This window comes from Hyperolius riggenbachi, chromosome 7 (assembly GCF_040937935.1).
Source record: "Hyperolius riggenbachi isolate aHypRig1 chromosome 7, aHypRig1.pri, whole genome shotgun sequence".
NCBI classification, from domain to species: domain Eukaryota; kingdom Metazoa; phylum Chordata; class Amphibia; order Anura; family Hyperoliidae; genus Hyperolius; species Hyperolius riggenbachi.
In genome coordinates this window covers 116182973-116255061 of record NC_090652.1, presented here as the reverse complement: position 1 = coordinate 116255061, position 72089 = coordinate 116182973, and the positions used below count along the sequence as shown (strand labels likewise).

The 72089-nt window shown below is 46.1% G+C and overlaps 1 protein-coding gene across 1 annotated transcript; it reads left to right on the top strand.

The window, feature by feature from the left end:
- The first annotated feature begins 25790 nt into the window (after nucleotides 1–25790).
- On the top strand, nucleotides 25791–70789 carry RAC1 (Rac family small GTPase 1). Its single transcript, XM_068244556.1, has 6 exons — nucleotides 25791–26078; nucleotides 48891–48962; nucleotides 49107–49224; nucleotides 56803–56865; nucleotides 58602–58761; nucleotides 68720–70789. The coding sequence occupies exons 1-6, from the start codon at nucleotides 26044–26046 to the stop codon at nucleotides 68848–68850; spliced, it is 579 nt and encodes a 192-aa protein (XP_068100657.1). The 5' UTR covers nucleotides 25791–26043; the 3' UTR covers nucleotides 68851–70789.
- Nucleotides 70790–72089: the final 1300 nt, after the last annotated feature.

The following is a 72089-nucleotide window of genomic DNA, read 5'->3' as shown; positions in this document are numbered from 1 at the left end:
TCTGCACACCATGGGCTTGATTCACAAAGCGGTGCTAACCTACTTAGCACGTCTAAAGTCTTTAGACGTGCTAACCAGGGTGCTAAGTAGGTTAGCACCGGATTTCTCAATTGATTAACCTACTTAGCACCCTGGTTAGCATGTCTAAAGACTTTAGACGTGCTAAGTAGGTTAGCACCGCTTTGTGAATCAAGCCCCATGTGTGTCTGTAAGGGTAAAAACATGCAAGTTTTATCACAGAAGCTAATGTAATTGATAGAGACAATGCGTGCAGTGCTTCGCTGCTGTCTGTTTAATCTGCATGGGTTCTACATTCAAGTGTGCACTAGCCAATTGAATAACATTGGTTCTCAGTTTACCTGTGCAGAAAGCGAGGGAGGGGGCCCCATCCAAAGTTTTGCAGTGGTTGCCCAGTGTTTTCTAGTTACGCCCCTGTACCTACCTCTCCCTCTAGATTGTAAGCCTACGGGCAGGGTCCTCCTCCTTATGTCTCCTACCTGTTCACACACCTCCATTACTGTACACCCAGCCTATGGATCTGAGTGAACTCTACTTGACTAATCTCCATGCTCCCATCCAGTGACTGACTAAGCATTACCTGGTACTCGTACTGGGCTGCATGATCTGGTTTGCATGTGTTCCTCTATTGTCTTATTGTTTTATGTCACCCCTAAATATTGTCTGTAACCTTAATGTCCAGCGCTGTGTAATATGTTGACGCTGTGTAATATGTAGACGCTTTATAAGTAAAATAAATAAATAAATAATGTACAATACATTCAATGATTTTTGTTGGCTTGCAGCAGTATATTATTATTATTATTTATAAAGCGCCAACATATTCCGTGGCGCTGTACAATGTAAGAAAACAAACAAGGGATACATAATGATACAGACAATGATATACATGAAATATGAACACTAATACAAGATACAGCACTGCTGATTACAATTTGATTTAACATGATGACTAAAATGTATAAATGTCTAACAGTGTGCAAGCAATTAAATTAATAACAGACCATGACACAAAAGGGTTAGAGCCCTGCTCTTGCGAGCTTACACTCTAAAGGAATGGGGTGGAAACAAGAGGTGGGGATGTATACAGTATATGTACAGGCAGTGCGCAATTAGGTTATTTAGTGGGTGCATGGCCTAAGCTAGAGAATATTCTTGTCGGAAAAGGTGGGTTTTGAGGGAGCGTTTAAAGATTTCAAAGGTGGGAGAGTGGCGGATGTGTTGTGGAAGGGCATTCCAGAGGAGGGGTGAGGCACGTGAGAAGTCTTGTACACGTGAATGTGAGGAGGTTATTGTAGAAGAGGATAGAAGAAGTTTGTGCGCAGATCTGAGATTGCGGTTGGGTTGGTATCTGGAGACTAGTGAGGAGATGTACAGGGGAGAGAGATTGTGGAGAGCTTTGCAGGTTAGGGTTAAGAGTTTGAACTGAATCCCCTCATTAATTGGCAGCCAGTGAAGAGCTTGACAGAGAGGGTCAGCAGAGGAAGAGCAAGAGGAGAGATAAAACCAAGAAGATGAATGAGTCGAGCAGCAGAGTTCAGTAAAGAATTGAGCAGTGTTAGTCGGTTAGTTGGAAGTCCACCAAGGAATATAAAATGAAATTGTAAACCAAAATGTTTGCAGCACTAAATGATGTGCTATTATATCCTCAAATCAATGTTACTGCAAAGCAAGCACTAAACTATTCTCTGGGAATTGAATCATTCCTTCCAGTGGCTGCAGTTCACTGGTTTGGGTGTGATCAGTTAAGGAGCTGTGCTTTGTGGGATCAGGAGCCCCTCGGGGATAGGTGGGCTTCTCCAAGCAAGAAAACATTCAATCATTGGAACAGCAAGAACACTACTGAAGTCCCGCTCCGCTGACTTAGCAAGAATAAGCACTACATTCCAGAGTTTGCAAGGTTTCCAGAGGTGCTGGCTTGTTATCAAGACTTCATTAAATTGATACAATAAAACAACATCCAGAAATCATTAAGTACTGCAGATATGACTCTGTGTTTGATGATAGACTTAAGGGTAATAAAGTCGCTGCTTCAGCAAACTGCGGATTGTAATGAGGAACTGAATCTGCTGCACAAACAAACTTTGCTAAACACTTTTTTTTTTAACAAAATCCCTGTCTTTCAAAGATGTCACACACAGGGCCACCACCTCTGTTTGCAAAAATATTTTTATAGTACTGTATTGCATTGTGTTCCTGTGATGATTTGCTCAGCTGCCTGTGCAGGCAGCCAGCCTTTTGACCATTGTGTAGGTTTGCATGCTGCAGGACTCTGGAAAGAAGAGCTTCTGTCAGTTTTGCAGCTTGTGCTTGCAGAGGAATTTGCATACGTTGTCATGCAAATTGCCTGGCCACATTCATTGGAGGCATGTACTATAAGTACTATGTCTTTCCCACAATGCTTCGCTGTTCATAAGGATTTCGTCCTATGTTACACTCCTGGTGGGGTGTCAGCCTTGCTCTCTGTTTGAACATCAGCTTAGAGTAATTCCTGAATCTGCGCTAGGCAGATTTCCCTAGTGCAGTTAGGATTGTATTATCTGTATTGCCTGTTCTGTCTTGTCTTGCCTGTTGCCATTGTCCTGTCCCTATGGTGGTCGATAGGGCTGAGCTCTCGGATTCCGAATTTCGAGTTTGCCATCGGAATTTGGCAGTTCCGAGTAAGCACTCGAAACTCGAAAATTCTGCAATTCCGAGTACCGAATTCGTGTTTACATTGAAGTCAATTGTGCTAAATTCCATGGTGAATTGTGAAGCCCCCTTACATGCTATCATCACCAAATTTGGCATGTATATTAAGCAGATGAGTAGGAACATGGTAAAGAAAAAAATTTGTGAAAAGAGCTTATAGTTTTTGAAATAAACGATTTTAAAGTTTCATAGGAAAAATGATTTTTAAACTGTGTAAAATGACACTGCTGCAGAGCAGGTTACTGCATTCCGAGTTCTGTATACATATTGTATACATTTCATGAAAACAGACAGCGTGGGGTCCCCCCTCCCAAGCCTCTTTAACCCCTTGTCCCCCATGCAGGCTGGGATAGCCAGAATGCGGAGCCCCGGCCACGTGGGGCTTCGCACCCTGAGCTATACCAGCCCGCATGGTCCATGGTATGGGGGGGCTCTGGAGGAGAGGGGCGGCCAACCTCCCCCTCTCCCCCAGAGCCCTTGTCCAATCCATGGACAAGGGGCTCTTCCCCACCTCCGGTGCCCTAGGAGGAGGTGGGGGCCGCCGACGTCCTGGGAGGTTCATAGTGCCATCCGGGGTTCCCCTTTAACAAGCGGACCCCGGAAGCCGCCCCCTCCCCAGGAGAAATGAGTATAGGGGTACACGGTACCCCTTACCCATTTCAGCAGAGTTAAAAAAAGAAATAAAAACACGACAACGAAAAAAGTCCTTTATTGTTCTAAATTAAGCAGAATGCAAGAGGAAAGTCGGCACATGCAAATGCGTAGCAGTAAAAAAGCTTTATTCTTGCGGCTTCATGCGATTAGCATAACGACACACAGTTGATAAAAATTGTCCTACCCGTTACTCCATGTGGCTGTGGGGTGAGGTGGGAGCAGTGGGGGCCGCCTTACGACCGTTTCGCTCTCTTGAGCGTCTTCAGAGGCAATGCGCACGCCATGTTGTGGGCTCTCGCCGTATATATTCTATGGGAAACTACCCATGGTGCTAGGCGTGCGGGTCCCCGCCGTACGTCCTCACTTCCGGGAGGTTGCCGTCATCTGACGTCTTCCGCCCGGAAGCTCGGGCGTTCCACGCTGGCTGCAGCACCTGCGCACATAGCTCTGTGCGTCTAACAGTGCTGCAGCCACAGATGGCAGCAAAGAGTAGGAAAAAGTTAAACTGCGTTCCCGTGTGGCTTGCCAAGCAAACACGGAAAACCACAGCCTTACCAGCTCTAAAAAGATAAAAGATGTTACATGGCATATGTTGCGACGCAATAATGTCCTTCAAAATGGCCAGGATAATTGGTGATACTCTCATTAGTAGTGCATAGATACTAAGCACTACCCATTTAGTATTAGATATATTAAAAATATTAAAAATGGACACCAAAAGGGAGGGAACAAAAGGATCTAGGGGAGGGAATAGATTATATAATCATAACTAGGTGGGGGCACAAGAATTTATGGCCCTAACCCCAAAGCCCCAACGGGTGCGTGAAAACCTCCCAATCCAAATTAGGACCCTACTCACCCCTCATACCACTGGTTTTTAACAGGCAATCAACGAGGACAATTGCGTACAACATATTATAAAAGCAACACATAAACATTAGGGAAGGACCACCTAACTATTCAAGCCTGCAGTCCAGCACGTGGGTACACTAACTAGGGATCCAAGAAACAGGCCATATCGATATGGTCATTCAGACCCAATGCTCCCATCGCATCGGTCTGGATAATCCAGCGAGATTCTTTTCTTAGGAGCAGTTGTTCTCTGTTGCCTCCTCTGGGAGGTAAATTGATTTGCTCTAACCCTACGAATCTTAAACAATTTGGGTTGCTTTGATGGTCTGCCCTTACGTGTTCTATCAATCGGGGCGAGCCCTTACCTGAACCAATAGATCTCACATGGTCCTGAATCCTTTCTTTTAACTTTCTAGTAGTCATGCCTATGTAGAATCGGTGACAGGGGCACCAGATAACATAAACTACATATTTTGTTTGACAGGTAATTAGGGTGCTAAATTTCTTATCTATTGGACCTATTTGTATACGGGGACATTGCTTCATGAGAGGACAGACCGAGCAGCGCCCACACCTATAGTTACCCTTGGGTTGCATTTCCTCTAACCAATTTCTACTTCTTGGCGTTTTGTACTCATTTCTTGTAATTTTGTCTCCTATCGTGGGGGCCCTCTTGAATGAAATCAACGGTGGCTGTTTATAAATGGCTCCTAAGATGGGGTCTCTTTTAATGATCTTCCAATTATTCAGGATGCTATTTCTAACCTCTTTGTGCATGGGAGTGTATTCAAAAGTGAATGATGCTCTTTCATCTTTACTCCTATCATCCTTTCTACCTCTCTTCCTTTGTAGAAGATTAGCCCTGTCAATGTGTCTAGCTTTATTCAGAGCTTGTTCAAGTTCTTTCTCGTCGTAGCCCCTCTTTTCCAGGTATATTTTCAATTCCTGTGCTTGTTGCTCAAAATCTTCATCTCTCATATTGTTCCTTCTCAATCTTAAAAATTGGCCATATGGTAAAGATCTGAATGTATGTTCCGGGTGGTAACTTTGGCGATGTAGGAGGGAATTGCCCGATACTGGCTTTTTGTAGCCCCTAGAGATTAACTTTCCCTCCTGTATGTCTAAAATTAGATCTAGGTAGGGTACCTGTTTATTACTAAATTCATATGTGAACTGCATATTATGCTTTCCACTATTTAGGTAGTTAAAAAACTCTAAGAAGGCGTCCCTTGTCCCGCTCCAGAACACCAGGACATCGTCCACATATCTGGACCATCTCCTGAGGCAGTTGCCATGGGGAACGGCGGGGCCACACACGTATTGGCTCTCCCACCACGCCAAAAAAAGATTGGCATACGTGCATGATACCGACGTCCCCATGGCTGTGCCCGACACCTGCCAGTACCACCTCCCGTCAAAAGTAAAAGCATTGTGTTCAAGGACAAATTTCAGGCATTCGCATATATAATCTACATACGCAGTATCGTGATTATTTTTCTCCAAGAAAAATCTTACGGCTGCTACCCCATCTTCATGGGGAATTCTGTTGTAAAGGTTGACCACGTCAATCGTGACAATGGAGTCCCCCTCATTCCAGGACAGGCCTTCAACACTGGTAAGTATGTCCAGCGTGTCCTGGAGGTGGGACGGAACGTGCACGAGCAGTGGCCTCAGGAGATGGTCCAGGAACCTTGACAGTCTCTCGGTAAGGGAACCTATACCGGAGACTATCGGGCGTCCCGGTGGTCTAGAGCGGGACTTATGGACTTTAGGTAGATGATACCATATTGGTTTTCTGGGGTATTCTGGTAATAAATCTTCCGCCATTTTTTGTTTAAGATAGCCTAACTCTACTCCTTTTCTTAGGAGGGATTGCATGGCCCGCTTGAATTTCATAGTTGGATTAGTACTCAATACTTTATAAGTTTGCTGGTCCTGCAATTGACGCAAAGCTTCTTCATTATAATATGCTGATGTCATCACCACAATAGCTCCTCCCTTATCCGCTTTCTTCACAATAAGATCAGTTCTTGCTTGAAACCATGCCATTGCTTTTTCTTCTTCTTTACTAAGGTTGGGCTGCACTTTTTTATATTGTAATGCTTTAAGCTCCTCTTCTACCTGCAGCTGAAAGATGTCTACTGCTGAACCTTGTGTTACAGGAAATGGTTTAGTTGATCTACAAGGTCTAAAGGGGAAGGGGTGATTGACTTCAGCCTCATTCAAATCTAATTTGTCATCCTGATGGCTTTCCTGCCAGAGTTCCTCCAGATTCTTTAACGTGTCCATATCTGTTTGTGTCCATTCAGTTCCCGGTATAAATCCCAATGAACCTATCTCCTCAACAGAGTTAGTCACTGTTTGATACTGTTCTTTTTTCATGAAAAAGTGTTTGATGTTAATACGCCTAACACCTTTATACAGATCTACTTTGAAGTCACAGAAATTAAAATCCTGGGTACAGGAGAAGCCAAGACCTTTACTCAGTAATTTTTCACACTCTTGAGGTAAAGGGCTATCTGTTAGATTAATCACTTCTATTTGTTGCTCTCCCTGTAGTATTTCCTCTTTTTGGATCTCTGGTCGTTCTCCGCTTTTTGACCTTTCCAGCTCACTTGTTTGTTTTGCTTGTCTCTTGGTCTTGCTCCTGCCCCTTCGTATCCTTTTCCTAAAGGGTTTTTTTTCTGTGTTTGTGGAGGTTCTTTGGGGTTTTTCTCGTCCCCCTTGATAGCTTCATCTTCCCCACTAGAGTCGGTATCTGTTGTCCAGTATCCTTTCTTATGGTAAGGTTTCTTAGGGGGATTATTGGGTCTGCCATATGTTACTGGTTTCTTTAGGCCCCATGAAAAGAAGTGTCCTGTTTTGTAATCATCTGTATCCCTCAAATATTTCTGGAGTTTTCTTTGTTTGATCTCTTCTTGTATAGGGACCAGTTTACTCTGGATTTTCTTAATAGTTCCATTGTAGTTCTCCTCTGTAACCAGATTTTTATATTGATCTTTGAGGGTTTTGATTTCCCTGGATAGTGTCTGATGTTCCTCTTCTGTCCTTTCCAGGACAATGGTTTGGAGTATCATTGCCTGTGCAAGATGGGCATCTTTCCATTTCTGCATAAATTTAGCATCATCACGATATTCTGCAGGCTCTTGATATCGTCTGAATCCACGTGCTGTGATCTGCTTACTCTTATATTTATTTAAAGTGGTCACAGTCCAAAATAGTTTAATTTCTCTTTCGCAGAGCCTCCTCAACTTTAACTCTACCACTCTAGCCCCCACAGCCTTATTCCTAACAGTGGATGTGGCTGGATTATCAAATAGATTATCAGCATCAGCTCTTCCAGCTTCTATGGCTTCTTCCACCACATTATCGCTGTCGGAACTAAAATCCTCTTCAGCATCTTCTATGTTACTTAACTCATCATTCGTCACACAGCATTGCATCTTGCGTGCTCAGGTTAATACAGATCACTGATAACAAGACTTAAGTAAATACACAGAACCGGCACTGCAACTATCAATCAACATGCGCTGGGGCTAAAGTAGGGTGCCTCTTAGAGGATTAGTAACGGGTCATGCTACAAATAGCGTGCTCAGACTTGAAAACAGCAGGTCATGGTAAGCAGAATGCAAGAGGAAAGTCGGCACATGCAAATGCGTAGCAGTAAAAAAGCTTTATTCTTGCGGCTTCATGCGATTAGCATAACGACACACAGTTGATAAAAATTGTCCTACCCGTTACTCCATGTGGCTGTGGGGTGAGGTGGGAGCAGTGGGGGCCGCCTTACGACCGTTTCGCTCTCTTGAGCGTCTTCAGAGGCAATGCGCACGCCATGTTGTGGGCTCTCGCCGTATATATTCTATGGGAAACTAGCCATGGTGCTAGGCGTGCGGGTCCCCGCCGTACGTCCTCACTTCCGGGAGGTTGCCGTCATCTGACCGATGCGATGGGAGCATTGGGTCTGAATGACCATATCGATATGGCCTGTTTCTTGGATCCCTAGTTAGTGTACCCACGTGCTGGACTGCAGGCTTGAATAGTTAGGTGGTCCTTCCCTAATGTTTATGTGTTGCTTTTATAATATGTTGTACGCAATTGTCCTCGTTGATTGCCTGTTAAAAACCAGTGGTATGAGGGGTGAGTAGGGTCCTAATTTGGATTGGGAGGTTTTCACGCACCCGTTGGGGCTTTGGAGTTAGGGCCATAAATTCTTGTGCCCCCACCTAGTTATGATTATATAATCTATTCCCTCCCCTAGATCCTTTTGTTCCCTCCCTTTTGGTGTCCATTTTTAATATTTTTAATATATCTAATACTAAATGGGTAGTGCTTAGTATCTATGCACTACTAATGAGAGTATCACCAATTATCCTGGCCATTTTGAAGGACATTATTGCGTCGCAACATATGCCATGTAACATCTTTTATCTTTTTGGAGCTGGTAAGGCTGTGGTTTTCCGTGTTTGCTTGGCAAGCCACACGGGAACGCAGTTTAACTTTTTCCTACTCTTTGCTGCCATCTGTGGCTGCAGCACTGTTAGACGCACAGAGCTATGTGCGCAGGTGCTGCAGCCAGCGTGGAACGCCCGAGCTTCCGGGCGGAAGACGTCAGATGACGGCAACCTCCCGGAAGTGAGGACGTACGGCGGGGACCCGCACGCCTAGCACCATGGGTAGTTTCCCATAGAATATATACGGCGAGAGCCCACAACATGGCGTGCGCATTGCCTCTGAAGACGCTCAAGAGAGCGAAACGGTCGTAAGGCGGCCCCCACTGCTCCCACCTCACCCCACAGCCACATGGAGTAACGGGTAGGACAATTTTTATCAACTGTGTGTCGTTATGCTAATCGCATGAAGCCGCAAGAATAAAGCTTTTTTACTGCTACGCATTTGCATGTGCCGACTTTCCTCTTGCATTCTGCTTACCATGACCTGCTGTTTTCAAGTCTGAGCACGCTATTTGTAGCATGACCCGTTACTAATCCTCTAAGAGGCACCCTACTTTAGCCCCAGTGCATGTTGATTGATAGTTGCAGTGCCGGTTCTGTGTATTTACTTAAGTCTTGTTCTAAATTAACCAGGGATACTTACCTTGGGATAATCTCACGCCAGTAACCTCAGGAGTGGTCCCACGCCAGTATCCTCTTAGAACATCTCACCACCCTCCCACACTGACTAACTCCCACCACTGAATGGTCACAGTCAGCCTCTGCATCTATATAGCAGAGGCTGAGAACACGAAAATTTTGCCTTTAAAACAAGAAATTTCGGCAAACAGTGATGCAATCAAAATGGCCACTGGGAAATCCCCGATCGCTGGAGGCCACACTAGAGTGGCGAAACCAGTGATTTTTCACATAGATGGTGGGTCCAGGTGACCAGAGCAGGACGTGCCCTAATCCCCTGGACCCACCCATTCATGTGAAATAACGCGTATTCTGACACTCTGAGGTGGCCTCCGGGGAACGGGGATTCCCCAGCAGCCATTTTATGACACTGTTTGCCGAAAATTCTTGTTTTAGCAAACAATTTTCGTGTTTCTAGTTTATGCAATACAGATTGCAGAGGCTGTCTACAGCCATTCATCCCCAGGAGTTCTGCAGGATCGGCAGGTGCGCGGGACCTCCTAAGAGAATAGAGGGGGGCACAGCGCAGGAAGGTGGGAAAGTGGGCACAGAGCGGCGGGGAGGGGGGAAGCCTCCCCTCCCTCACCTAGGGCCCCCCCTTGCGCACTCCCCCCCACCTCCAGAATTTCAGCCAGCCAGCGGAACGGCTTACCGAGAGCGATAGCTCTGTGTGCCGCTGGTCTGGTATTCTGCACTGACACTGTCCAATCACGCTCTCGCAGTACTTCCTGTGAGAGCGTAATTGGACAATGCAATGCAGGAGACCAGACCAGCAGCGGCACACAGAGCTCTTCTCTCGGTAAGTGATTCCCGCTCGCTGCCGCTGCTGGCTGCAATTTTGGAGGGGGAGCACGGAAGGTTGACCCTAGGTGAGGGAGGGGGGAAGGCTTCCACTCCTCCCCGCCATTCTGTGCCCACTGCCCCCCCTTCCAGCATGGGGGCCCCCACTAACTGGTGACCTGCCTACCTAAACTGGGGACACCTATAGACCTGGGTATATCTATACTGGGGACACCTATATACCTGCCTACCTAAACTTGGAAACTTGGCAGCGAGCGGGAATCACTTACCGAGAGAAGAGCTCTGTGTGCCGCTGCTGGTCTGGTCTCCTGCATTGCATTGTCCAATTATGCTCTCACAGGAAGTACTGCGAGAGCGTGATTGGACAGTGTCAGTGCAGAATACCAGACCAGCGGCACACAGAGCTATCGCTCTCGGTAAGCCGTTCCGCTGGCTGGCTGGAATTCTGGAGGTGGGGGGGAGTGCACAAGGGGGGGCCCTAGGTGAGGGTGGGAAGGCTTCCCCCCTCCCCGCCGCTCTGTGCCCACTTTCCCACCTTCCTGCGCTGTGCCCCCCTCTATCCTCTTAGGAGGTCCCGCGCACCTGCCGATCCTGCAGAACTCCTGGGGATGAATGGCTGTAGACAGCCTCTGCAATCTGTATTGCATAAACTAGAAACACGAAAATTGTTTGCTAAAACAAGAATTTTCGGCAAACAGTGTCATAAACAAAATGGCTGCTGGGGAATCCCCGTTCCCCGGAGGCCACCTCAGAGTGTCAGAATACACGTTATTTCACATGAATGGGTGGGTCCAGGGGACTAGGGCACCTCCTGCTCTGGTCACCTGGACCCACCATCTATGTGAAAAATCACTGGTTTCACCACTCTAGTGTGGCCTCCAGCGATCGGGGATTTCCCAGTGGCCATTTTGATTGCATCACTGTTTGCCAAAATTTCTTGTTTTAAAGGCAACATTTTCGTGTTCTCAGCCTCTGCTATACAGATGCAGAGGCTGACTGTGACCATTCAGTGGTGGGAGTTCGTCAGTGTGGGAGGGAGGTGGGATGTCATAAGAGGATACTGGCGTGGGACCACTCCTGAGGTTACTGGCGTGAGATTATCGCAAGGTAAGTATCCCTGGTTAATTTAGAACAATAAAGGACTTTTTTCGTTGTCGTGTTTTTATTTCTTTTTTTAATTCTGCTGAAATGGGTAAGGGGTACCGTGTACCCCTATACTCATTTCTCCTGGGGAGGGGGCGGCTTCCGGGGTCCGCTTGTTAAAGGGGAACCCCGGATGGCACCATGAACCCCCCAGGACGTCGGCAGCCCCCACCTCCTCCTGGGGCACCGGAGGTGGGGAAGAGCCCCTTGTCCATGTATTGGACAAGGGCTCTGGGGGAGAGGGGGAGGTTGGCCACCCCTCTCCTCCAGAGCCCCCCCATACCATGGACCATGCGGGCTGGTATAGCTCAGGGTGCGAAGCCCCACGTGGCCGGGACTCCGCATTCTGGCTATCCCAGCCTGCATGGGGGACAAGGGGTTAAGGAGGTTTTGGAGGGGGGACCCCACGCTGTCTGTTTTCATGAAATGTATACAATATGTATACAGAACTCGGAATGCAGTAACCTGCTCTGCAGCAGTGTCATTTTACAGAGTTTAAAAAACATTTTTCTTATGAAACTTTGAAATCGATTTGCTCAAAAACTATAAGCTCTTTTCACAAAAATTTTTTTTTACCATGTTCCTACTCATCTGCTTAACATACATGCCAAATTTGGTGATGATAGCATGTACGGGGGCTTTACAATTAACCACAGAAGTTAACACTATTTAATTCAATAGAAATGCACTCGGAACACGAAAATTCGGAACACGAAACTCGGTTTTTGCATGCGGTACACGAAATTTCGACGAAATCGGAATTCAGCTGTTCCGATCAGCCCTAGTGGTCGACAGGAAATGGTTCTGATCTCTGTTCCTGGAGTATAGCTGGTGCAGGTGGTTGCTACCAGCTATCTCTTCTGTTCTGTCTCCTGGGATCGCGCTAGCTACTTTTCGCTAGCGCTGGGGATCCTTCTGTTCTGTCTCCTGGGATCGCGCTGGCCACTTTTCGCTAGCGCTGGGGATCCTTCTGTTCTGCTACTCTGTACTTGGATCGCGCTAGCCACTTTTCGCTAGTGCTGTGGATCCTATCTCTCGCTTGTCCCTGTTTTCGTGTGTCTGTCTGCTACGCTTGCTGGAGGCTCGGTGAGGTAACCGTTAAGCAAGTGCTCGCGTCCTCTGTTTCATGTTTGTCTGTTAATGGTAAGTTAGGCGTGCTTGTCTCTATTGTGCTTATCACGTGGAGACCGCGCATAACCGCGTGCACTGTTGCGAATGAGTGCGGTGTCCGCGGTTAGCTAGCGTTTGTTATTTTCCTTGTTGTTCTCATTGTATTATTTGCTGTGCCTTTGCTAACCTCGTATTCTGTTCTGCCTTGTGTCACGTCTGGCGATCGCACCTCTCGCGATCGCGTTCCTATTTCATATCTGCTGTTGTGTGTGCACGGTCGCGGGGTGGCGACTAGATTGGCGCACACACATACAATCTGTCCCTTTGCTCGTTCTCATTCGCAATCGCCTCTCTTGCGATTGCGTTCTGCGCTTCGTACAAATTCCTGTCTGGCATTTGTGGAGGTACAGAGGATTGGTTCCTCTGCACTCCCCAGCACCATCTGCCGACAGGAATTTTCCCTCTACGGGTGCGTAGCACCTTTTGCTGGGTGCCTGCAAATTATACGCTTGTGGAGGATTTCCGCCGTGTCAGCGCACACGTTGTGCGCTGATCACGGGGAAAGTTCCACAATCGTTACAGTTCCCTATTTGAAGTGATAGATTAGAGCAATTACACTGTGTAAAGCCATTTGCACCAACAGAAAAATGTTAGGCTCTCTCTCCTCTATTTTGATGTGCAAAAATGTATGGTTTGATAGCCAAGATTTTATTTGGCAATGCACAAAATCTGATGCGCACTAGCTGCACTCTAATCAGCTTATTGTTGGTGTGTCTCCTGCTCTTTTTAACAATAGTACAGTTCAATATTTAGTAATAGCAGTAACTAATAGCAATACAATCCCACAACATAAAGCCCTTTTCCTCCTCTGCAGATGTTTCAAGGTCCCTCTTCTTGCATATCACAGTACACCTTCACCGCACCCAATCAGAAGCCACTCACCAGATGCGATGACCACCAGGGTCTAGTATTGCATTGGAGATACACCCAGGTCACCCCCGACCTCCACGATCAGATACAATCCACTTCCTTTGAATTGTATTGAGATCTGCAAGAAGAGCGACCTTGAAACATTTGCAGAAGGAGAAAAGGACTTGATGTTGTGGAATTTGTGAGCCTTTATTGCTATTACATAGGAATTTGAGTGGCACCTGTACTGAGTATGGAACTGTATGAATTTCTAAGTGTTGGTTCAAATGTTTTCATTTGTACTTCACTGTTAGTGATGGTAATCTTTAGGAGAACGCATGGAGAAGCATGTGATCAGTTTAATCAGGTGATAGATATGCAAGTCTCTGATTTGCTACTAGTCATGGTCATGTGCTAAAGCAGGATGTGATCACAGCAAATCCGAGCTTTGCAAATCTATCAGCTGATCAAATAAATCACATGCTTCTCCATGAGTTCTCCTTGACATGACCATCACTACTGACTGTTGTAATTTTTTTTTTTTTTAAACAGTAGACTGCATTGCTATGCAGGCTTGGTTCACGCTATTGGCATCATATGTATTTTGATGGATGCAACAGATCCACATGACCATCTGGTGAAATCCCTTGTTGTATGCATATGCAAATCCGATTTTCGTTTTCGAATGAGTCTTTTTTTGCATTGCCAAATACTTCCAAGTTGACTGCATTCTCTGATTGGTCCAATGCATCAGAGTTCTGTGCAGGGCTGCTCGGATGTGCCTCATCCACGAATTCGGCAATCCGCGTGGTTGCAAAAAAAAAATCAGCATTCGGCCCCGCCGCATGCGGATTTTCGTCCTCGTCCACGCAACCACGCATATTTTTTGCCGTGAATGACTTAATCATGCGTGGATTCCCGCCCGGAGGCGGATTTTCTTTTAACGTTAATAACAAAGCCCCCATACATGCTACAGTCCCCCAAATTGCATGGATTATCGAGGTGATAAGGGGCAACATAACTTCAACATAAAAAATTCCCCAAATTTTCTTTTTTCTAGAGAAAATGGATTTTAAAGTGAAATCAACACTTTAAATGGGGCTGTTAATTGGTAATAAGTGGTTTTAAAAAGGGATATACGCGTTAAGCAGTCAAAGAGGTGAAGGCGAGTTCCAATGGCACTTGGCGGCTAAGGTACCGCTGGAGGAGGATGAGTGGCTGACGCCAAAAAGGCCCCAGAGAGGTTTTTGTAATTTTTTTTTTGGTTTTTTTGCAGCAATTAGCAATGACATCACAGCAGAGTTGTCAGTGGACACGGGCAGTGTGAATGCAGAGTGCAGTGGTGGTAGCGAGTCAGGAGAAGGACTATGCGGGCGGGCGGTCAGTTCAGCAGCACAGAAGGACCACGGCAACATACTGGTAGTAGTAGTAGCAGCACAGCGTCATAGTGCTTGCCAAAAAATTAAATGCACCCGGTGACCCGGGCAGTGTGAACGCAGACAGAGTACATTGGTGGAAGCGAGTGAGTCAGGAGGAGGAGGACAATGCGGGTGGTCAATTCAGCAGCACAGAAGGACCATGGCAACATACTGGTGGTAGTAGTAGCAGCACAGCGTCATAGTGCTGGCCAAAAAATTAAATGCACCCGGTGACCCGGGCAGTGTGAACGCAGAGTGTAGTAGCGACTGAGTCAGGAGGACAAAGCGGGCGGTCAGTTCAGCAGCAGCAGCAGCACAGGAGGACCATGGCAACATACTGGTGATAGTAGTAGTAGCACAGCGTCATAGTGCTGGCCAAAAAATTAAATGCACCCGGTGACCCGGGCAGTGTGAACGCAGAGTGTAGTAGCGACTGAGTCAGGAGGACAAAGCGGGCGGTCAGTTCAGCAGCAGCAGCAGCACAGAAAGACCATGGCAACATACTGGTGGTAGTAGTAGTAGCACAGCGTCATAGTGCTGGCCAAAAAATTAAATGCACCCGGTGACCCAGGCAGTGTGAACGCAGAGTGTAGTAGCGACTGAGTCAGGAGGACAAAGCGGGCGGCCAGTTCAGCAGCAGCAGCACAGAAGGACCATGGCAACATACTGGTGGTAGTAGTAGTAGCACAGCGTCATAGTGCTGGCCAAAAAATTAAATGCACCCGGTGACCCGGGCAGTGTGAACGCAGAGCACAGTACAAGGTCACTGAAGGATGCAGTGGGCACAGCAGTGGGCACTGGATATACAACTAGGTCACTGAAGGATGCAGTGGTCACAGTACAAGGTCACTGAAGGATGCAGTGGGCACAGCAGTGGGCACTGGATATACAACTAGGTCACTGAAGGATGCAGTGGGCACAGTACAAGGTCACCGAAGGATGCAGTGGGCACAGCAGTGGGCACTGGATATACAACTAGGTCACTGAAGGATGCAGTGGGCACAGTACAAGGTAACTGAAGGATGCAGTGGGCACAGCAGTGGGCACTGGATATACAACTAGGTCACTGAAGGATGCAGTGGGCACACAAGGATGTCACACTGTGTAATGAGATGCTCTTATGCCAGCGAGCGAGCAGTGGGCACTGGGCACGGCACAAGGTCACTGACAGAATGAATGAACAGCGCTGGCAGAGAGTGGCGGCGCCGGCGGTGTGACTGGCTGCCTGCAAATAGTACAAGTGTATAACTGTCACTGGAATATACAAGTGAACACTGCAGCTGCACTAACCTGCCTGCCTGCACTACACACAGATAATCCCCACTCCCACTACACTGACTACACTGCAGCACTGAACCTGCCTGCACTGCGCACAGTTAAATAATCACTAGACTCCCACACTCCCACTACACTACACTGACTACAACTAACTACAGCAATCACTCACTGACTAGCTAACTGTGTACAGTATAAGAGCAGTGTTAGCAAAAAAAACGCTTTGTTTTTAACACAATAAATGCACTTGCTCAAACAATAATGGCCTGGAGATAATCCTCTCAGCACCACAGTCTAGCAAGGACAGAGCTTTTCCATCATGGCCGCCGCTTTATATTCAGGAGGGGAGGGCATAGCTCCCCTCCTGTGATTGGTTGCTAGGGCCTGGCTGGGGCACTCTGATTGGCCTGCAATGTGTCACTTCCGCATAGTTTGACGCATTTCCGCAAATAACGACTTCAGCGCCGGGTTTCACGAGCGTGAATGCGGATTTCTGTCCGCATTCACGCGAAGCCGAAGTAGATTTTCGTGGTTGAAAATCTATTCACGGCTTAGCGTGTCCGAGGCGGAATGCGTCAAAATGGTCGTGAATCCACGCATAAGCGTGATCACGACCTGGCGGTGAGCACCACTGCTTCTGTGATTGGGTGTGATGATTTGCTCAGCTGCCTGTGCAGGCAGGCAGCTTTTTGACCATTGTGTAGGTTTGCATGCTGCAGGACTCTGGAAAGAAGAGCTTCTGTCAGTTTTGCAGCTTGTGCTTGCAGAGGAATTTGCACACGTTGTCATGCAAATTGCCTGGCCACATTCATTGGAGGCGTGTACTATAAGTACTATGTCTTTCCCACAATGCTTCGCTGGTCATAAGGATTTCGTCCTATGTAACACTCCTGGTGGGGTGTCAGCCTTGCTCTCTGTTTGAAGATCAGCTTAGAGTAATTCCTGGAAACTGTGCTAGGCAGATTTCCCTAGTGCAGTTAGGATTGTTTATCTGTTTTGTTTGTCTGTTGCGATTGTGCTGTCCCAGCGGTGGTCGATAGGAAGTCGTTCTGATCTCTGTTCTTGGAGCATAGCTGGTGCAGCGTTTGCTACCAGCTATCTCTTCTGTTCTGCCTCTCTGGATCGCGCTAGCCACTTTTGCTATGGAAGCATCAGTTTCACAACCTAAAGTGAATTTTGATTCGCAGGTTTTGCGTTCTGATTCCTCGGATTTGACATTGTTAGCCGAATCTAAGAGTGAGACAGCGCTTCGGTTTTGCGAATCTGATGCTGAACCTTCTTTGCCTTATTCAGAGACGCTTTCTCTGAGCCTGCCCTGTACCATGAATAACAAAACGATGTCCAATCACACTGACATTTGGGAGTCCCTTTCTTGCTTTGAAGAAAGTTCTGACTGTCCACCCTGTACTCTGGACGAGTCAATATTGCCCTGTACAATATCTCCTGCCCTGCCCCTAGAGGCTCGTCTAGGTATTGCTGCTATTTTTACCTGTCTTTCTGCAGTTTTGGAGTTGCAAGCTAGTTTGACTGCTACGCAGAATTCTGGGTGCAGCGAGATTAAAGTTAGGGAGTCAGTGTGTGGTCCAGTGAATATTCCTGTACCTTCCACTCATGATGATGAAATTCAGTCTCAGTTTATGGTGGAACCTTCCCTGGGACATCTGCCCTGTTCTCAAAATAAAGTTCCAGTTTTGCCATGTAACATGGATAGTACAGAATCCTTCTTAGAAAACTTGAAAAATGATGTTCCTGAGGTCTTGTTTGATGTTCTGGAGGTCTCCGAGTTCCTCCCAAAGGGTGCAGAACTTGTAGAAGATGTCTCCTGCCCCCCAAGTCCTTCTGAGGTGTTACCCTCTTCCGTAGGCATTGCTGCCTTGCTGGCTACCTTTTCAGCTCTGATGGAGCTTCACTCATATGTAGTCAATGATGATATTATTGTCACAGAAATTTCTGAATTTGTATCCAAATATTCTTTTGAAAGTCCAGTGCCTGTGACCTCCACTCATGATGATTCTCTGTCCAGTACTGGTTTTGGTCTTGTCGTGCCGGACTCTGAGGTTGGCAGTTCCTCGACATGTCCTGAGGTTTCTCCTGTGCTGGTGTACCCCAGTGTGCTCTGTGACCCAGAAAGCCCAAGTGTGCCTCGGTTACCAGCGTACTCAGATGCTTCCTCGGTGGAGACATGCTCTGATATGGCCTGCCTGCTTGCATGCCCAGAAGTGGTCCCTGAAAGTCTTGATCTTGATGGGTGTCCTCGTAATTCTGAATCCGGAATTGTCATTGGTTCCATGGGGGTTCTTGGTAATTCTCCATGTGAGCCTGGTGATTGTTCTGCCCTCTTGGGATCTCTGTGGAGCTTTAAAAGGCTCTGGGAGATTCCGGGAGAAATTTTGCTTGGTACCCTGGATAAGATCAACGGTGGCTTTTGTGTTGTAAGGGACACTTCGAACAGGTATTGTGGCAGGTTTGGTATTTTCGGACGCTCCTTGGAAGGTGGTGGGTATTGTCTGGAGGGTGTCGATGGCTTCTTCTCTGGCGTTCACAGTCCTGATGGGTGTTATACTGAGACTGGTAGTACTGATGGGCATGTTTCAGTGGCTTCTGTTTCCGTTGAGGTCGGTTTCGGGTGGACTGACTCTGGAATTGGACCTTGTCAGGCTGCCCCGACCTTCATGAGTCTTCAGTTTGAGTCTGTTGCTAATAGCAGTTTTGAGGGTCGTCTGGAATTCGACCCTGGAGGGGGGGGGGGGGGGGTACTGTGATGATTTGCTCAGCTTTTTGACCATTGTGTAGGTTTGCATGCTGCAGGACTCTGGAAAGAAGAGCTTCTGTCAGTTTTGCAGCTTGTGCTTGCAGAGGAATTTGCATACGTTGTCATGCAAATTGCCTGGCCACATTCATTGGAGGCGTGTACTATAAGTACTATGTCTTTCCCACAATGCTTCGCTGGTCATAAGGATTTCGTCCTATGTAGCACTCCTGGTGGGGTGTCAGCCTTACTCTCTGTTTGAAGATCAGCTTAGAGTCATTCCTGGAAACTGTGCTAGGCAGATTTCCCTAGTGCAGTTAGGATTGTTTATCTGTTTTGTTTGTCTGTTGCGATTGTCCTGTCCCAGCGGTGGTCGATAGGAAGTCGTTCTGATCTCTGTTCTTGGAGCATAGCTGGTGCAGCGGTTGCTACCAGCTATCTCTTCTGTTCTGCCTCTCTGGATCGCGCTAGCCACTTTTCGCTAGCGCTGTGGATCTTTCTGTTCTGCCTCTCTGGATCGCGCTAACCACTTTTCGCTAGCGCTGTGGATCCTTCTGTTCTGTCTCCTGGGATCGCGTTAGCCACTTTTCGCTAGCGCTGTGGATCCTTCTGTTCTGTCTCCTGGGATCGCGCTAGCCACTTTTCGCTAGTGCTGTGGATCCTTCTGTTCTGCTACTCTGTACTTGGATCGCGCTAGCCACTTTTCGTTAGTGCTGTGGATCCTATCTCTCGCTTGTCCCTGTTTTCGTGTGTCTGTCTTGTCTGCTACGACCGCTTGCTGGAGGCTCGGTGAGGTAACCGTTAAGCAAGCATTCGCGTCCTCTGTTTCATGTTTGTCTGTCGATGGTTAGTTAGGCGTGCTTGTCTCTATTGTGCTTATCACGTGGAGACCGCGCATAACCGCGTGCACTGTTGCGAATGAGTGCGGTGTTCGCGGTTAGCTAGCGTTTGTTATTTTCCGCATCTTCTCATTGTATTATTTGCTGTGCCTTTGCTACCCTCGTATTCTATTCTGATCTGCCTTGTGTCACGTCTGGCGATCGCACCTCTCGCGATCGCGTTCCTATTTCATATCTGCTGTTGTGTGTGCGCGGTCGCGGGGTGGCGACTGGATTGGCGCACACACATACAACCTGTCCCTTTGCTCGTTCTCATTCGCAATCGCCTCTCTTGCGATTGCGTTCTGCGCTTCGTACAATTCCTGTCTGGCATTTATGGAGGTACAGAGGATTGGTTCCTCTGCACTCCCCAGCGCCATCTGCCGACAGGAATTTCCCTCTACAGGTGCGTAGCACCTTTTGCTGGGTGCCTGCAATTACACGCTTGTGGAGGATTTCCGCCGTGTCAGCGCACGAGTTGTGCGCTGATCACGGAGAAAGTTCCACAATCGTTACATTGGGCCAAAATTACAGAATTTCAGTAATGTGGTATTTCCGAAGAAAATATAATACCGATTTCCGATCGGAGATCTGAAAGAGCATCCCTAATGGTGACACTCCATCATAGCCAGAGTGATACCGTATCCATATTGTACAGATACACTGTACTAAGGGGTCCATTGCAGAATCTGCTCCCACTCTCTAGCAGATATGTGCCATCTAGGAGATGAGGCTCAGTTCGCACTAGGTGTTAGAAAGGTGGGAATTTCGGTGACTCTGGCACTGGTGGTTGGCGCTGGCTCTGCCACGACATCGAGTACAGGCAGCATTGCAGGAAGTGACTCGAGCGGTGGAATGCAACACTGGAACGGAAGATGGAAGGTGAGTCATCGCTTCCCCGGCCCGCTCGCTGATGACTTAAATGTGGGGAAAATAGCTGGAGGGGGAGTGTGGTCGGGGGAGCCCCAGGTGAGGGAGGGGGTTCCGACCCCCCTCCCCACCGCTGCTCCCCCTTCCTGGCTGCTACCTCCTCCAGGCTACCTATACTGGGGGAACTGTTACTGCCTATGGGAGGCATGAGGGAGCGGCATCCTCACAAGTTTGCCTCAGGTGGCAAAAAGTCTAGAACAGGCCCTGGCCATGGGTCTACATTAGCATGTCCTACAAGGATTAATGGGTTATTACTCACAGTGGACAACAGATTGCTCTGCTTCTAGTGGCTACCAGGTTGCTTTGCTTCTAGTGGCTGCTATCTGGTTGCAACCTCTGGGATTTCGAAAAGAGAACAAGAGACTCACTGCAGATGGGTGGATGGGTGGCTGTACCTCAGAGTTGGACGATGTGGAGGACGAGCTCAGGAATGGCCGCTGTCTGGCAGGTGTAGTTGGTGAATGCAGCAGAGATCTTGGCAGTTGGCAATTAGGCATTGTTGATAACAAGAGATAGCAGGGAAATTATGTTATTTAGGATTTGTTTTTCACATTGCATTCATACCTTATAAGACAAGTGGATGAGCAAAGTGGACACGTTTTTAGGGGTTTTTTTTATTTTTTTTGAGCTGGCCACTGGGTGTTTGACTTAAAATAAATCAATGACCCAAGTTCCAGACTGGCATAGGCAGGTTATGAAAGCTAAGTTTTTCAGACATAGAAATTAGCACATGTATACTTGCTCCTGCAAGACTGCACTCCCCAGTGATTGGCTGAGCTTCATGGAGAGCCTGGTTGTGCTGCACATAAACAGGAGTGGTACAGCAGTTGGTAGTGGCATGGACATTCACTGACGGAACCATTATCAGTAGCCAAAACATTGAGGTGACAACGGTGCCATCCCAGGGTCACACACTCCCATGCACACTTTACCAGCATTACTGGCTGAATATGATGATTATTATTATTTAATCTTTATTTAGAAGAAAGTTTTCCAGACAAATACAAACAATGAAAAACAAGAAAAAGTACAAATACATAAAATTAACCTTAATAAATAAAACCAAGAACCAGACATGGGTCAGATAGCTAACCAGTGCCATCAGACATTATAATATACACATGTTAATAAAAAAAAATCAACATACATTCTATCACAGTGAACATTGGAATTGGCATTAGCGTCGTTATGCGACAGATCAATAAAAAAATTAATATTATTACATCTCTCATAAAGCAGTCAAGGTATTTGTCAGCTAGCATATATGAGCGGCCCAGCGCCCAAGTGGGAGCATACATCTGGAAGCCCACTATAGGAGAAGCCATGACAAACCCTTAAGAAGGCATAGAGATTTTCAATGAAATAGGGAAAACACATAGGCCTCTATTCATAAAACTTTTTCCGCCAGGTTTCCGCTCAAAACAGCTGATTTACCGTCCATTTAGCAAAGTGTGTATTCATAAAAGCTGTTTTTCGCATGAAAATCTACAATCCCCAGCAGAGCGAGAAATTTCCGCCTTGTGCTGTGTTTTTCTAGATTTATCTAGAAAAAGTTACAAAATGTCAATTCATAAATATTAGAGGAAGTGGTAAGTGGACGGGAAATACCACTTCCTCTGATGTAGCGAGAAGAGTTTGGATTACATGAAAGTAAATGGGACAGACCTCCCAGAGAGAGCAGTGCACGGAGGGACTCTGCCGGCTTCAGTGTTTCCGCATTCCTTCCAACAGCTTACCGCCAGCCTTCAGCGGGAGATCTCCGCACTTCTATGGCAGCTGGCAAGATTTTTATGAATGACCACCCAGAAGTCTAAAATACCGCTGCGGTATTTTCCCTCCACGAGTATTTTCTCCACATAAGTTTTATGAATAGAGGCCATAGAAGAGCAGACAGGAAAAACAAGAAGCGAGAGGAAAGAGAGTAAGGAATGGAGTGAGTAGTGTGCAGGGCACAAGCCGGGAGCCATCCACACGACAAGCGGCACGCCAGGGAGGTGCTGACTTGAGCCCAACCGAGTCCCCACCCATATACCCACAGTAGGATTACTCTAGTTAGAGAGAAGAGTGGAGTAATGTGGGGACTCTGTTATTCAAACCAACTAAACCAAGTCTTCCAGAACTGTTCCTCCTTCGCATGCAGTGCGAAAGTCAGGTCCTCCATGCATTGGATCCTATCCACCTGAATACGAGTTTTAAAGGATACCCGAAGTGACATGTGACATGATGAGATAGACATGGGTATGTACAGTGCCTAGCACACAAATAACTATGCTGTGTTCCTTTTTTTCTTTCTCTGCCTGAAAAAGTTAAATATCAGGTTTGTAAGTGGCTGACTCAGACAGGAAGTGACTACAGTGTGACCCTCACTGATAAGAAATTCCAACTAAAACTGAACAGAAGGTGAAGAGGACCTGTGCCGCTGCAAGCAGGGAATGTATATTGTATAATGCTCCACTGCAGCTCTGCAGGACTGCCCACAGAGCACCCCTCCCCAATGGTGGGGGTCATGGAGACTATTATTATGCCCTGCATAGGACCTGTTTACTCATCTGCTTGCGCCCTGCTAAATTGAAGCATTTTTACAGTAGTGTGAACGGAGCCTCACTGCATATTCAAATACAGTTCGAACGATGGTGGATTCTTGAATTATCTGAGCAAATAGGGTCACCTGACCCTAGCCTTGCAATGCATAGCAAAAAATTACTAGGCAGTAGGTGGCTGGTAATAACATGAAATATTACTGTCCCTCCACACAGATCAATTTTGTCCAGTGTTCTGTCTTAAGTAGCAGTCACACTTGTCTATTTTTGCATGCAAGCAACTGAGGAAAAAACAGCAGTGAAGCATTGTGTGTATTTTCTCTAAGGCTCAGTTCCCACTCGTTACAAAAACATGCCCATTGGGTACATTTTTGTAGGCTCCGTTCAGCGCAGAAAGCGGATCCTAATGTTACAGGAATCCTGAACAGAGAAAATAAATGAAATCTGGACTTACCTGGGGCTTAAAAAAGCGGATTGCTGGCATTTTGCCCGCCACTAGTGCATTGTGATTTACATGTATATCGCAATGCACTTTTCCATTAGCGTGTTTTTATTTTTCGCAAATAACTGGGCTGCACGATTAGTGATGCAAATGCTGGTTCACATCGCAAGTGGAGAAAGAAGCTTTCGCAAGCGCAAACACATTTGCGATTGCACTTGCAAGTGGAAAAGAGCTCTTACATTAGCTTCTTTGAAAAATACCACACATGGCAAGCAGAAGAATGTGCACAAAAACCGCTAGACCAAACGTGCTCCCTGTCTCAAATTACTATTTTATAAATCTGGTGAACTATATATATATATATATATATATATATATATATATATATATTTTATACATATAATTTTTTTTCCAGTATGAGATTTTCACGCATGTAATAAAAACAATAGTTAGCACCAAATAGTTAATGTGCCCCAAGGTGACATTTGAAGTCTTCCACATTATTATTATCTGTAGCATTATATGACTACTATGCATATAATTGCCTGCAAGGCACTGCCGCCTCCTGTCCCTCTGGAAACTAGGGCATTTGCCATAAAATGCTAATACTGCTGTCACTCCTCAGCAGGAGAGCTCATTAGTTGGGGCAGCTGCAATAGCCTCCTCTCCTCTTTGCCTGTATGACTTCTACATATATACTGGCATTGAGGAAGGAAAGGTGTTTCACACCCCGAGGAAACACTTCCCCTGTCGGGAAACAGAACGTCACTGCTGAGTGTTGTCCGGATCATGAACGATTCTGATCCGAATCTATTTTGTGAGTCGAATCATCAAAATGTGTGATTCGGATCGCAAAAGGGGCGGGGCCATGAGCGACACGCCCCCTCTCAGCGGGCAGCGGGGTCCTGGAAGCAGAGCAGAGATGGATCGCTCTGTTGGAGAGGACTCAGGGGAGCCAGCCTTGCAGGGACAGGTAGAGGGGACATGGGTGCCACTGCCAGATATGTGTAAAGCACACATACTGGCTGAAATGTGCTGCTCATTATAGGCTGTCTGTTCCCAGGGCCGGACCGCTCATGAGGCGGGGTGAAACTTTTGCCTCAGGCGGCAAATTTCCAGGGGCGGCACCCGCCCGTCCGTGGGTGCGGGGAGCCGGCCCGCCGAGCTGGAGGGGTAGCTGGCAGGACGGGGGTATTGGGCCAGCGGCGGGGAGGGGGGGTCGGACCCCCCCCTCCCTCGCCTGGGTCCCCCGTCCTCCGCTCCCCTCCAGCCTAAATAGAAGCAGCCGTATGTGTAAGAGGCACGGGCGGGGAGACACTCACCTCCTCCTCGCTCCAGCGTGCGCTCCACTGACATCACTTCCTGCAGGACGCTGCAGGAAGTGACGTCAGTGGAGCGCACGCTGGGAAGAGGTGAGTGTCCTCCCCGCCCGTGCCTCTTACACATACGGCTGCTTCTATTTAGGCTGGAGGGGAGCGGAGGACGGGGGACCCAGGCGAGGGAGGGGGGGGGGGGGGGTCCGACCCCCCTCCCCGCCGCTGGCCCAATACCCCCGTCCTGCCAGCTACCCCTCCAGCTCGGCGGCCCCCCAGAGCGCCCCCCCGAGGGGGGGGGGGGAGGGGCGGCGGTGACAATTTTTAAAAAATTTGCCTCAGGCGGCAAAAAGTCTAGGGCCGGCCCTGTCTGTTCCCTAGTTGTGCACAGTGAACACATTGGAAGCTTTTGGTTCAGCTCAGCTCAGTAACTTTGCAGGCACTGTGATTGCAGGGCAATATGATCCTCTTGCACTCGGCACAGCTGCACTTATCTTCTGGGAATACTTTCTTTCACTGTGCGACGTTTCCATTCAAGGTATACAGATGAACATGTAGGTGAAATATATGTAAAGCATATGATTGCAGCATGTGGGTATTGTGTGCAAACAAACATTTATGCTCTCTGCTTCCCTCCTCCCTTCTCTGTCCACTCCCTGCCCTCTGTCCATCTTCTCCCCTTCTCTATGTGTCCACCCCCCTCTCCTTCTCCTGCCCTGCTAGTCATTTCACCCCGTAATGCTTCCCTTGTAAAATGATCCGACATTCGGATCAAAGATCCGGATCTTTTCAATGATCCGATTCGAATCATCCGGATCATTGAAAAGATCCGAACTTCCCATGCTGCAGAACACCCCTTGCCCGCGCTTTCCCCTATGACGTCACCTCACTGCGCGTCCCCGGTAGGCTGGGCGCACCCTGCGCGTCCCCGCGGCGTTTCGAGGCGAGGCCGGTAGTGACGCGGGCACGGCGCTTCCTGTGGCTTGTTGAGGTGTTTAATGGTCGGGTGCTGGGTGGTGGCCGTAGCCTGACGTTCTCCGTGTTCGCACTTCTACTGAGGAACCGCAGCCGGTGTGACCGAGTTCCGACACTCCCCACCGGGGCATACACGTAGCGTCCTCGGGGCCGCCGGTTTTATTTCTTGTTTCTTCCTTTTTTTGCTGCTCCCGGGAGCTTGGGCGGCGCGCAGCCATGCAGGCCATCAAGTGCGTGGTGGTGGGAGACGGGTGAGTATCGCTGCTTCCCTTCCATATGCCCCCGTGTCAAGGCCGTGCACTGATTCTAGGCAGTGGCGCTGATTTATGGGTCTCCGGCTCAGGCGCACTGGTTTGGTCGTTGTGGGCAGCTGTAGCTTTATTGCCCAAACTTGCTTAGGCTAAGTATGAATGGGGAGAGTGGCACTGCTGGGCTCACATCTGACCGCCTGTTTGAGCAATGGTATGATTGTCACCCAGATTAGATTGAGGTGAAACAGATTTTTTTTGGGGTGTGAGACATCTGTCCTCAGGGTGCCCGTTTCAATGTAATCTGATGGATTCCTTAGTTTATCCATTTGAAGTATATTCACTCAGTCTAGTCTTTTACAACCTAAATGTGTAAGATTGTACAATCAAGATTCTATCATCGATGGCTCCCGAATGCCTGGTGCACACCATTCAATTTCCTGTCAGATCAATACATACTTTCCAGCAGGTCCAATACAGGTTTCTGATCGATTTTCCAATTGCTTCTGCACAAAACTGAACTTTTGGACCTGTTGGGAATAGATTTTACCCATGGTGTTGCAAGGCATTATGCATGTTCTGTTAGCTCCTCTCTTTGGAAGTAGGAGAGGAGCTCCTACCACTCTGCTTACTGTGGGGGAAGCATTAGTGAATCTCTAGGAAACTGCGATCTGGTGAATTTCTAAACCTCTTAGCAAGGTTGTTTCCAAATGTTCCGTGGGGTTTGTACAGAAACAATCATGAATGATTTGTGAAGGTGGGTTATTTTAGGCAATGAACAAATAATTTGACTTTCCTGTAGATGTAGGAAATATGAATGAAGGTTGGTGGGGGCAGAACCAGAAATGTATGTGTTAATCTGATGCACAGGCCCGATTAATCAAGTTGTACTTTCGGCTGCGTTCACAGTAACATGTTGTGTTGGACAATCTACTGGCATTTCTAAAACCGTTCAATCACATTGTACTGGTTATCAGCGCATTAGCAGTGTGGAATCTGTTGGCATAATGTAGCATGGTACCACATACTGCCCATGAGTTGCAGCAAAGCAAACTTTGTATGTACGGCATGTGTTGCGCCATGTGAGGAAAAAAAACAACTTGACACCTTGGGCTTCTATTCTCCCCACCCCTAACGCTGCCATGTTCCGTGCCGTCCTGCAATCATCCGTTCCTCGCTGCCTGGACTGCGGCTGCCATGGGTACTTATCCGTTAGCCGGGCGCATCCTCTAGGTGGCGACAAAACTCCACCAGAGTTACAGCTTTCCCTACTATCCATGTCGGCCTGGAGGGGGAATAGTAATTAGCGCCACCTGCCGGATGCGCCCGGCTAACGGATAAGTACCCTGCCATGTCCTGCGCTGCCCTCCTACAATCATCTCTCCTCGTCACCGGTCCCATCCAATTATTTGTCTTACAAGGTGAATAGTGCATGCTGCCACTCGTGTGTCTGGGAGCTTACTGTGTAGGTGCAGTACAAGGTTTTCTTATACTTTGCCTGCGGCGTAAGCTCCCGGGCACGTGAGCACGCACTATTCGTCTTGTAAGACGAGTAATTGGATGGGACCGGCGGCGGGGAATGGATGATCGTAGGACATGGCAGCTACAGGGGAGTGATAGAAGCCCCAGTGTCAGTTTTTTTTTTCTCACCCTCCGCAGAACCCCCTTTATGCTGCGTCTTGTGTATTCAGCATAAAGGATACATGAGGCAAACGAAATGACTGCAGATTTACTTAACTAGGGCTGACTCCAGCCCGTCCCTCGCCGCAGTTCAGCTGTGAGCTACTCTTCTGGGGTCCCCTTTGTAGCAGCTTCTGTGCATGCGTGCACATGATGGTCGTACTCCTGGGATCCAGAAGAATGGCTGACAGCAGAACTGCAGTGAGGGACACAGAGGCCTCTAGGAGCTGGAGGAAGCCCCAGGTAAGTTAATCTGCAGCCATCACCTCGTGGATCCTTTTTTGTTGTTGTTGCAAGGATACAATTTATTGTCTATGTCAGGCGTGTCTCATAATGTTTATACGTACCTGGAGAGCTGTTCTGCTTTGCTAGTGAGGAAGTGCAAACCAAGAGCTGTGAAGGCTAGTGCATGCAGATGGTTTTGAGGTGTATTTTGGTGACCTTAGTCTACTTTAGAGGACACTGTAGAAAACCTCATAGGGAACAGTTGTCCAATCACAACACTAAACAGTACAAAGCGTTGTGACTGTCCAAATAGTAATTTTCTACGACCTAACTAAAATTTTGAGAGGGTGCTGTCCACCTAATCACATTAGTGGAAATTCCCTATGAGGTTTCCTGCTGGATGTCATAAAGTAGTCAAGCACCATTTTGGCCACAGTTAAAGAGACTCTGAAGCGAGAATAAATCTCGCTTCAGAGCTCATAGTTAGCAGGGGCACGTGTGCCCCTGCTAAACCGCCGCTACAGCGCCGCTAAACGGGGGTCCCTTCACCCCCAAACCCCCCACTGCAACACTTGGTCGCAGACTTGGTCGCTCCTGGAGGCAGAGCTAACGGCTGCAGCCCTGCCTCCAGTCACGTCTATCAGCGGCGCATCGCCGCCTCTCCCCGGCCCCTCTCAGTGAAGGAAGACTGAGAGGGGCGGGGGAGAGGCGGAGATACGTGCTGACAGACGCGTGTGGGGCAGGGCTGCGGCGATTAGCCCTGCCCCAACCAGGACGCGCTCCCCCCGCTGCACCGAGGGGATTTGGGGGTGAAGGGACCACCGTTTAGCGGCGGTTTAGCAGGGGCACACATGCCCCTGCTAACTGAGGTCTGAAGCGAGATTTATTCTCGCTTCAGACTCTCTTTAACCTGTAAAAAGTCTGATCCACCATTTCCCAAGTGTTCAAAGCAGTTTTTGGATCAGCAGTTGTAAATTTGTTAACTCCTATATACGGTACTCTCGTTTCCTGAATAATGCAGGAAACACAAAAACAACGTGGACCTCACTTGGTTCTTCTGCTGAACTGCTGTAATAGATTTGAATTACACCACCATACAAACTCAAGTGAATTTAGTACATGGTTGCAACACAGCCAATAGGTGTTGGTAAATACCCCTGCTGTCTTCCATCGTCAAGCAGGTATTTGCCAAAAGCTTGGCAACCGCCTGTCACCTGCTTACTGCCGCAGCATAGACCTCTCTCCCCAACCATCCATCAAAATGGGGCCTAATACAATTTAAGAATGGCTTAATAAAATGTTGATTCACTAGGTCTTATTCACCCATAATTGTGTAGGTTGGCAGCATGTTGCATAGCAACATGTTTCTATGTGGGGCAGTGCCAGTCATGTTTGTTTTTACTCAATGGGGATGGTTTGCACTAATCGGTATGCCAAATTACATTGGTTAAAAAAATAAGAGAAAGGGCTTTCTTTTGTATTTCAGTGTTTTTGAACTGTTTAAAATAATAAACAAGCCCCAAATGCTTTTCTATATCACCCAGAAACAACATTAGATGCACAGGGCTGTCATCCTCCCACTCCATGCATCATCTCTATGCCCCTCCCTCTCCTAGAGGCTAGCAGCACATCTGTACAGCATTCGACTTAAAACTGTTGCCTGAGCAATCAAGTTTGTATTCCTCGGGCAGCAGTTCTCATGCACATTAACCCTCCTGGCGGTCTATTAAAAACCGCCAGGGGGCAGCGCAGCCGTTTTTTTATTTTTTTTTAAATCATGTAGCGAGCCTAGGGTGAGCCTCCGGCGATAGGTGATCAGGAAATCCCGTTCAAAGAACGGGATTTCCTGGAGGGCTTCCCCCATCGCCATGGCGACTGGGCGGGATGACGTCACCGACATCATGGACGTCGTGACATCTAAGGGAGTCCCGATCCACCCCTTGCCGCTGCCTGGCGCTGATAGGCCAGGCAGCACAGGGGTCTGGGGGGGGGGGGGGGGGCTGTGTTGCGACGCGGATAGCGGCGATCGAGCGCGGGGCGGCGGCGATCGAAGTGCTGACACAGCTAGCAAAGTGCTAGCTGCGTTCAGCAAAAAAAATATTACTCAAATCGGCCCAGCAGGGCCTGAGAAAACCTCCTGCGCGGCTTACCCCAAACTACGTTTGGGGTTACCGCCAGGAAGGTTAAGGAGATCCTAAATGTCTGTAAGTTCATTTTAACTTAACTGGAGTCTTTCAGGTCCCTCGCCGTCCTCCCGGGCTACTTGGTTTTGCTGCTGTCGTGGTTGCGCATGCCGCCTCTATTGCTCTTTTGTGGTCAGGAGCGTTCTGCATATGTATAGTGCATACATCTTGCAGTTGTGCATGCGCAGAGAGCCCCCAGCCATGGGAGTGCGATCAAGGAGTTGTGCGGCCTGGGCCAAACGTGGTGTAGTCCTTTACCACGGCTGACAGTGTCACAACGAAGCTGACTGGTAGAACAGCAGGGGATGTGAAGGAATACAGGGGCTGGAAGAAGCCCCAGATAAGTTAAACTGAATTTCTTATTGTCATTTAAGATTCTTTTGTAAAATGATGCAAAAGATGTCAGTGCTTTATAAATGCACAATAAGTGTTATTTAAATCTGTTTTATTTCCTATGGTTTTATCGCTATCCTGTGCTTTAAGGACAAGAATTTCGGAATTCATAAAGCAAAGGGCCAGGTTTTCTGTATTTAAAAAATGCAGTGATAAGTTTAGTCTGCCTGAGCCACATTGATATCGCCGCCCACCAATATTTCTGCTGGCTAGTACTTCTTAGATCCAATCCAAAGGTGCGTACACACCTGATGTGGCCTGTCAGGGATCATGACTCAATCCCCTTGGGTGACCTCTCTGGGCTGGTCTGTACAAGCGCATGTCAGCTGTGTAGCAGACAATGCGTTTTGTTGCTGTGCGGAGGGTTGACAGAGCGGTGCGTGATGTAGTGCGCAGGAGCAGCGTCTTCAAAGAAGTTGGTCCTAACTTCCGTGCTGGGCTCTGTACGCACGCCTGACTATTACCTGAGGTGGTCGCTGTCGGCCAACTTAAGTCCGGTGTGTGTACGGGGCTTAAAGAGAATCTGTAATGTCAAAACGTCCCCTGGGGGGTACTCACCTCGGGTGGGGGAAGCCTCAGGATCCTAATGAGGCTTCCCACGCCTTCCTCCGTCCCTCGGGGGTCTCGTTGCGGCCCTCCGTACAAGATGACGTCATTATTTACCTTCCCGGCTCCTGCGCAGGCGCACTGACGGCTGTCGGCTCCGAAGTAGGCGGAAATACCAGATCGCCGTCGGGTCTGCTCTACAAGTTTCCGGCGCCTGCGCAGTAGAGCGGACCCGACTGAGATCGGGTATTTCCGTTAGTTCGGAGCCGAAAGCAGCCACAGCGCCCTCGCTGGAGCCAGCAAAGGTAAATATTGAATTGGACAGTCGGATCTGCCGCCGGCTGTTCAGAGGGCTGCAGCGAGACCTCCGTGGGACCGAGGACAGTGTGGGAAGCCTCATTAGGATCCGGAGGCTTCCCCCACCCGAGGTGAGTACCCCCCAGGGGATGTTTTTGATGTTAGTCTCTTTAACCTCCTTGCCGGTTATCCCGAGCTCAGCTCGGGGTAACCTGCGCAGGAGGATATCTCAGGCCCCGCTGGGCCGATTTGCATAATTTTTTTCCCTACACGCAGCTAGCTGCGTGTAGGTCGCGATCGCCGCCGATTCGCCGCTACCCGCCGCGCCGAGCCGCCCCCTGCCCCAGAACCCTGCGCAGCCTGGCCAATCAGTGCCAGGCAGCGCTAAGGGGCGGATCGGAGTTCCCTCTGACGTCACGACGTCTATGACGTCGGTGACATCATCCCGCCCGGTCGCCATGGCGACCGGGGAAGCCCTGCAGGAAATCCCGTTCTCAACGGGATTCCCTACACTCCTGATCGCCGAAGGCGATCGGAGTGGGTGGGGGGATGCCGCCGCTTAGCGGCTATCATGTAGCGAGCCCTGGGCTCGCTACATGATTTAAAAAAAAAAAAAAAAAAAAAAAAGTGCGGCGCTGCCTCCTTGCCGGATTTTTTAGACCGGCAAGGAGGTTAAGGTCTCTTACATATGCTAGAGCAGGGGTCAGGAACCTTTTTGGCTGAGCGAGCCATAAACGACATATATTTTAAAATGTAATTCCATGAGAGCCATACAATGTTTCAAACTGGGACAGTAGGGCTCAAGTCCCTGTTGCCATGGTGATGTGTATGCAGCTGATCCACAGGGCAGCAGCAGTGTCAGACACGTCTTCTGCTTCTCTTGGGTTTCAGCAACATCAGCAATTTCCCCGAGAGCCAAACAGGAGAAATTCCGACTAACAGCTTGTACAATTAGCTAGCTGACTTGGGGGTTTATTCACTTTGTAGGATGAGATCCCTGCACTTTGACCCAATAGGCTGCCTAATGACATCATTTGACAGACAGCCTGTTGGGCCAGTCAAAGTGCGGGGATCTTGTCCTACCAAGTCACTGAACCTGACAGGGTCCAGAGTGGGACAATTGGAGCAGCTGTTCGTTTTGGGGTAGCACGAGTAAGTAGTGCATGCTTCAGCAGTAGTGTGCCTACTTTGAAAATGTTACTTGCGCTGCCACACTAAGCTGCGCTGCTTGAGCAGTGTAGCTTAGTGAATCAACCCCTACCGATTTGTATGTGAGCCAGATGTAGCCATCAAGAGCACATCTGGCTCCCGAGCCATAGGTTCCCTACCCCTGTGCTAGAGGATTATGGTCAATTTGCCCCCCTTTGCCTAGAATCCAGCATCTGTACGGCAGCCCTGATCCTAGATCCAGACTGTCTCAACTTGGCAAATTGTTCTCCTCCTTACCTCTTTTGCTTGAAGCCACTCTGTCATATGCTGTACTGTTGCTTCTATTCGGGGCTGTGGAGTCTGAGCAATTTTGGGTATCTGGACTCGGTGATTTCATAAACTGAGGAGTCGGAGTTGGATGATTTTTGTACCGACTCCACAGCCCTGCTTCTACTCCTCATTCACAGAAGAGGCTAGCAATGTGTCCATACAGCTCTCAGTCCTGAGCTGTTGCTCAAGTGATTGATCCCATTCCCTGCGGCTAGTGATGGTCATGTCTAGGAGAACTCGTGAAGAAGCATGAAATTTGCTTGATCAGATGACTAATTTGCAAAGCTCTGATTTGCTGTGATCACATCCTACTTTATCACATGATTCTTTATCTAAGTATTTATATAGCACTGACATATTACACAGCGCTGTACAGAGTATATTGTCTTGTCACTAACTCTCCCTCAGAGGGGATCCCATTCTAATCCCTTCCATAGTCCTATGTCTATGTATCTTGTAGTGCATGTATCATAGTGTAGGGCCAATTTAGGGGGAAGCCAATTAACTTCTCTGTAGGTTTTTGGGATGTGGGAGGAAACCGGAGTGCCCAGAGGAAACCCACACAGACATGGGGAGAACACACAAACTCCTGGCAGATGTTGACCTGGCTGGGGTTCAAACCGGGGACCTAGCACTGAGGGCCTATTCACACCTGAGCGGGAATCACGCGATGATGCCAAACCGCTGTTTTAAAAACCACTACACATTGTAGCAAGTGGCAGCGGTTTGACGGTGATTTGCGTTTCGCAATTGTGATTAGCGTGCAGGTCGCTGATCTTTAAACAATTGGTAGCCAAGTCCATTGTTTTCCACCTTACTCCACCCGCAGAATCTGCTTTTTCATGCATCGGTTTCATCATCCTTCTGTTTCCTTTATAGACACACAACACATCACTTGGCTGTTGTATAGTGATGCATCTGTGCAGCATTGAGGCCTTGTAGTGCCACCTGCAAAATTAAATTTTAATCCTGGTATGGGGCACAAATCATGGGCAAATTGTGCATGTGAATGCACCTTAAGGGCCCGTTTCCACTAGCGACGATTGCGATGCTGAATTGCAAAATCGCAAATCACTTGTGCTTTTTAAATTGCTATGGTTTTCCTAATAACATAGGAATTGCGATAGGTAATTTCCACTACCACAATTCATTTTTTACTTAAGCACAATTTTTTTCCCTGCGACTTTGCTATGCAGTGCATTGCATAGAAAAATCGCAATCACCGGGAAAATTTGGAACTTTGCTCAATCACTAGTGTTAAGCGCAAATGCTAGCGATTGCTAGTGGAAAGGGGCTCTAAGGACATACAAGGTGACAATCTTTACTTACCAGAGTTTCTTCTAGCCCCTAGAAGTCTTCTGGGTCCCTTGCCGTGCTTCCTGGTTTGCCATTGGCCACACAAGGCTTGTTGGCGCTTCTGCGCGTGCAGCCACTCACATGTGACTGCGCCCACGTCATCTGGTGTGTTCGGCGTCTGTGCAGACATGTTAGCGTAACTCGTGTTACACTGCTGCCAGTAGTAACGGTAATATTGCCATGGGCTGTCTGTGCACAGCAATATTGCTGCAGCGTGGTGCATTGACCCCATGGTTTCTGTAGATGAATGTCAGGTTGATGTATAGTGATTAGTGGGCAAAGTTCTAGTATCTAGCTTCAGTTGTCTTTTTCATAGATATGTAGCATATGTAACTTGTCTATATATCTTAGCTAAAGTTTAGTTTTACTCAGCAATTCTAGCTGCAAACAGCTTCTACAGTTTGATTATTTATTCCTGTGATACAATGAGGGCAGCCATGTTCTGTTTGTCACATTACACACAGGCAAGCTGGTCTGTATCTCCCACTCCCCTCTTACTCCCTCCTCCCCTCTGCCTCTGAAATGTCTGGCTAGTAACCTCCTTTTCCTCCTGCCCAGACTGAGCTCCCATAAGCCCTTGCTACTAAGGCTGAGAGTGCCAATGCTATCTGGAAAAGCTGTGGGCAAGCCTTGTTTAGTTTTTATAGGGAATTACAGAGTATTAAAACAAAACAAAAGTATTTGGCTTGAGGAATGCCCTATAAACTATATGAAAGGAACACAATTATGCAATGAGTAAAAGTTTATCTCTGATGCACTTTAACCTTGTATTACACAAAAGAAAAAAAAAATCAGCCTAGTGGATTGGCAGTGAAGTTTGGTATAAAGTATAATCTTGTTATAGTAAACTCCAAAGAACCAGGAATAGTGGTTTACTATATTAGAAATTGGCCTAGATATAGCCCAGCATGCCCTGGTACATTTTCTGCTGCAAAGGAGAAACTCTGTCCTCTCATTGAAGATGCAGTACAAGCACTTGCGCATTTGATGGACGACAAGGTTATGTACACCTTAGGGCTGCATAGCCAGGCTGGACAAATCACTGGTACAGTATCCAGGGCTCCTTAAAAATTGCAGCTGTCACTGAATAGAGGCAACCAATCACTTCCTGTGAGTGGCTCCAATACCTCTGTGGGTGGGACTTGCAGGATGTGAAATCGACCAGTGTATGGGCCCCTTTAGTTTTTAAGCGAATAGGCCCACGCTAATCTGTGCTACAAGTGAAAGTAGCCTGTACTGCACTCCACGCTACCAGGAGCGTCATCGCTTACAAGGGAAAGATACCCAGGAGTGCGTACAATCCTGTGGGAGGACTGTGATACTTTTATCAGTGATTGGAAGTGATAACACTGCATACTTTTTATGTTCACACTATTCCTAATTTTTCCCAGGCTGCTTATTTTTACATTGTATATCCAGCACAGGTTTCATTCTTCCTGTCTTACATATGTTATTAGGCATCAACTCTCTTTCAACCAGCCTGAAGAGAGCAGCGGACTATGGGTTTTACACTGACATGATGTACCATATGCACCACCCACTGTTTACTATATCCAGAGTCCGCATCACATAGGGGCCAAAAAACTTGTTTACTATAAAGCTTTGTTCACATCTAAAATCGAAATCGCTTATGCCAGTGGTTTTTTTTTTGTTTTCCCCCTTTCGGTGCCCTACTGCGTGCTACGATTTTCTACAAAGCGCTTTGTAAGCGGTTTTGCAGAGCGATTCCGTTTTTCACTTCCTGGAGTCAGTCAGGAAGTGAATTTTCACTCGGAAATGAATAAATAGAATGTTTTTATTCATAAAGACGTGAACGCAATCGCCGGATAAAGCAATTTTTGAGCAGTTTTGGCGTTTTTCCTATACTTTCCATTGTAGCAAAATTGCGCCGAAAATGGTACAAGCAGCACTTTGCTGAGCGGAAAGCGGACAAAACCTGCTGATATGAACTGTCCCTAAGGGATTAATTGCGCTAGTGATTTTAGGGCATTTTAAAAAAAAAAAAAACCTGCAAAACGCCCTAGGTGTGAACAAACCCTAACAGGAGTTTTTTTTTTTTTCTTAAATATCAGTTTACTATATTAGGCATTGCCCCCATAGACTTATAATAGAGGTTGGCTGGGACCTGGAGAGGTAGTTGACTGTACTAGAGTTTATTATAACGAGATTATACTGTATCGTATTTGCTGATCAGGTCTATCCTCAAAGTACATATAGATATACTTACTAGTTTTGGCCAACTAATTTTGAACAGTTTGCAATTTAGCAGACATTGCTATATAAATATTGCCAATGACTGGTCACCAATGCAGTGCTCAGTGGCACAAAAATATGGGCTTTAGGGCCCATTCACACTAAAAATCGCTAAACGCTAACGCAAAACACTGAGCGTTTTTCTGGAGTTTTTTCCTAGCGATTTTTCACTGTATAGGAGAGCATTTTTCCAGCGATTAGCGTTTCGCGATTTCTAGTTCAATTCAAATACTTTTACTTAATCGCTCCAGAATCGCTCAGAAAACGCTGCATGCAATGCGTTTGCGTTTCAGCAAATCGCTAAACGCTTAGATGAGAACACTTCCATACACTTTCATTGTGCACACGTTTTTCAAATTGCTAGCGATTTTCAGCAAAGCTGAAAGCGCTCTTAAAACGCACAAGTGTGAATGGGCCCTTAGAGAGGTTTTCTAAACATGCCTAGCGTTTTTTGGAGCGTTTTTGTGTAGCAGATTACACATATTGTTACAGTAAATCTGTAACTGAACAGCTTCTGGAACAAAATCGCCTGGAAAACCTTCCTGGGCCCATTCACACTAGAAATCGCTAACACAAAACGCTGAGCGTTTTTCCTAGCGATTTTTCACTGTATAGAGCGTTTTTCCAGTGATTAGCGTTTTGCGATTTCTAGTTTAATTAAAATACTTTGATTGAATCGCTAGTCGCTCCAGAATCGCTCAAACCGCTGCATGCAACGCGTTTACGTTTCAGCAAATCGCTAAACGCTTAGATGAGAACACTTCCATATACTTTCATTGTGCACACATTTTTCAAATCGCTAGAGATTTTCAGCAAAGCTGAAATCGCTCTGAAAACGCACAAGTGTGAATGGGCCCTGATCTAGCGGTTTTCACAGCGGTTTTCCACTTTCCTATACTTTAACATTGAGGCAGAAACTCCTCAGAAATCTAAAAAATGCTGCAGCCCCCGAGTTTGCATTTGGGGAAAAAACAAACCGCTCTTTTGTGCACCATCTCATTCACTTTCATTAGCCAAGCGGTTTTCCCCCTGCAAGCGTTTTAAAAAATGCTCCAGAACCGCTCTGGTGTGCACCAGCCTTTATGGGTGCTTCTCATACAGCACAGAAAGTCTCTCATTCCTACACACGTGCAGACTGGTATTTTGGCAGAAGAGGCTGGATAAAATGCCCACGATGTGCTATGTTTGGATGAGCACGCCAATTCTTTTTCCATTTAAAAGATACGTCTTGTTTCTGAGAAGCTGTGAGGCAAAATCTATTACAGATGGTTGCAAAGACACAGGAAAACCATTGCAAATGCTGTGTGAAGAATCAGCAGGTTTTGCATTAGATAAGCACCTGATTCTGTCAGACTGCCTGACAAATTCCTCCCCCATACCTCTGCCGCTCTTCAGTGCTTGTCATACTGTACGCTACTGAGCTGTCACTAAATACCTGACTGCATTGCTTATGCTTACTGTCCACACAGTTCCCTTTTGAGGCCACTTGCTCGGTGACAAGTCCTCTTTAGCGGATAGCATTGAAGCAATGTATCCTAACACACCAACTGTACTTCATCTGTCTCCCGTCTTCCCTCTTTTGACAATAGTTTTAAATTGTTTTTTTTGTTTGTTTTTTTGTTTGTTTTTTTTGCAATTTCTTTTGTATGTTGTGTTGAATACAACCACAGTTGGGTGTGACAAGATCGTTAAGGGTCCTTTTTATACTGGTGCGCTGCAGAAGTGGTGCGTTTCTGAACAGTTGCACCGCCTCTGAAAAGTTACATTGTGTAGCATAGCAGCTTAAGAAGAATAAAAATGAACACTCGGTCACTGGGAGTCGCAGGGTAACGCACTCCAGCCTGTGCGTTACTTCTGGTGCACCTGGATCACTTCCATCGCACCACAGGCAATGTATCATAGACTTTAATGGCTACTGTGGCAGGGGAGAGTGGCGTGGTAAGTATCAAAGGGGCCTTAAAGAGACTCCGTAACAAAAATTGCATCCTGTTTTTTATCATCCTACAAGTTCCAAAAGCTATTCTAATGTGTTCTGGCTTACTGCAGCACTTTCTACTATGACAGTCTCTGTAATAAATCAATGTATCTTTCCCCTGTCAGACTTGTCGGCCTGTGTCTGGAAGGCTGCCAAGTTCTTCAGTGTTGTGGTTCTGCTATGAACTCCCCCTTCTGGCCCCTCTCTGCACACTGCCTGTGTATTATTTAGGATTAGAGCAGCTTCTCTCTTCTCTTTTACAAGCTGGATAAATCATCCTCTGAGCTGGCTGGGCTTTCACATACTGAGGAATTACAAACAAGGGCAAAGCTGTTTCCAGGAAGAAAAGAGCAGCCTGAAACTTCAGTGCATGGGGGAAAGAAACACACAAATAATCTCTTGAGATTCAAAAGGAATGCTGTATACAGCCTGCTTGTGTATGGATGTATTTTCTATGTGTGGACATACTGTACATCAACCTACTTCCTGTTTTGGTGGCCATTTTGTTTGTTTACAAACAAACTTTTTAAAACTGTTTTTAACCACTTTTAATTGTGACAGAGGGTAATAGGAGATGTCCCCTAACGCACTGGTATGTTTACTTTTGAGCGATTTTTAACAATACAGATTCTCTTTAAAGAGACACTGAAGCGAAAAAAAAATGATGATATGATTTGTATGTGTAGCACAGCTAAGAAATAAAACATTAAGATCAGATACATCAGTGTAATTGTTTCCAGTACAGGAAGAGTTGAGAAACTCCAGTTGTTATCTCTAAGCAAACAAGCCATTAAGCTCTCCAACTAAGTTAAGCAGCGTACACACGGCGGACTTTAGGCAACGACGAGTCCGTCGTTGCCTCCCGCTGGGTGGGTGTGCCAGCGACAGTCCGGCGTGTGTACGCTCTGTCGTCAGACTGATACGGCTGTTTCTGAGCGATCCGCCCGGCGGATCGCTCAGAAACAGCCGTATCAGTCTGACGACAGAGCGTACACACGCCGGACTGTCGCTGGCACGCCCACCCAGCGGGAGGCAACGACGGACCCGTCGTTGCCTAAAGTCCGGCGTGTGTACGGACCTTTAGTCGTGGAGAGGGCTGTTATCTGACTTTTATTATCTCCACTGTTCCTGGACTATTTACTTTTCCTCTGCCAGAGGAGAGGTCATTAGTTCAGACTGCTCTGAAAGACTCATTTTGAATGCTGAGTGTTGTGTAATGTGCACATATTCTAGAATGATGCAATGTTAGAAAAAAACACTATATACCTGAAAATAAAAGTGAGAATATTTTCTTTGCTGCTAATATTCTAGTAATTATTCATAGTACACAACCAATTCACTATATCATATATATTTTTTCGCTTCAGTGTCTCTTTAAAGGAAACTTAATTTCCATTATAAAATTGCCATAAACAAGTTCTGCAATTTTTTTATTTGTAATGTTAAAAATTATTTACATTTCAGTAAACTGAAAGTAATCCCAAATTGTACGTCAAACAAAAGCAGGTTGCCACAACCACCCCACTCCCATACAGTCGGGAGCAGGACACCAGCAGGCCATACATGTATAAATTTGAAGAAAGTATCCCGCTGCACCGTCTGTAGAGAAAATTTTTTTTTTTTTTTTTTTTTTGCAGCATTAAAGGGAAGGTTCAGGGAGGCTACGAAAAAAATAAAAATCCACATCCATTTACCAGGGGCTTCCTCCAGCCCGTGGCAGGCAGGAGGTGCCCTCGGCGCCGCTCCGCAGGCTCCCGGTGGCCGACCTGGCCAGGCCAGCGGCCAGGTCGGGCCTCTTCTGAGCTTCATTGTGCGTTCCACGCCGGCGCGCTGACGTCATCGGAAGTCTGATGTGCTGTACTGTACAGCCCAGAGGACGTCCAATGACGTCAGCGCGCCGGGTCGGCCACCGGAGACCACCGGGAGCCTGCGTAGCGGCGCCAAGGTCACCTCCTACCTGCAACGGGCTGGAGGAATCCCCAGGTAAGTGGATGTGGATTTTTATTTTTTTCGTAGCTTCCCTGAACCTTCCCTTTAATGGACTAACAGCATTACAGCTGTCGCGTATTGGAGCAAAAACATGGCTCCTTAGTTATAGCAGCAATGACTAAGGAGCCATGTTTTTGCTCCAATACGTGTGAGCTGTAATGCTGGTTTGTCCACTAATGCTGCAATAAAATGGATTTTTATTCTACAGGCGGTGTAGCGAGATTCTTTCTTCAAATTGATCTCAAATTGCACATTTGTTACCATGACAACATTGTTCTGGAGTACAGATTGTCTGCAACAGCCTACCACTGTCCAAGTATTTGACTGCAAAGGGCAGGGGACACTTGCATAGTGTTTTTTTTTTTTTCTCCCCCTCTCTGGACGTTAGACTTTTTGTCATTCATACAATGATTTGTGATCATTTGGTTTACAGCATATTGGTGCCGATATCCACTGGGTGACATAACTCGTACATGTGTACAAAACACATGGGGCCATATGCAATTCACTTTTTCACCTAGGTGATAGTTGTTTGCAAAAGTATTTGACCCTCTTGAAGTTTTCCACATTTTGTCATAAACCTGCCACAAACATGAATCAATTTCATTGGAATTCCACGTGAAAGACCAATACAAAGTGTTGTACACATGAGAAAATCATACATGATTCCAAACATTAAAAAAAAAAACTGCAAAGTGAGGTGGGCATAATTATTCAGCCCTGAGTCAATACTTTGTAGAACCAACTTTTGCTGCAATTACAGCTGCCAGTCTTTTAGGGTATGTCTTACTAGTGTGCTCACTAGTGATTCAAATGAGGCTTAATTGCCCCAGCTGTGTGCATGGGAGATGGGGGGGCTATTTACCCAGAATTCCGTTGGCTTCTATGCAGCCCAAACATCTTGCACGCGGCCTGCATGACTCACCACGCACTTCCTCCTTCAAGCTGGGAGGAAGTGCGCGGTAGTCAAGGCGTCCCATAGGCCGTGTGCAAGACGTTTGGGATGCATAGAAGCCAACGGAATTCTGGGTAACTAGCCCCCCATCTCCCATGCACACACCTGAGGCAATTAAGCCTCGTTTGAATCACAACTTAGAGTAGGTAACTACTCGTGAGCAGGGATGCTCTTAATTTCAAATTCGGATGAAATTCGAGTAGGGTTATTCGAATTTCATCCAACTAATTGCTGCAGCTGTGCGGGTGGGCTAGGGGGGGTTAATCTTACCCATCAGGCGTCTTCTTCGCTCGTCCCTCGGCGCCTCCCACGCTGCATTCCAATCCGGTGTCACGTGATTACATACACTTCCTCCTTCCGGGTTGAATCCCTGATCATGAACCCATCACTAGTTCAGTTCTGACAAAATGTTTTAAGAACTAGGAACTGATGTGCAAGGTAATGCTCATGTTTGCCTATGACTCAAGTGGGTGATAGTACAGTTTACAGTGTGTTGTTAAGGTATATACACACATCGAATTTTTCCGGTCATTTGGATGTCAAATCGGGCGTGTGTACAATTGGTCGTTCAGCTGATAAGACCAATCGTACACATGTCCGATTTGACGTTCAAACGACCGGTTGTTTGGAAAATCCGACCAGTGTACGAGCCTTTAAAGGGTAATGGGCATTTAAAATGGAGGACAGAGAATTCCATTGATCGCAGTGGACAAACAGGAGGCAGGAGAGAAGAAAAGGGACAATGGATAGACTACACGGGAGGTAAGTATGACGTGCGTATGTTTATTTTGACTTTTAATTTTCAGTTTAGGTTTGCTTTAAGATTCCATTGACTGCACAAGTGATGCTGGCAGAAGTGTGAATGTGTGGGTGGCGTTTGGAATGTGAGCATAACTCTGTACTGTATCAGATGTTGGTGCATGATGGTAGATTTGAAACTAGCGATTGCAGAGACAGCAAATGTTTACCTGTGCTACCAGAAGCTGAATAGTATATAGCTAGTTTAGAGAAGCAGCTGCATACTTTTGTTAGAATATGCTGTGGATTCCTTGTGGCTGCACAATCCTGGGTCTGATGCAGTCATCGCTGCCTGCCTTCTGAGTAGGCTGGTGCGCTCAGATCGTTCACAAATGTTTTGGAATTGCAAGTTGCTAAATAAAAGCGTATATGGAAAATATTATCCTGTTAGTGTTATTATGCTGTTATATTTGTATGAGCTGGTGTGTCCTAGGAATCCTGTCTTCATTGTCTGTTACTCAAAGTTGTATGTGAAATATATTTATCTCTGTAAAGATGACCCTTTTTATAGTTCAATCTTTGTTGTAGCTGGATATGCTGTGTACACACATCATCTTTGTGCTAGATACAATGTGGCCGGCTGCTCCTGTAGTTCCTGCTGTGAGCTGCAGTGGGGCACCTGGTTGTCCTCCCTCCCTCTTCATATAGAACTGAACAGCTCATTGTACATTGGCCTTGGAAAGTTTCCTGGTCTTGCTCAGTTGGTCTACGCATGTGCAGAAGACCCCAACTGACACGACTTATCCAGTTACTGGGGCTGATTGCAGCTCAACGGGCCCGGGTCAATATCAAATCTTTAGGTTATGCCGTCTCTGATACCCTTTAAAGATTTACCAAGCACAGATGAAAAGTAGTGCAAAGAAAGAGATCACACACACAGAGGTGAACCTGGTGAATTGCTTTAATTTTGCCCCCCACCCAAAAAACGACTAGGGAAGCAAGAATCTAGGTCAGGCAGCAATCATGACATTCTCTACAATTTATACATGAAGCTTTCATGTATGAGTTCCAATAGGGTATTTGATTAATGTGTGGGCACACCGAGGGCTGGTTTGTGCTGCTGCAGGCGTTTAGATGGTGCTTGCTAATTTCTTTACCATAAAGTCAGTAGCAAATATCTGTGAAAAGTGCCTGTGCATGCTAGTCCCGTGGGTCTGTTTCACGGTTTCCATTGTGCATGTGCTCTAAAGGCAGTAGTGCCCTATTTTTGGGACTAGAGATGCAGTCTAAATAGTGCTGGGATTAATCGTACCCTAGAACCAGGGGTAGGGCAAGGTTCCCTAGTGCCCAAGGCAGTTACTGAAGTGCACTGAGAGATCCAGAGTGCCAGGTCACCTTTGCTTAATACATGGCTTTCCCACTTACTCTCCTCGCCTTTGCTCCAGTGTGCGTTGGCTTTGCTCATCCCCTGCACCATAGCAACAGAATGTGTTGCTAGCCTATAGATTATGCATCTGTACAGCATTTTGCCCGAACTCTACCCTGAGGAATTAAGTGCCATTCCTTGCGGAGCAGTAAAGCTTTTTACATACTGGAAACAGACAGTAAGGGGGTATGCCGTAGACTTTGCGGACACAGTTTTAAAATCTAACAAGCTCTGTTTACACTGCTGATGAACTATTATATGCTGAAGAGATCCATCAGGTTGGTCATTCAAAATGCCCAAGCACAGACTCCTGAAGTGACAAGATAAGACAGAAACCGAGAGCCCCAATAGTGCAGTATGTACTGGCCAACGTTTAGAAAATGGTAACTGAGATATACTCACAAAGGTGGGTCACCACGCAGGCGACCACTAGATGTGCAGATGGGGATCACAAACCCGTCCCCACTTAGGTTAAAAGTCACTCTGTCATAGAAGATGAACAGGGATGCACCCCTCCAGCAAGGGTGGCCGATCTAGAATATAGTGATCAATGTTACAGAGGCGCTGAGAGTAAAAACCTTTTTTTTCTTTTTAAACTACTCTGTGACTGCCTAACGCCAATTGGTGACTGCTGAGTGGCTCTCCAGGAACTCCTAATGCCGATTGGCGTCAAGTTTTGGGGGCAGAGATTAGCGGAGATCCCCACTGAGTTACGGAGCTCTGCTCTGTAAATTAAACTAAGAAACCAAACCCCGGAATAACTTGTGCAGCGCTATACAGGGGACAGCTGCCGCTGAGCTGTTCCCAGGAGAGGCTCACAACGCGATCCCGCTCATAGGCTGATGCACTGAGAAGCGAAAGATAAAATTAAACACCGCAGCAGCAATCAGATGCCAACAAACAAAGTCCCAGGGGTGTGTTTTGCAGGAGATTGCCCGTGCATCTCCTCCGCCATCAATCTCCCATTGGCGATCACTGCTAGGAGACTGTTAAGGTCCGTACACACGCCGGACTGGAGGCAACGACGGGTCGGTCGTCGCCTCCTGCTGGGTGGGCGTTCCAGCGACTGTCTGGCGTGTGTACAGTCGGTTGGCGGACCGATACGGCTGTTTCTGAGCGATCCGCCAGGCGGATCGCTCAGAAACAGCCTTATCAGTCTGCAGACTGTGCACACGCCGGACTGTTGCTTCAACGCCCACCCAGCGGGAGGTGACAACGGACCCGTCTTTGCCTACAGTCCGGCGTGTGTACGGACCTTTAGACGCGAAACCAATGTCTATTTAGTGTGTACAGTGCTGCTATCTACAGCAGCGCTGTACTAGGGACAGCAGTGTCACTTGGCTGTCCTCTGGGACAAGACAGTGATCCGCTGTCATAGGCTGAAGCCTATGACAGCCAATCGCACTGTTTGACTGGTGGAGGGAGGGATTTTTAAATAAATCAAAAAAGGTAAAATATAAAAACTTATATTTGCTAAAAAAAATATTGTTGGCCATACGTGGTACAATTGTGTTTTTTTTTTTTTGTTTTTTCATCCAATCTTACCATTTCTATGTAGTTTAACTTCGCGTCCCTGGGGTTTTCCCCCTAAAAAACCAGAACAATTTTCTACATTTCACTCTTCCCATTCATTAGCCAATAACTTTATTACTAATCGCACATAAATGATCTATACCTTGTTTTTTTTTTCCCCACCAATTGGGCTTTTTTTGGGTGGTACATTTTGCTTAGAATTATTTAATTTTGTACAGATTTTAATGGTAATAAGGGGAAAAAAAATTATTTCTCAGTTTTCAGCCACTATAATTTGAAAATAAGTGGTACTGTAGATTAAACCTACACATTTGATTTGCCTGCTTGTCCTGGTTATTACAGGGTTTAAAGTACGATCCTAGTACAATGTATGGCGACAATATATTATTTGGAAATAAAGGTGCATTTTTTCCCATTTTGCGACTTTGCAGATTTTTTAATTGTTGTGGCACTTTTTAATCATCCCCGCTCCCTAGTTAGCAAGATGTGCTCCTTTATACACCCCCTCCCCCATACTTGGCCAGATGTGCCCGTTACCCTTCCCCAGCCCCTGATGTGCCTCTGTAACCCCCCACTTCAGTAAACCAGATGTGCCTGTTTATCTCTCTCCCCCCCCCCCCCCCCATAGTTAGCCAGATGTGTTTTTTATTACCCCCTCCCCCCATTTATAGCCAGCTGTGCCCCTTTTAATTTGTATCCCCCCCCCCCCCCCCCCCCATGGATAGCCAGGTGTTGGCCCTTTAAGATATTGCCGATCCTCTGTAATACCCCCTCCATGCTGCGCTCGGGCAGCATGGAGGATTACAATGTAACAATATTTACCTGACCTTGTTGCACCGGCGATCACGATCTCCTCCCTGCAGTGCCGCTGGCAGCCTCACTATGCTGACAGGATCGGGTCCCGGCTTGATGACGTCATCAAGCTTGGACCTGATTCACTCAGCATAGTGAGGCTGACCGCGGGACTACAGGGAGAGGATCGCGATCGGCGCTGGAAAAAGGTCAGGTAAATGTTGATACATTGTAATCCTCCATGCTGCCCGATCGCAGCATGGAGTGGGAGGGGGGTATTACAGAGGATCGGGTGGAGGGATCGGAGACCCGGGAAGGGATGCCAGAGTAGTGTAGTTAGGGGGAGGGGGGTTAATGAGCTCAGGAGCGTGCTAGCACGCACGCTGTGCTCATTAAATAACAACTTATAATCAAGTCATGTGGCTTTAAGGAGCCACTTGCAATGACGTGATTGTACTGTATGCGGGATATAAACTGGTTAAAGGTAAATTAAGTGAATATACTGAGGCTAATTTAGGCAGTTCCCTTATATTGCATAGAAATGGTAAGATTGGATGAAGAAAAATTGTACCATGTATGGGCACCATTAGGGGAGTGATCAGACCCCACCAACAGAAAGCTCTGTTGGTGGGTAGAAAAGGGGGGGGGGGAATCACTTGTGTGCTGAGTTGTGCGGCCCTACAGCAAGGCCTTAAAGCTGCAGTGGCCCATTTTGTAAAAAATTGCCTGGTCCTTAGGGGGGTTTAAGCCCGTGGTTAAAAGGAAATGTTAGCTGCCATTTTCCTCTCGCTTCAGATGACTTTTAAGCTGCAGTTTGTGCATAGGATTTTTCAAATTCTACCTGGATGTCGGGTTGTTTCCAACTATTTTAATTTGCGTTTGTGTTTTTACCTGGTGTTGAATTATTTCAGTGCTTTCAGTTTTTATTAAAATAGTTGCATTATTGACATACACTGTAGTGCATTGCTTCCATATTGTGATGGATGTCTGGAGATGAGTACAGCATTCAATGCTTGGTAGTAACTAGATGTGACCATTCTGAAGCAGTAGCAGAACAGCTGGCAATAGATGCTGCTATTCAGCATGATGCAGCCTCTATGCTGGTACTGTGTGAAAAGAATGCAGCGCTGTATCATCCTTTTCAGTTTGAACAAGCTAAATCTTCCAGGCACCAGTGGGCACTGACCGAGAGCGAAATTTACTTTAACCACTTGATGACCCTGGGCTTAAACCCCCTTAGTGACGAGGCTATTTTTCACAATACAGGGCTATGCAGCTCGGTCAGGTTGCTGCACAGCCTACAACTCAGCACACAACTGGATCTTACCTCCTTTTAGTGTCCTTTAATAGGACACTTTGTCAGAGGTCTCTGATCCCTGCTACGATCATAGGTTTTGTTTTTACTAACAAAAGGAAGGATGTTTACCCCCCCCCCCTTCCTGTGCTGTCCTAATCGCCAAAGGATGGCGATCGGCACTCATCCCCGCCTCTCATGGGCATCAGCCTATGAGAGGCCACACACTGGGAGCCGCAATGAGGGACAGCAGAGTGTCCCTCGTACAGCGCTGCAGAAGATAGCAGCGCTGTACAAATGTAAAAAAAAGGGAATTCTTTCGGCTCTCAACTAACGCGTGTTCCTTGCTAAACTGCAGCTCCAGGACTTGACGCCAATCGGCGTTGGACAGTCCTGGGGCTGCCGCCACAGTCACGCCCGTTGGCGTGACGCGGTCTTTATGTAGTTAATGAAAACATTGGATATGTTATAGTAAAATAGAAGCCATCTTGCTAACCTTGCCCTGATTTAGAGGCAACAATTGGCATCCATTACCTTTTTATAGCATGCCATAGCAAAATAGCCCTCCTTTCGTGTCCCCACCCCCTCCTTCTAGATTGTAAGCCTTTGACAGGGCCCTCTCTCCTTGTGTATCATACTGGATTGTGCACTCTACCCACAGAAAAACGTGAACTTCTATTGGGACTACTACTCTAGTGCATGATCTGGTATTGTGCATCTTATTGCTTATCCTTGTCTAATCTTAATTCTTGCAGGGCTGTGGAGTCAGTACAAAAATCTTCTGACTCCTCAGTTTATGAAACCACGACTCCAACTCCGGGTACCCAAAATGTCTCCGACTCCTTAGTCTAATACGTACCAGGGCTGTGGATTTTGTACAAAAATCATCCGACTCCCGACTCTGACTCCTCAGTTTATGAAATCAATTCTGACTCCTCAGTTTATTAAATCAACGACTCAGATTCCGGGTGACCAAAATTGCTCCGACGACTCGACTCCGACTCCACAGCCCTGAATTATTGTACAGTGCATTGGAGTTTGTTGTCACTATATAAATCCAATTAATAATGTCCTTGTCTGATAATAAAGCTCTGGGTTGTTTCCAGTCTACCTCATTCAGTGTAAATTGCCTAAAGGCCTGTACACACATCTAAGGCGCCCAATAACTGCTGCCTGAGACGGTGGGCATGTGTACAGCTGCTGCCACCCCCAACCTGCGAGCAATCAGCATAGCGGATCAACTCGCCCATGACTGCCGATGGTTTTGCACATCCCGCTTTGTTGTTCCACCATCCCCCTCATAGCAGCAGAACGCGTCGTCCGCCACATAGCTGACATGTCTGTACAGGCCGTCCAGAGATGTCACCTGAGGGGCGACATGAAATCGGTAGCTGTGTACGCACCTTAACGCGTGAAGGCCTGCTTAGATAAAGATGGATAAGGCACCTGGCCCGGATGGGATCCACTGCCCGAATATTAAAGAAGTTATGTTCAGTTATCCGGCCACTTTATCTGATTTTATAATATTCTCTTTTAAGTGGGTCAGTTCCCTAGGAATTGTGTGGCCAAGTGGCTGCTTAGCTAGTCAGGTGACTCTCCTCAGATCAGCAGCAATTTGGGGTCAGGTTTACTTGAAGTTCTATGTGTGTTCGCTACAGATCAAGCGCTTACATGTTTGTCTAATTTACTTTTATTTTACAGAGCTGTTGGTAAAACTTGTTTGCTGATCAGTTACACCACCAATGCATTCCCTGGAGAATACATCCCAACTGTGTAAGTAAACGTGTGTGAGTAGAGTTATTTGTACAATAAACTGAGCATGATGATCTTATTGCGTCTTGTTTCTTTTTGTTGGAAATCTAACCTCAGTTGAAAAAGCTGAAACTTAAACATCAATTATTTTAATCCCTGATTTAGGTTTGATAACTATTCAGCCAATGTTATGGTGGATGGAAAGCCTGTTAACTTGGGTTTATGGGATACAGCTGGACAAGAAGATTATGATAGATTGCGGCCATTGTCTTACCCCCAAACGGTAAGCGCACACTCTTTGTAACACTTTCATTAATACTGCTGAGGTTTTGCTGTTGGAGGTACAATGGGGCTAATTTGGACAGCACTGAACATAGAATAGAGACTCAAATATTTCTCTACTACTTAACGTGTAGATTGGAGTTCCTCTATATGGGAAATCTATAGTGAAATATGAGAACCTAAGGTGAGACAGTGATAGAGGCTGCCAGTTGCCTATCAATCCTGTTGATTTTGATGGCATTAGTAGTGGCTTAATCGCACACCTGAAACAGGCATGTGGCTAATCCAGTCTGGCTTGAATCGGAGCACCTGATGTGCATGCTTACAGGGTCTATTGCTAAAATTATTAGGCAGAGCTGTGGAGTCGGTACAAAAATCTTCCGATTCCAACTCCGACTCCCGACTCCTCAGTTTATGGAATTAACGACTCCGACTCTGGGTGCCCAAAATTGCCCCGACTCCACAGCCCTGGTATTAGGGACAGTTTCCACTAGCTACAGAGTCACATAATTTCCACGTATGCAAGCTGGACAGGGAAATGCTGCCTATCTGTAGCATGTCTTGCTGTCCAGATCGTACTTCAGTGTAGCACACAACTGAATCCTAGGCCATGCACGATGCGGCTTAGCAGTTCAGGTTGCAGCTATACAGCAGAATGGGAGCTGCGGCTTCCAGTGGAAATAGACCCTAAAGGTCCATACACATGCCGGACTGCAGGCAACGACGGGTCTGTCGTCACCTCCCGCTGGGCGGGCGTTCCAGCGACAGTCCGGCGTGTGTACAGTCTGCAGACTGATACGGCTGTTTCTGAGCGATCCGCCCGGCGGATCGCTCAGAAACCGCTGTATCAGTCCACCGACAGACTGTACACACGCCGGACTGTCTGCTGAAAACCCGCCCAGCGGGAGGTGACGACAGACCCGTCGTTGCCTGCAGTTCGGCATGTGTACGGACCTTTAGGCTCACCACGCACTGTACAATCTGGGTTGTTCAATTTTGCCACTTTCGAGAAGGGATGAGTGGAGAAAACAATGCCCTTGGTCGTCAGCCAAGTGAAGCAATGTGCCAGATGAATCGTTGGCTGGAAGGGGTCTCGGTTTAATGTGCACACGCTAGATTCTCATCAGAGGCGGAGTATCAACGTGTGTACGGGGCTTAAATGTACTTCAGAGGTATTGAAATCAGTCCATTTGCTGCTTTGAATTGATGGATAAAATATAATTTTTCCTTATCAGGAAAAGGAGTGGTTAAAGTAAATATTTGCTGTAATTTAACGATCAGGTTCAGCTGTAGTTTCACCTACTGCGTCATTTGGACAGGTATGCAAGTCAGTCAGATGTTTCACATTGTAGTTGACACATATTTTATTCATACAATACCAAGATTTTTCTGTTTTTCCAAGCGGTGTTATAACTGGGACTATTAATAATAGTTGTTGGAGCAAGTCCATGGGTTTGGTTTAAAATGTACCACTTGACTATGCTGATCATATTTATATATTAACCTTCCTGGCGGTAACCCCGAACGTAGTTCGGGGTTACGTTCGGGGTAAGCCACGCAGGAGGTTTTCTCAGGCCCTGCTGGGCCGATTTGCATAATTTTTTTTTTTTTTTTTTTGCTGCACGCAGCTAGCACTTTGCTAGCTGCGTGAGCACACCGATCGCTGCCTGGCCAATCAGTGCCAGGCAGCACTGAGGGGTGGATCGGGACTCCCAATGACGTCACGACGGCATCCTGCCCCGTCGCCATGGCGACGGGGGAAGCCCTCCAGGAAATCCCGTTCTTTGACCGGGATTTCCTGATCGGAGAATGCCGAAGGCGGTCAGGGGGAAGCCGCTGCATAGCGGCTATCATGTAGCGAGCCCTAGGGTCGCTACATGATTTAAGAAAAAAAAAAAATTTAAAGACTGCTGCGCTGCCTCCTGGCGGATTTTAACCTCCTGAGCGGTATGGACGAGCTCAGCTCATCCATCACCGCCGGAGGCTGCCGCTCAGGCCCTGCTGGGCCGATTTTCTTCAAATAAAGTGCAGCACACGCAGCCGGCGATCCGCCGCGAGCAGCGGCGAAAGAGGGTCCCCCCAGCCGCCTGAGCCCAGCGTAGCCGGAACAAAAAGTTCCGGCCAGCGCTAAGGGCTGGATCGGAGGCGGCTGACGTCCATGACGTCACTCCGCTCGTCGCTATGGCGACGATCTAAGCAAAACAAGGAAGGCCGCTCATTGCGGCCTTCCTTGTTTATTCTGGGCGCCGGAGGCGATCGGAAGAACGCCTCCGGAGCGCCCTCTAGTGGGCTTTCATGCAGCCAACTTTCAGTTGGCTGCATGAAATAGTTTTTTTTTAATTAAAAGAAAACCCTCCCGCAGCCTCCCTGGCGATCTCAATAGAACGCCGGGGAGGTTAATAGACCTCCAGGAGGGTTAATCACTAGGCTTATCACTATTTACATATTAGAAATAATCTCTATTAAAGTACAGTAAATGTGAAGTGAGTTTAAAAAGGGCTGATACTTGGGTATGGAGAGTGGAGGATCTGGATCCAAAGAGCCTTCCCTGTCCTCTCTTGCTCCCCTCGTTCCAGCGGTTTCTCCCCCGTTGTGTGTTTTTGACCAACTGGTTAAATACACGTCCGTAAGCCCTTTAAGGCTTTAGAAGCACTCGTGTCCCTGAGTGTGAGAAAACGCTCACGCATGTGCAGTGTGGAGCCGCCTGGCTTCAGAAGCACTCGTGTCCCTGAGTGTGAGCACGCACTCGCGCATGTGCAGTGCGGAGCCGCCTGACTTCAGAAGCACTCGTGTCCCTGAGTGTGAGCACGCACTCTCGCATGTGCAGTGCGGAGCCGCCTGACTTCAGAAGCACTCGTGTCCCTGAGTGTGAGCACGCACTCGCGCATGTGCAGTGCGGAGCCGCCTGACTTCAGAAGCACTCGTGTCCCTGAGTGTGAGCACGCACTCACGCATGTGCAGTGCGGAGCCGCTGGCCTTTTGAAGCACTTGGGGACAGAAGGGCTTCTGAAGCCTCCCGAGGCGGAAAATTTAAACGGGGGTAATGGAGCTAGAACAAGGGGACAGGGAAGGCTCTATAGGAGCCAGAGCCTTCCTTACCCATAGGTAAGTATCTGATTTTTTTTGTTTAAATCATTTCACATTTACTTTAATGATCACACTGTGCCCAATGCTATGACGAAAGACTTTTTTTACTTTATCACTTCAAATGTCCTATCAGGCTCATAAGTATTGTAAGAAAACATAAACCTAATTGGGTATTTGAAATAAAGAGTTCTCTTTGTAACATCAGGCCATTTGTGGTCTTCAAAAACCTACCATGGGGTCGAGCAAAAATAATCTGCTATTAATTCATGCTCTGTCCAGTAAGCCGTGTATTCACAAGCCAGGGTACTCTCCTGACTGACAAGTGGTCAGATTGGAAGCCTGTTAGATCCTAGTGGACAGTTTCCTGCGCATCGGTTTACGGGGGGGGGGGGGGGTGTAACGCCATAGCTAGCATAGTTGCCCCAGTATGGCTAGCATAGTTGCCCCAGTATGGGTAGGTAGTGCCCTGATATAGCTAGTATAGTGCCCAGTATAGCTAGTATAGTGCTCAGTATAGCACTCTAGTATGGGTAGTACAGTGCCCCCGCCTGCCCGGTCCCCAACCTAACATAGATGATTGTATTTTCAGCAATTGGCCATGCTAGTAAAAATCGGCCAGGCCTTCATATGTCGCACAATGTGCTTGTGCAGCTGATTTGATACAGGGACTTGCTCAGAACAAAGAACAGTTGGATGTCGTGTGTACATGTATTGTTTTGGGTCTTTCACCTGATCATTCAGGAAATTGGAAATCAATTTTACAAAAGGTTGCCAGGCATCTCCTCGTGTCCACATCCCTAAGGGAATTTAAAAGCAGGGGCTGGAGAAATGCCTCTGGCCAGTTAGTTAATCTTATAATAAACTTTCTGATGGTGCTTTCGCTTTTTAGCCAACCCGCCCCCTTCCCCCGACCGAACTGTGCGCTTGCAGGAGACTGAAAAAGACTGAACTGCGCGCTTGCAGTTCAGTCTCCTGTCTGCCGCTGGCCATTGCAATTTGGGTTAGATTAAATGCAGCAATGTCAAGCATTGCTACGCGGTGGTTTTACCCGGAACTAAAGGAATGCAACATGTCTAGTCTGAGCTTAACTTTTTTTAACCTGTCATACGATGGGTAACGTTAAAGGTGGCCACAAGCTGTCACTCCTGGTTTTCATTTAAGAACGATTCTTTGTACCGAAAAACGTGTTTGTTTTTTTTGTTTGTTTTTTTTGTTTTTTTTTTCAAAATAAGAAATCTGATCGCATTCCCCCCCCCCCCCCCGTTTTTTTATTTATAGTGCATTGCAGTAGAAAACAATACTTGTGGTGCCCATACACGGTACAATAAACGTTTGATTTTTCCAGTTCTACCAAAACAATTGAATGCATTTATTTTCCAATAAAAATTCGATCAGACATGTTGGAAAAATCTTTATATTCGATCTAATGGAATAATCAAATGACATTATCTAATTGAAAAAATTAAAATTGCACCATGCATGGGCACCATTGGTCTTAATTCAGATTCTAAGGTCCTGTAAAGGACAGTTTCCTGATCAGATGCTATGCGCTTATGTTTTTGTGCAATTGCAGTCTAAAGGTGCCCATTAACAGAACAATTTTTTTTCACTAATGCAATCTTACGATGCGACTTTGTTTTTTATGATCGTAAATAATCGGAAGGTATTTATCGATTCTTCACATTTACTGAACGATTCTGTCTTCAAATTCGATCATAAAATCCAATTTTCGAATCAATTTTATCCCATTTTCTAATCGACCAAAGAATCTTTCCTTATTGATTGCCTTCATAAACGGAAAATTTTCTATGCAATTCGATCATTCAAATTGCATCGAAAGATCACATTTGGTGAAAAAATTTTGCCGTTGATGGGCACCTTTATTCTTATTCAGTTTACCAGAAAAGCAATTGCACACAATGTTTGCACTGTTGATGGTTTGAGAATTGGACTGCATCAGTGGAAAAGGCATAGCACAATTTACATATAGCTGCTGGAGTCCTTGTGGTCAGCAAACCACATTCATTCTGACAATCAGATTAAAACATATGCGGTGGAAATGGGCCAAAAGCTTGACTCTAGGTAACAACTAAAGTCCTTAGCAGGCTGTATTTCTGTAGATTAAGTATACAGGAGTTAGGGCTGGAACCCACAGGAGCGCTTTTAGCAGCGTTTTGGCAGCACTGCGATACGCTAGCAGTTTGCCAAAACGCTGGGCTAATGTTAATGGATGGGGCAACTTCCACAGGAGCGTTTGCGTTTCCCAGACCTGCAGCATTTTGGGAGCGTTAGCGCTTCAATGTAAAGTATTGAAACGCTAGCAGAAACGCTCAGCAAAACCTAAACTGAGTGGTTTTGCTAGCGTTTTGCGGTTCAGCACACTAACAAAATGAAAAATAATTCACAGGACCAATCAGGATAAAAACGCAAAACGCTACGCGCCCGCTGGGCAAAAAATACAATGTTGCAAAACACGACCAAAAACGCGCATGATTCCTGCTTGCAAACTGCTCAGACAAAACGCTAGCGTTTGCGTTTGCTGATTTCAGTGGGTTCCAGGCCTCAAAGTTTACCTGAGATGAGAAGAGTCCTCTGGTACCATACTTGCCTGGCACTTATGTAAGCAATCTCCCCGGGCGGCTCCGGTCCCTGAAATTCAGCCCGAAAGCTTGGCCAAGTCACACTTTATTGCGCATGCTGCCAGGCACGCTCTCCTGTCACACTCCTGTCCCTGGGAGCGTTCTACGCTTGCACTGTACTACTGCGCAGACCAGAACGGTCCCATGATGGGGGAATGCGACTGGCCGGGGGCTGCACATGTGCGATGAAGCGTGACTCGACAGTGACGCAATCCTCTAATAAAACCCTAACTGTCGCTGCGTCCAGCAGGTGTCCGTGTCCCTGGTTTGTTACTGCGCATGTGCACAGTAACACAGCTGGATGGGACCAGGGATAGAGGCGAGGTGGGTGGGCGGGCACATGCGCACTGGCGGCGGCAAAAAGACCTAGAGCCCATTTTTTAACTTGCTTGGGTCTACTAGTATAAAATATATTACCCAATTATAGCTTGTTTTCAGTGGGTGCGAAATCAGATGTGGAATTACAACCTATTGAAATCAATGTAGGGAAAGAACAGAGCATGTACACTTTTTAATTGTATCAAACATGTGACTCGCTTTAGCTGTGTATTGCACAGCTAGGAGGATTTTAACATGTACTGGCATCAATACAAGTGCCAGCATGCGTTTCAAAGGCACATGCGGGCACAAGGAAATGGGGGGCCCTTGCAGCAGAAAGCTCCATTCTTTTATGCATATAATATATACAGGTTTTTTTATGGAGTGATACTGGGTCAGCTTTTACTTGACAGGTTCTTCAGCCCTGTAAGTGTAGAGCTTTGAGATGAGGACTATTGCACACTCTTTATAAGGCAGAATTTACTGCTTCTATCTGATCTAAATTGATTTTAAGGGCTCTTTCACATCAGAGCTTGCGTTGGAGGACGCTCAAAGCATACGTTTTGTTGTATGCGTTTTAATGCGTTTTGATATGCGTTGCACTGCAGTGAGTGTGCGTTTTTTAATCCGTTTTCAATGCGTTACAGCACATAGGAAAACGCAGGTAATTTTTTTTTCTTTTAGTTTTCAACTTTCTACATAGTTCCTCTGTTGCATTCTGGGACTGAGTGCCTGCGTTAACGGATTAGCGCATAGTGTGCGTTTTACATTGACTAACATAGTAACGCATAAAGCTAGCGTCGGCCGAAAAACTGCGCCTGGGTGCAGTGTAACGCAACGCACAAAAAGGCTGCGTTATATGTGAAAGCTAAAATGAAAGTCTATGGACTTTCATTTCACCTTGGGTAACGCTAACTTTACCCGTTGCGTTGAAACGCAGAAAATCTGCCCTAATGTGAAAGAGCCCTTAAGGGTTGTGTGTAAATGGCTTGTGTGGATAGAAATTATAAAACAAATTTGCATTTATTATATCTCCCTTTTTTGAAAAAGAAAAAAGTTGCTGAGCTACTTTGAAGCACTAAAATCTGCTTTTGAATCTGAGTATTTCTTACTAGGCTTTAAGCCCGAGCCCCAAAGCTTCCAATGTTTTGGTGAGTTAATTAATACCTGCTGCTAGCGGAGCGGTCTGCTGAGTCTTGCGTCCGTGCGTGCCACCTTCTGTCGGTGTGGGTTGTAATTGGCAGTGCTTATCGGCTTGCTTGCACAGCACAATTAATGCTTCTTCATGTCCCCCTTTGATCTGCAATCTAAAGCACCCTGACTATGGATGAATAAGAGGAAAGTACTAATTCAGTGTCCATTCCCTTGTGTCCATGTTTCTTCCTGATTCTAATGTTCTGCACGATTTCTTCCTGCCATGATTTTTTGCAACAGATCTAATTTTTCTGACGGCATTGTCAAACAAAATATAAATGTTGAAATCCTTTCTTGGCAATCTTTACCGGTTTTTTTTCTTTCTTTTTTTACCCCTCCAGGACGTGTTCCTCATTTGCTTCTCACTTGTGAGCCCAGCTTCATTTGAGAATGTCCGTGCTAAGGTAAGCCTTGCTCATCACTGGGGTAGCCACATGTAAGGGAATGCAGCAATGGTTATATGCAGAGTTTTGTTTTGTGGGGTGAGAAGTTCAGAGCCTGTTAGAATCAATCAGTGTAAATGGTGCATTGACCTACATGGGCCTAGGCTGGAAATGCAGAGAACTCTGGGCTGCTTGCCTGAAGTGTCCTAACTCAAGTCATATATTTGGTCTTGAAGCAGTCCGGACGCTAAAATAAAGTTTAACATGAATTAACAGGGTGCTTTCCGTTTACCAGATCTAGATGCACCAAGAAAATCCTCTTTCTGTTAATTAAGATAAAACTACTGAATAGCCATTGACGAGACATAAGAAAGTGATGAGACATAAGAAAGTGATGAGACATAAGGAAGTGAAAGGAGGAAAAGCCTGTGAGGGACAGGAATATTGTGACTGTCTGAAGGACTCTCCAGGCGCAGATGGTTTTGCTAGTGCTGTCATCACAGTTACAGAACCTTATTTGTGCAGAATCTTGATAAGTCAATGTTCAATAACTGTTTAAAATCCCTTGTCAGTTGTGTGGTTCTGGCCATTTTTTTTTTTTTTTTGCTGCACAAGATTGTCTGTGCCTGACCCTTTGTAGGATGTAACAGGAGGATGATGTAATCCTAGCAGCAGCCACCCACCCAGTGCATGCTGATCATGTTATCAAATTAAGACATGAATTTTAGGTGCAGAAACATTAGTTCAGGTAAAAAGGTAATCTTTCTGTTAAGCTATTTGGTGGTTTATTTATATCTGTGCCTGGAGACAGATTTTAACAGTAGACACTGCAGGCAGAATAAAGCCTCGTACTCATGTATGAGACATGTCGCTCAGCAGGGATTGGTACTAGGTCCCTTGAGCAATCTCAAGAGAATAGAATAGTGAGCAGGCAGAGAATACCCAAACCTGAGGAATAGCACATGCTGATGCTCAGTTCTCCCATCCTGGTTTATATGTATAACCTTGATAACTTAAATTATGTGTATGTACAGCTTTGTCTAACTTAAAAGGGTGCTTGCCTTCCAATTCCATAGTTGTGCCTTTTTTTTTTCTTATATGCGTCCATCCTACCCCAATTGCGAACTAGCCTGACACTGCATACATCCTTCCTCTCCCTTGCACTTGCCGTCAGGGGTCTTCATCTTTGTGTTCACATAAACACACCCATCTAGATGGGTAGTCCAAGGAGCTGCCCCCCCATCACAAACATTGCTCTTTATAATGGGGTGGTCCATGGATGTAATTGGTATGGCTATTGAGCAGGGGAATTTTTTGGGAAGAGTGACAGCTTTTAGTGGTTAGAATATCTGCAGCATATTCCATTGGTTGCATGCAGCCAGCTGTACATGCCAGCCCCCCCCCCCCCCAGAAAACACAAACAGAGAACTCAAACTTGGAATGATTGACATATTAAGGGGGCATCAGTCTTTTTTTTTTTTTTTGTGCTCTCCTTATCCATCCTGCCATTTTTCACTTTCATATGGGTTCTCAGACAAGCCTTGGTTTCCTGCTGGAGAAGGCATATAGAATGGCAGACTGTACTAGAAGAGAGACAAGCAAATAAGTGCCTGAATAATCTATTAAGTAACAATACATTTCAGCAGTTTATATGTGATTTGTTTTTTGTTTGTGTATTGTTCTTGGGTTTTGCATGGGTGATTACTACAATGGATGTGGCAAATTTTAATTTGTATATCTGTTGTTTTTTGATATAGTGGTATCCAGAAGTTCGACACCATTGCCCTAACACTCCCATCATTCTTGTGGGTACAAAACTTGATCTGAGAGATGATAAAGACACAATTGAGAAGTTGAAAGAGAAGAAGCTTACGCCCATTACCTACCCTCAGGGACTTGCCATGGCAAAAGAGATCGGTATGACACACACGTGTACTGAGTGCATTGTTATGGTTGGACTTACCCGAAAGATCTCAGTGTGACTGACTGTTTAAAGTATTTAAAACTCCCAAGGGCTGGTAGAAACCGGCTTTCCAGCTTAGCAATGCTGTGATGTGGTGTTTTAGAACTTGTCACTTCAGTAAATTATGTCATTAGTGTTATGTAGCAGTATGCTAGGAACAAAATATTTACATCCTCTCCTGACAGGAAGCAATCAGTTGCTTTTTAAAGCAATGTTCTGCTTTTGTTGACTAACAAAAGGGGGAAACAAGTACCCCTCAGTTCAAATCTATAAAAGACTAATATGCTACATTGGTTTCATCTGCAGCAATGGTAGCATGCATAGCTCAGCCTTCCTGCTGGCACACAGAGTATGTAGTATCTCAGTTGTCTGATCAAAGTGAATATGCAAGAGTCTCTATGCATCCTTATTTGTGTAACTGGAAGAGGGGTGTTGCTTAGTAATAATACTAAATGTTGGGGGGTTGTTCTTCTTTGAATGCCAGGTCTTTTAAGCCCTACAATATTACAAGGTGTTAAACCTTAGAGGACTTTTGAGGTGAAAAATGAAAGCAATCTTTATTTACCTGGGTCGTCTTCCGGACCCTAGAAGTCTCGTGGGTCCCTGCTGTCCACACACACAACTCGCTGGCCTGTCAATCTACACATGTGCACCTGTGTAATCAGATGCATACTGCGGTGATGCAGGCACAGAAGCACCGACTGGTTGGTGGGACACCAGGGAGCACCGGAGCTGCGGCGAGGGACCCACGACTTCTAGGGGCTGGAAGAAGCTCCATATAAGTAAAGATTGCTTTTATTTTGTCACCTCTGGAGTCCTTTAACTTATGAAACGACTCGTATGCCTGTGATGCATATACAGCTTTATGAATGTAGATATCTTTTTAAGTGGTTATGTGGCTTCAGTCATTTACACTAGCTATGGGCAGCCATTGGAAACCTGGTGAACCTACTGGTTTTTGATCAGGGATTCAAAAAGACTGTAAGCCCCTCTCCAGCTTCTTAAACTACCGTGTTTCCCTGAAAAATAAGACCGGGGACCATATGCAATTCACTTTTGCACCTGAGTTTTCTCCTAGGAGATAATTTTTCATCTTTCATTTAAAATAACTTCCCAGCACTTTTCAATTAAAAAAAGTAGGTGAAAACATACTATCAAAATTATTTTGAGGATCTTCTTGCTTTCTGGTGGCTTAAAAGGCGTTTTATTATGTTGTTTTTTTTTTTTTTTTTTTTTTTTTAAATTATCACCCAGGAGAAAATTCAGGAGAAAAATTGAATTGCATATGAGCCCGGGTCTTATATTAATTTTTGCTCCAAAAACTGTGCTAGGGCTTATTTTCAGGAATATCTTATATTGGCAGTGCATGTGTCCAATGCTGGCTGCCTCTGCCTGCTGCTCATTGTACACCTGTTATGTCATCCCTGCACACAGTTGATAAACCTGCTGTGTGCAAGGATGACATGACAAGTGCCTGATCGGCACTGCACGATGTGTGTCCCTATGCTGGCTGCCTGTGTAGCGCGGAACAGTTCAATCTGTGGCCGAGCGGGGTGCTCCTGAAAGCCCCCCCTCCCCAGCGCCATTCCTCCATTCCCTCCCTACCTCTCCTTGCATGGGCAGCGCAGGATGGAGATTCGTCCTGTGCCACCTCTGATAGGCTTCAGCCGGGGATCACCGATCTCCTTTACAGCGCAGCTGCGCCGTATTGATGTAAAAGCAGGGATTTCTTCCCCGCGTGTTTACAGTTAGCCTGCGAGCCGCGATCGGAGACTCGCAGGCTATTCACGGAGACACCCTCCGTGAGCTGACATGGAACGGCCGTTTCCATGTAAAACTACAAACGACCAGCCGCCGCCTATCGGCGTTAGCTGGTCATTAAGTGGTTATTATCCTAATATCGGAGCTTGTGTTAAATTACAAAAGGAGGCAATGGATGAACCGGATCACTGTGCATGGATGCCGGCATGAATGGAGAGTTACCCCAGAGACCACGCATAGACTGTCGGCAATTTGATAATACCGATAGCGGTATGTGCAACAGGTCATGCGGGCCAGCTCACTGTGCAGGGATGGTGCCTGGAATCCTCAGAGATCACGCAGAGATGGACTGTAATTACGGTATGATACTGTAGCAGGTACCTACTTATAATTGGTCATGCGGGCTGTGGCTGACGTACAGTTATGTGGACTGCACTGCGGCTGGTGCTAGGTCTTATTTTTGGAGGATGCCTTATATTCGCAGTATAAGTTATTTTTCAGCTAGGGCTTATTTTCAGAGGATGTTTTACTTTAGGGGAAAGACGGTGGTTGCTTCCCCTAGCCGTACAAGCTAAAGGGAACCTGAAGTGAGGGCGATACAGAGACTCTATTTTCATTACTCAACAAACTGCCAGTTGCCTTATGTCTGTACTGATGTTCTGCCTGTGATACTTTTGTTGCTAACCATGAATCGGCATGCTGATCAGATGCTTTTACTCTGGTCTGACTCCACTGCATGCTTGTTGCTGGTGTGTGGCTCAGAAACAACCAAAGCCAAAAGCTTAGTATAACAGCCAGTTAACTAGGATTGTTTATAAGGGGGTGAAGATGGCAGCTTCCATATACTTCTCACTCACAGGTTACTTTTAAAAATACTGCCAAATCCATTTCATCCTGAATGAAGGAAATGGCCGTGGTCACATGACTGCGTCTTATCCCAGTTATCTTCCCTGACTGACAGGCTGGACTTCATTTCCAGACTGCAACAGCCTGTCCTTCAAACACCTAAAACAGCACTCACATCTGCCCCTTTATGCAGGCTATACCACCTCACTCCATTGGCCCCAATGGAGGAGGGTTGAGTGACAGGCTGGCTATATATTGCTGCCAGGGGGCTCTGGAACGTGACTTGTTTAGCAATATGACACATGTTTTTGAGGGTAAAGTAATTACACTAGTATTAAGATAACTAGTTTTTAACAAGGCATACTAGCATTTTTAATATCTGGCAGGTATCTAAGTCAGTAAATGAAGTACAGTAGACACGCATTTTGTAGCACTAACCTGTTTTACAAGTTATGCTCCTGGTAATGCACACAGATTTCAGATTGTCTGATAAGGTGTTAAGCAAGTCTTTTAATAAGAGGCAAAGTACAACTCTAAACTGTTCACAGGCAAATTAAAACATAGGGTGAATATTGATCTGTGGCAATACAAAGAGGAAAACAGCAGCTGGTATGATGCCTGCCCAGTTACCTAACTTGTGTGCCATTGAGTAATCCCAGCATGACTCACATCCTTCTTCTACAGGACCTAGTAGATCTTTCTTCTGGTACTATACATTATTCCTGAACAGATCTTCCTCTATAGGCAGAGTGGGGTAGAATTAAGGCACAGGTTAATCTGTGAAGGATATCTGTATTGTGAAATTCTCTGCTGGAAGATTCAAACGTATCGCTCAGTATTGGGTTAATATCGCACTGACTTTGCTGTGATAAGCAGTTAGTCGTTTCCACTACATGCTTTTTTACGCATGCAAAATTCACTTAAGAACGCATGGTACATAAAAGTATATAGGCTCGTTTCCATTCGATGCAAATTTTGCATGCAATTCTCCCGATACATTTTTTTTTTTTAATATGCTTTTATTTAGTATTTTCATGTCAAATACATAGAATATAATCAATCTGAACATTACAGCATTACAGCCGTATAATCAGCACAGAGTTCCATTAGACATAACAACCTGATTCATCTGGAAATATAACATTGTAGACTTCCATTCTGCATACAAAGGGCTTATGGCATTGGTAATGTATGTGAACATGCCAACAATGCTTAACCTCAGAATTATTACTATATACTTTCACGCCTCCTGATGCATTGGCGTGAAAACCTATATATATTTTTTTTACTTTAACAATCTCTGCAACTGCAGAGTAAAATCTTAAATCCTAAATGGTAAACCATCTAAGATCTTTCTTCATAAGGAAGAAACACAATATCACAACATGGGTCCATTCAGAGCCCTGAGTTGGCATGTGTACCCTATTTGGGAAGGAAGCCACCATTGGTCTGGCTGAGGAATGGCTCATAGTCCCAGCAGTGGCTCCTCCGCCCAAAACGGCCATAAACTATATTAAAGCAGATCATAACCAGAAACCGAAACCAGAAAAATAACCAAACCTCCATACAGAGGCTCCTCCAGCCCATTTATGGTATTTCAACCATTTACCCCCAGAGTATCGTGTATACCTTGGATGAACTCCCAACCTTAGTTAGCCTTTATGCATCTGACCTTTAATATCATCTGGACATGATGTGTTAGTATCCCCCTAGTCTATTATCGGGGGACATGTGTCTCTTGCGAGACCGAAATTGCATATGTATTACAAGAAAAGTGCGTTACCCTGCGAATTCCTAATTGCATCTTCTGTTACGTTCACACAATGTATAACCGTTAGGTATAGAGACCTATTCTCTTTAGTTTAGGCAAGATCTGAAAACTGCTGTTCACAAACGCTGTCCATCTAATCTGACTGAGCTGGAGCTGTTTTGCAAAGAATGGGCAAGGATTTCAGTCTCTAGATGTGCAAAGCTGGTAGAGACATACCCTAAAAGACTGGCAGCTGTAATTGCAGCAAAAGGTGGTTTTACAAAGTATTGACTCGGGGCTGAATAATTGCGCACACCCCACTTTGCAGTTTGTTTGTTTGTTTTTTAAATGTTTGGAATCATGTATGATTTTCATTCCACTTCTCACGTGTACACCACTTTGTATTGGTCTTTCACGTGGAATTCCGATAAAATTGATTCATGTTTGTGGCAGTAATATGACACAATGTGGAAAACTTCAAGAGGGCCGAATACTTTTGCAAACCACTGTATATACCCTCAAATTAAAGTTGACAGTCTGCAGTTAAAGCACATTGTGTTTGTTTTACATTGTTTGTGGTTATGAATTGAGCCAAAAATGTTAGTTGTGTTTATAGCCCAATATTTATGACCCTGGGCAGGTCAGTGGAGAAAACAATGCAATCTTGCTGGATCTTTAGCAGACATCAGGCAGCTGCTGTACCACATGATTTCTATCAAGATTCCCAGCCAAAGTAGTCTTTATCGTCCGTCATGGCTAAGTTCAAACTAATGTGTATGTAGCTTATGAAAATGGAGATGTGTAGATTGGCCTATAGGAAAGCATGAGTTTGGTCTGCTGGATGATGGCTCAGCAGTGGACATGTGAAATAACCTTTGTGCTGTAGATGTTTGTGAACAATACAACTCCTGAGACCATATAGCCTTGCACTTTTAGCCTCTTGCTGTGCAAACTAATAAACCGGAGTATGCAGAGATGAACTTAATACTGAGCACACAGCCAGTCCCACATCTTGTGCTGCTTCTTATCCTGGTTCCATCCTTCAATTTCTTGCCAAGCAAAAGAGGTTCCGGATTCTCTGGCAGCATGCAGGAGCAGAGCTTCTGGAGCAGCTATGTGATCAGTAAGTGACAAGGAGTGAAGCGTAAAAACTCTTCTACATTAAAATATCTACTGGCCCAGGAAGGCCATTCAATTTGGCCTATGAAATATGGCAGCAGGCCAAGGGCTGAGTGTGCACACAGGTCTTTGTGTTCAGCTCTTTGTAAAGACTGAAGCTCTACTGTCATCCCATATTGCCCCATTGGAGAAAAATATTTATAAATGTATACAAGCTGCAACTTTAGGTTTCTGCAGACTTTTATAAAACTGCAGCTGATCTCCCCTCTCCAAACTCTCTAGCAGTTTCTGAGGATTTACATCAGGTGTCACTAGAAGATGTGTGCAAACAGTGAATGTTGTGTATGTTCCATGTCATGTAACTTGTCTTGCCTTTCATGGCTATTCCGGGTGTGTGAGGTGGTCACTTGGCCTAAGGACAGAGATATTGACCTATGATGCGTTTTGCCCAGAATTCTGCAAGTTTTCAAATCTGTCCCATTGAGACAGAATTAATTTAAATTCAGGCCAGCCTTCTCAATTTAGCCTAATGTTTTACACAACTACCGTAGGTAATTTCAATAATGGTGTCCTCCCTTAAAGAGTCGAGCAAAAAATTCTGACTGGACTTTGATCCGGTTACCTGATCATCCTACCTAATAAAAGGCAAGTGTCCCTGCGTCCTGTCCCTGTGTCGGTGCTTTTGTGCTACTGCGCATGTCCTGCACTGACAGCCGCTGGGACAGGATGCAGGACAGACGCGAGCAGTCATGCGCAATGGGCGGGTGGGTGCACACGGATGCGCGTGCGGTGCTGACAGACCTAGAGCCAGTTTTTTTTTAAACTGGCTAAGGTAACTAGTGAATAATATTCCCACAGAGCTGTTTAGAAAAAGGAACCGGTTTTATTGTAGGTCTTGTGAAAATTCTATGTTTGAGGCTTCATGGATAAAGGAGTGTTGTTTCTAGTATGCAGGTTGTAGCTTTGTCTTTTCTTGTCTGAAACAATTCCACATCTTTTCAGTGTTTTTGTGTCCTGCCCTCCGCCCCCCCCCCCCCCTTTTTTTTTTTCTTTGTGTATGATGTATCCTCCCATTGAATGTGTATTGGCAGGCACTTTACAATGGGTTATCAATCTGGCTGTATGCTGTGGCTCTTCAGCAGCATGAGTAGTAACCAGTCAAGCATTTTAAAAAGGCACTGTTAGGCGGTCACTGTGTTCTAGCAACTTGGTTGAGCATGAAATCCTGCCAAACGTACTGTAAGCTCTTATACTTCATTCCCTGTAAATAGCTGCTAGTTTCCTTATGAAATATACAGAGTATATGCAGCAGAGTGTTGAGGAGAGAACTATGGCTACCTCTTCTGTTTCCAGTAGCTAGGCCCTCTGCTGTCTTCCATGTCCTTCTGGTCCCTCCTTGGCATTGTGTTTTAGGTCCCCACTCTACTGCTGAAGTCTAGCTTTCCTTTCATATAGCTAGCTCTCCATTTATTATTAGTGGAGTCTGTGACTAGAAGAAGGCTGAATGATTCAGCTGAGTGGAAACTTTAAAGACCCTGTGGCTGGAACCAGGAGGAGATGGAAGACGGTGGGGTTGCAGTTGAAGAGAGGAGCTTGGCATCTGGGAGCATAGGAGAGACAGCTGGAGCTATCAGGCCTATAAGCTCCGCTGCATATAGTCTACATATTATGGAAAGGGATCAACTTGCTACCCATGCGGATGGGTAGGTGGAGAAGGGACAAAAGATGTCAGCTCTGCGCTGTGTAAATGTGGCGACACTGGTGCCAGCAGATGAAGTAACATTTTTGCTGTGCAAATTCTTAATATGAACTGAGATTTGATCCAAAAGGCCATATTTGCCTCCAAGTCTACTTTGAGATTACACTGACCTGTATCCTATAATCTCATTTATGAAATTCCCCCTCTTCTAGAGTTCCTTGAGATAGGACTGGCTATCTGCCATGGCTGTATGAGAATCCAACTTCTTCCTTAAAGAGACTCTGTAACTTCAAAAAGATCCCCTCGGGGGTACTCACCTCGGGTGGGGGAAGCCTCCGGCTTCCCACGCAGTCCTCCGTTCCACGGGGGTCTCGCTGCAGCCCTCTGAACAGCCAGCGACAGGCCCGACTGTAATTTCATTATTTACCTTTGCTGGCTCCAGCGGGGGCGCTGTGGCTGCTTTCGGCTCGGAAATAGACGGAAATACCCGATCTCCGTCGGGTCCGCTCTACTGCGCAGGCGCCGGAGACTTGCGCCTGCGCAGTACAACGGACCCGACAGCGATCGGGTATTTCCGCCTACTTCGGAGCCGACAGCCATCAGAGCGCCTGCGCAGGAGCCAGGAAGGTAAATATTACGTCACGACTGTACGGAGGGCTGCCGCGAGACCCCCGAGGGACGGAGGACGGCGTGGGAAGCCTCATTAGGATCCTGAGGCTTCCCCCACCCGAGGTGAGTACCCCCCAGGGGACGTTTTGCCGTTATAATTCCTCTTTAACAGCCATAATGGCACAGTGGAATGGCAAGGACTACCAGGGACTTTGCTGTAGTTTTGGTTCCATGTTGTACTGTTAGGGACTCTGTAACAACATTCTCAGCCTTATTTCTTCTATCCTATAAGTTCCTATACCTGTTCTAATGTGGTCTGTCTTAAAGTGAACCTTAAGTCACCGATAAAAAATGAGATTTACTCACCTGGGGCTTCCCTCAGCCCCCGGCAGCCGATTGGTGTCCTCGCAGGCCCGCTCTGACGCTCCAGGACCCACCGGCCGACAGGCATGGGAACGCGAGTGATTCTTCGCGTTCCCAGCCTGTATATCGCCCCACCGGCCGACCGGCATGGGAACGCAAGTGATTCTTCGCGTTCCCAGCCTGTATATCGCCCCCTATGCTGCTATTGCGGCCAGGAGGCCGCAATGGCAGCATAGGGGGCGATATACAGGCTGGGAACGCAAAGAATCACTCGCGTTCCCATGCCTGTCGGCCGGTGACTGCCAAACCGGAAGTGCGCGCCAGCGGGTCCTGGAGCGTCAGAGCGGGGCTGCGAGGGCACCGTTCGGCTGCTGGGGGCTGAGGGAAGCCCCAGGTGAGTAAATCATTTTTATCGGTGACTTAAGGTTCACTTTAAGGGGCCCATACACTTACCGATTTTTCCCGCCAATATACAGCCGATTCGATCACTGTGATCGAATCTGCTGTGAAATCGTTGCGCAAACGCTGACCGAACGATACATTTTCATCCGAAATCGATCGTTCCCGTCTTCCTGTCCGTGCAGAAGATTTCGCTCGATCGCCGGTGGGTCGGGAGTGCGTCGATAGCTGCGTTCGAATGCCCGACACTAGTGGCAATACATTACCTGATCCGGCCGGCGCGAGTCCCTGCTGCTTCTTCTCTGTGCTGGGCTCAGAGTCCGGCAGGCTTCACTTCTTCCTGTCCCGGTTTAAACAGCAGAGCGCCCTGTTTAAACTTCCCTGAACAGGAAGTACAGTGAAGCTAGAGCCCAGAGCGGAGAAGACAGCGGAGGCCGGGGGACTCTCGCCGGCCGGATCAGGTAATGTATGCGGGGGGCGGCAGCTTCACAGATGGTGAATCGATTTCATGCTGAAATCTATTCACAATATGCAGTAAAGGCATCCATACGATCCCTCTCTGATCAGATTTGATCAGAGGGATCTATTTGTTAGTCGATCTGATGGCAAATCGACCAGTGTATGGCCACCTTTACTGCAGCCTTTCCTAGTTGCAGTCGCTGTAATATCTGTTATCTAATCTTCTTTGCTTTGTCAGGTTTGTAGGCTCAGGCAAAAATGTGTTGCTCTGCTGTGATAGGATAGAAGTTATACACACCCTCTCCAGCCCCCCTGCATGCTCTGTATGAGTCAGACTGAGCTTCTTTTAGCCTATCACAAGCTGGTTATCAGCCATGTCTCGTTTGTAAACACTGCCTAAAACTGGCAATTACAAGCCAGGATTGTAGCAGGGAGTGGCAGAAACAGCACAGAGGGGCCCAGGAGAACATAATGAATAGAATGGTATGCTTTTTATTGTAAGAATTTTAGAGTACAGATTCTCTTTAAGTGACAAGACAATCTGTGTACAGCGCTGCGGAAGATGTATGCTATATACATACTAAATAATGTACTTGAAGGGGTAAATGAACTAGAATCTGTAAGTTCACTTACCGTTTATAGCCATTCCTGACAGCGTTAATATCACATTAGTGGTTTTAGTCCTTGTCATTTGACATGCCAACAAATATTCCTTTGCTCAGCAGCTAATAATAATAATACCAGGAAGCAAATGATTATATTAGGCTGCCTGAGGGGGTTACCCAGGCTCAAGAACACAAGGCACTGTTGTCCGTTGTACCTTTTTTAATTTGTTGCTGTGTAAAAATATGCTTGGAAAATCCCAGGAAACTGCAACGTGTGAATTTATCGTGCTTTGTTTTGCCAGGTGCCGTGAAATACTTAGAATGCTCAGCACTTACGCAGAGAGGGCTGAAGACCGTGTTCGATGAAGCAATAAGAGCCGTTCTCTGCCCACCTCCAGTGAAGAGGAAGAAGAGAAAGTGTCTGCTTTTGTAATCCATCACTCCTCCTCCTACCCCAGTTTCAGACTCGTATGCCAACTTTATCCATTAAGTGACACATCTCTTTCAGAATCTACTAAAACTCTTTCCTGAACGATAGATCAATCCATTTAGCCTTATTTTTCTGAGAACAGTTTCCCCCTTTTGCTTCCACTAATTAAATGTTGCCAAAACACCCACTCAGCTCAGTCTTCTATATTTTCTGCTACAAACATGAGCCATTGAATCTATACTAAAGACATGACTTTGTACTCGGATCTAATTTTTTTTTTTTTCTGGATGGAAAACAAACTGACAGTAGGCGAGAGAGCCTTACTGCGTATATTAAAACACTTTATTAATCTTCACTGTATTGCATTGTAAATCAAAAAATGGTTATTTAGGAATGTTAGATCAATTTATGTATCTTTTTACTGCTTGGGTTCAGAATAAAGGGTACTAATCTGCTCTTTTGGACGAAAAACTGTTCAGGCGAAAGTGTAAAATAGCTCTCAGAGTTTTAGTAGCGAACGTAAGCAACAGTATTTAAAGGTGACACTACTGCTTTGAAACTTGTAAAGTGATTCTTCAGGGGAATAGAAATCTTATTAGACTTGTGCGGTGCTTCACAGCCCTCAGCTGGTTAACGTACATTGGAATGCTGTATGAAGCCTGAGCCTAGGTCTGAGATCAGCTGCGTTCAGTCAGACCTTCCAGAGGTGTGGTTCTGCAATTGGACTAGCACCTGGTATGTATCTGGTCAGGTGATCACAGAGACTAGGCTTCAACATGCTATTCAGCGCTTGTGCAGCTGCTATGAGCGAAGGGTGGTAAATTATGAAGCCTCACAAGTAAACGGAAAGAACAGAAATCTTTCCTGAGGGCTTTGTCGTCCAGCCTTGGCACAGTGTGTGACAGCATCCATATGCAAGGAAGTGGTTTGGTGCACTGTACATTGTACCTCTCAGCTCCATGTCTACAAGTATGGATATCTAAAAGTGGAGACTCTCACAGATTGTGTACAAGGGTCACGTCTGGTGCAGACAAAAGTTCACAACTCCAATCCTGAAGATTTTTTTTTTAAACTGCAGTAGAAACGGTTGTACTAGACTAGTATTTGATTTCAGGTTACCCTGCTCCCCTTTTCACCTAGGGCATTTGATTTCCTCCTGCTGATGGCCAAACGTTATTTTTGGTAGGAAACCTCACTGGCTGACGCGGCCATTTTTGTAACTTCCATATTTCAGGATACTGTTTCTTCTTGCCGTTCAGCCACTATGTCTGTGCCTGTCTGACAAGGAAAGGGGACGGGGCTGGGGCCCGACTACAGAACAGCCATCATTCCCACAGATTCCGATATGCACAAGCTTTCTATGTTGGCTTGCTCGTAGAATATCTTGTATTTTAATATCTTTCTAAATATTGTAACTTGGATTTTTTTTTGTAGTTTATGGGAAGTTTATTCCGAATACTTTCTCTTCCTCATCTTATTTTGAAGGAGTGTGCTTTTCAGCCTTCCCTTCCCTGTGACACTAGGTGTACAAATCATGTGAACCTGCTATACAATGCAGTTCTTTTTATGTTAGCTACCTTTTCCCACCTAGTCTGTATTATCAAACCAACAGGCTCAGTAACTACTAATGCTTGCTTTTTATCTTTCCTTTTTATTTTCTTCTTTTACATTTTTTCCTCCTGTGACCTGATAACTATGCTTCTAATGGTTCTGTCCCAAAGGGTCTGTGAGGTCTTATTCTAGAGTATTAATGATGCACACCCCCTTGCTAAACACTATCAAATGTGGCAAATCCAACCTTTCTACAAGAACAAATTCAGAGCGCATTTGAGGATGTTGCAAAAATAAAATCTATTGTGAAGTGTTTTTACATTGATCTTTTGCTAATGCAGTTTAGTGTTTTACATGCATGTTTGAATTAATAAATCCTTAAACTACAAAATCTTGTCTGGAATTATTTATTTCTTTTACAAGCAAAATCCAGCTCAATCCATTCATGCACAATTAATCTGTAACTTTTATTTTTAGCTTGGAGGGGAATTGCTGCATGTAGCGGTTAATGGAAATCTCAGTAGTCATTACAATCAAATAAGTGTTTCAAAATGGACACTGATTAGAAGTCACACTACAGAGACAGTAGCTGTGGTAGATAGTTGTGTACTTGTAAATATTTCACCGTATTCAGAGGGTGTAACAGTTGTTAGGTGTGGGGCATGAGATTGCAAGCTCCTCTGAACAATTAATGTTACAGCCTGATTTTAAAGAGCTGCTGAATAAGTGACTCTAGATGTGTGCATGCTGGTGTTTGGGTGGGGGCATTCTTTTCTAAACCTGGTTTAGTCCATATGATATTAACTTAGTATTAAGTCAACCTCCTGACTTTTGGGCCTATTAAGTTGAAACAGCTGCAGACTTAGGCATAAGCGAGCATTAAAAAATAAAGTATAGCCATGTCCACCAGTATAACTAGGACTATGCCACCCTAAACTTAAATATTCTCAGTGCAGTGGGGTACATTAGGATAGACTTGCCTTTCACATGGGCTGCACTCTGCCTCTCCTATGCCATTTGCTGTTTGGTTCCCCTCCTATCTCCCATTGGCATTTGAAGCAAGCACTGAAATGGATGCAAACCGCAGGAGAGCCAGCCACAGGGAAAAATGGGAGTAGGGGTGCAGCATTCACCCTGCCTGCCAGGCAGGAGCAATTCCCTGTCAGTACAAACTTTCGGAAAAAATCCACATCCTACCGATTTAAGCAGAACCAATATCTTTCAGTATTCTTGGAAACAGTGGAAAGGGATTTTCATAAGCCAGGATTGGTCGTTCCCTAGGTCTAGCTTTAATCTGAGACCAGAGGATTTTAAAGCATTGGTCGAATTGAAAAAGGTGTCGGGAATAATCATTAAGCCTAGCGACAAAGGCGGTAATATTGTCTTGCTAAATGAGACTATGTAATGGAAGCGAGTTGGCAACTAAGTAATATGACAACATACCAAAAACTGGCAGAGGATCCATTTCCACAGGTGAAGTATAGGGTAAATGATCTGTTAGATGAGGCCCTGTATACGGGGGTTTTGGATCAGAAGGAATGAGAATGCCTAAAAGTGGATGAATACATTGAACCCACTCTGTACTGCAAACCTAAATCCATAAACAGGTCTACCCTCCTCCAGGACGCCCAATAGTGTCTGGCAATGGTGGACCAATGGAACGTCTCGGCCAGTATGTGGATGTTAGCTTG

What these genes read in the sequence shown, in the direction of transcription:
- RAC1 (XM_068244556.1), top strand. Translation starts at nt 26,044, where the DNA reads ATGCAGGCCATCAAGTGCGTGGTGGTGGGAGACGG. An exon ending in GGAGAATACATCCCAACTGT is followed by an intron (nt 48,963 to 49,106) that starts GTAAGTAAACGT and finishes TCCCTGATTTAG; the next exon opens with GTTTGATAACTATTCAGCCA. An exon ending in TTGAGAATGTCCGTGCTAAG is followed by an intron (nt 56,866 to 58,601) that starts GTAAGCCTTGCT and finishes TTTTTGATATAG; the next exon opens with TGGTATCCAGAAGTTCGACA.